Source organism: Arachis ipaensis, chromosome B7 (assembly GCF_059453495.1).
Source record: "Arachis ipaensis isolate K30076 ecotype BB chromosome B7, ASM5945349v1, whole genome shotgun sequence".
NCBI classification, from domain to species: domain Eukaryota; kingdom Viridiplantae; phylum Streptophyta; class Magnoliopsida; order Fabales; family Fabaceae; genus Arachis; species Arachis ipaensis.
This window is the reverse complement of record NC_142442.1, coordinates 123070853-123142941: the sequence shown is the minus strand read 5'-3', so window position 1 is coordinate 123142941 and position 72089 is coordinate 123070853. Positions and strand designations below refer to the sequence as shown.

Below are 72089 nucleotides of genomic sequence, written 5' to 3'. Positions count from 1 at the left end.
AGACCAAGGAAGTTCAGCGGACATCCTCTTTAAGCCCGCTTTCGACAAACTGGGATTAGATGAGAAAGAGTTAAGAGCCTACCCCGACACCTTGTACGGATTAGGCGACACGCCAATAAAGCCACTAGGATTTTTGCCCCTCCACACCACCTTTGGAAAGGGGGAAAAATCAAAGACTCTGAGTATAGACTTTATAGTCATCAACGTGGGGTCAGCCTATAATGCTTTAATTGGCAGAGCTACCCTTAATCGACTCAGAGCGGTGGTATCGACGCCCCACCTCTGCATGAAATTCCCGACCTCAGCGGGGATAGCAACGGTAAGGGGAGATCAGAAGTTGGCAAGGAAATGCTACAATGAAAGCCTAAATCTGAGAGGAAAGAACAAAGAAATCCACACAATAGAGCTCGGTGGAGCAAGGATTAAAGAAGAGCTGCGACTACAGCCTGGGAGAAAAACCGAGGAGATTCAGATCGGCGAAGAGGAAGGAAAAACCACCCACATAGGAGCCAACCTAGGGGAAACCCTAAGACAAGGGTTGACTAAGCTCCTAAGAGATAATTCCGATCTCTTCGCCTGGAAGGCCTCCGACATGCCTGGGATAGATCCCGAGCTCATGTCCCACAAACTCTCGGTCTACTCGGGGTCCCGACCTGTGCAATAAAGAAGACGCAAACTCGGCCCAGAGCGAGCCCTAGTAGTGGAAGAGCAAGTACAGGCGCTCCTGGAAGCTGGCTTCATCAGAGAAGTCAAATACCCAACATGGCTAGCCAATGTAGTGCTAGTCAAAAAACAAAATGGCAAATGGAGGATGTGTGTCGACTATACCGACTTAAATAAGGCATGTCCCAAGGACCCTTATCCACTACCAAGCATTGATGCCTTAGTAGACTCTAGCTCGGGGTATCAATACTTGTCGTTCATGGACGCCTACTCGGGGTATAACCAAATCCCGATGTACGAGCCAGACCAAGAGAAGACATCATTCATCACACCCAGAGCCAACTTTTGCTACGTGGTCATGCCATTCGGATTAAAAAATGCAGGAGCCACCTACCAGAGGTTGATAAATAAGGTGTTTGCCTCTCACCTAGGAAGCTTAATGGAAGTATACGTCGACGATATGCTGGTAAAGACCAAGAAAGAAGTCGACCTCCTGCCTAACCTTTCACAAGTCTTTGACACCATAAGATCGCACGGGATGAGACTAAATCCTGCAAAGTGCGCCTTCGCGGTGGAGGCAGGAAAATTTCTGGGATTCATGCTAACGCAAAGAGGGATCGAAGCTAATCCCGATAAGTGCAGAGCTATCCTGGAAATGAGAAGTCCGACTTGTTTAAGAGAAGTCCAACAACTTAACGGCCGACTGGCAGCTCTCTCCAGGTTTTTGGCAGGATCAGCACTAAGATCTCTTCCACTGTTCTCCCATTGAGAACGGGACACCAGTTTGAATGGACTCCCGAATGCGAGGAGGCGTTCCAGGAGTTCAAAAAGTTTTTGAGCCAACCTCCTATTTTGACCCGACCTGTAGCCGGAAAAGACCTCGTCCTATACCTATCCGTGGCAGACAAGGCTGTCTCAGCAGCCTTGATAAGAGAAGACGAGGACGGTCAACACCTAATATATTTCATCAGTAAAGTTCTACAGGGCCCTGAGCTAAGGTATCACAAATTAGAGAAATTTGTCTACTCCTTAGTGGTAGCCTCACGAAGACTACGGCCTTACTTTCAAGCTCACACAATAAGAGTCCGCGCGAACCAACCCATGAAGCAAATCCTCTAAAAGACGGATGTTGCAGGAAGAATGGTTCAATGGGCAATAGAACTCTCCGAGTTCGACTTGAAGTATGAAACTCGGACGGCGATTAAAGCCCAGTGCCTCACCGACTTCATTGCAGAATACGCAGGAGATCAAGAGGATAAACCAACTACATGGGAACTCTATGTAGATGGATCCTCCAACAAAACAGGAAGTGGTGCAGGCATAATATTGGTAGATGAAAGGGGAACCCAGATAGAGGTTTCTCTCAAGTTCGAATTCCCAGCTTCAAATAATCAGGCAGAGTATGAAGCCTTGATCGCAGGACTGAAGCTGGCAGAAGAAGTCGGTGCTACAAAGGTGATGATATACAGCGACTCCCAAGTGGTGACCTCCCAAATAAGTGGAGAATATCAGGCAAAGGACCCAAATATGAAGAGGTACTTGGAAAAAACTTTGGAGCACCTTGGGCGCTTTGCAGAAACCGAGGTGAAACACATAACTCAGGATCTAAATAGCAGAGCAGACGCCCTATCCAAGTTAGCAAGTACCAAGCCAGGAGGAAATAACAGAAGCCTGATTCAAGAGACTCTCTAGGAACCTTCAGTGGTAAAAATAGAAGACAAACAAGAAGTCTTCGAAGTGGTCGGATTAAACCTCGGATGGATGAACCCCTTAGTCGAATACCTGAAATTCGACATCCTCCCCAAAGAGGAAAGGGAGGCCAAGAAAATCCGAAGGGAAGCACAACACTACACCCTGGCAAGAAATATCCTCTACAGAAGAGGGATATCAACGCCATTATTAAAGTGTGTGCCGACCTCCAGAACCACCGAGGTATTAGAGGAAGTACATAGTGGAATCTGCGGAAACCATCTCGGAGCAAGGTCATTAGCCAGGAAAGTAATCCGAGCTGGATTCTATTGGCCAACCTTGCAGAAAGACGCCACAGAGTTTGTGAAAAAATGCCAACCATGTCAAATGCACGCAAATTTCCACGTGGCTCCTCCAGAGGAGCTCATTAGCATTACTTCTCCGTGGCCCTTTGCAAAATGGGGAATGGATTTGTTAGGTCCTTTTCCTCAGGCGCCAGGACAAGTCAGGTACCTAATAATGGGAATAGATTATTTCACAAAGTGGATAGAAGCAGAACCACTGGCCACTATCACTGCACAAAGAAGTCGGAGGTTCCTCTACAAAAATATCATCACAAGGTATGGGATACCTTATTCCATTACCACAGATAATGGAACCCAGTTCACCGACTCCACCTTTAGAAGCCTAGTAGCCGACATGAACATCAAACACCAGTTCACCTCGGTGGAACACCCACAAGCCAATGGGCAAGCCGAAGCAGCCAACAAAGTCATACTGGCAGGGCTGAAGAAAAGATTACAAGATGCAAAAGGAGCTTGGGCTGAAGAGCTCCCACAAGTACTATGGGCTTACAGAACAACCCCCCAATCCGCCACTGGAAAAACACCCTTCCGACTAGTTTATGGCGTAGAAGCCATGATCCCAATAGAGGTCAATGAGCAAAGCCCAAGAGTGATTTTCCACGACGAGATCGGGAATATACAGGGGCACAAAGAGGAGCTCGACTTGCTCCCCGAAGTCCGAGAAGAAGCCCAGATAAGAGAAGCAGCGTTGAAGCAAAGGATGACCGCGAGATACAACAAAAAAGTTATTCGAAGGAGTTTCACCCCAGATGACTTGGTCCTAATCAGAAACGATATTGGAGTCAACAAATCGGGGGAAGGAAAGCTCGCTGCTAATTGGAAAGGACCATACAAGATCAACGAGGTCTTAGGAAAAGGCTATTATAGGGTAACCGACCTCGACGGCAACGAGTTACCAAGATCATGGCATGCTTGTAATATGAAAAGGTACTACAGCTAAAAGCGAACCCTACTCCCTGATGTACTCTTTTCCCAATTTCATGATTTTTTCCCAAAATCAAAGGGTTTTTTTCTGAAAAGGGTTTTTAACGAGGCATCACAGTAGGGGCTAAGGGAAAATAGATTTTTCAAAAGCCCTTAGTAGAAATAAGGTACCTCCTCAATTAATAAAGATCTCTTTCATATATCTCTTTTAAATTCCCTTTTTTATTCTCTTTCAACGAAACGCGCCGATTTAAGCTCGACAAAACGTGAAAATCCCATGAACCGACCTAGATGGTCGTCAGGATAAAACGACGAGGTACAAGTCGGCGTAAAGAGGCTATGGAAGTCGATCATGATAAACTCGGGAACAGTCCGACTCATAAGTCGGAATGCGAAACCGGGTAAAACTAAAATGAATTGCAAAAGTAGCCTAAGTCACGAAAAGCTCAATGAAACGAAATTGAGTACTAGGAATAACAAAAAGAGATAGGAAAAAACTAAGAAAAGATTATAAGGCTGCCCTGAAGATCATAAAGATTCAGAAAGCCCAAAGAAAAGGTTTTTTCCAGAAAAGATCAAAAATCAAAAGAGCTATGAATAGAAGAGCATGCGCGCACAAGGTAACTCAAAACCCTTATCCAAAAAAGGGGGTATTTATTTAATCGTTAAAATTAAACCCTTATCAAAAAAGGGTATGATAAAACTATTTTGTTTACGGCTTTAAAAGGCCAAAAATTGTTCAAACATCAACAAATAAACATAAAGAGTTTAAAAAGGGGGGGTCCACAGGCCGGACCCCCAATAGCCAACAAATTACTTCTTTGCAAGAGGAGTAGAAGGATCACCACCACCAGGACCAGGAGTTGGAGAGAAAGTCGGAGGAGCGGCAGAAGAGCTCGGAGCATCCTTAGAGCGAGGAGGGGACTCTATGATCCTCTGCCCCCGAGTCTTCAAATCAGACTCAGACTCCACCACGAGGACAGGAGGATCCACGATGGCACCATCAATAACAATCTTATCAGGGTCCAAAGGAGAAAGGTCCAAGTCAGGAGCAATGACTCCGACCTGCTCCTTAAAAACCCTCCAAGCCTCATCAGCACCATCCGCAATAGAGTCCTCCAACTCGGTATAGGCCTTCCGGGCATTCAGCAAGTCATTCTTTACAAACACAAGATCAGCAAATAAACTGTTGTAGCTGGCTTACGCTGCCTTCCTCAAATCCACCTCCATGTTGCATTGGGCTTGCAACTTCTTCTCCTTCTCCCGGAGGCTGTCCCTCTCCTCCTTCAGCTTGGCGACTTTCCCCTCCAACTCCCTCTCGTGCTCCTGATATATGTGAAGCCTGCCTTCCAGCTCCTCGACCCTCGAGGTCGTCCCTAAAGAGCTGAGAGGAGTCTTCTCAAATATATCTAAGAGTTTGCCACAAACTCCCGCCGTCTTGAGACTCTCCTCAACCACAGCAGTGAGGTAGTGCCGAACAGAAACATCATCCATGCTCATACGAGCATGGGGATAAATGTTCTTTTGGATGAACGCAAGAGCGTCTGCCTCACCAGAAGCGCCAGATTCTAAGGTCTTACGCTTCCTCTTCTCTGGTTCAGGAGTAGGTCGGACGGAGGGGGTGGCAGAGAGGAAGCAGAAGAGGAAATCACAATAGGTTGGGAGGGAGTCCCGACGTTCCGAGGAGGAGGAGGAGGAGAGACAACCGCCCTAGCACCACCAGACCTGGCACGAGACCTCGCCTTGGCCTCTTGAACTCTTTGGTAAGACTCTTGGGCATTTGTTTTTGCCATCTCTGAAAAAAGCAACAATTGATAGATTAGACAAGTCGGAAGAATTAATCAGACAAGTCGGAGAACCAAATGAAAGCTACCTATTTGTGCCTAGATAAAACTTGGAGACCCCTGGAGAAACTTTTTCGTGTCCAAGTATGGAGACCTCCCCCAAACTTCTCGGAGGAACCCCACAATGGCCGCCTCCACCTCATCCAGGTCGTCAAGACCATATTTTTCACAAGGGGAGGCCTCCAACCAGTATAAAGGAAAGCGGGGGGAAGAATTGTCATCCAGGAAAAAGGGGTGGTGGCCCTCTACAGCTTGCACTTTGAAAAAATAGTTTTTGAAGTCGTGGAAGGATTCGTCAAAAAGGGTGAAAATCCTCCTACCTTGTATGGCTCGGAACAATACCCACTGTTGTTTATTGTTTAGCCCACTAAAGGGTTTTGTCATATGAAAAAGATGGAAAAAAATCTTTAAAGAAATCGGGAACTCTAAAGCCTGGCTGATAAATTGATAAATTTTCAAAAAACCCCAAGAGTTGGGGTGAAGCTGGGTAGGAGCGACTCGGCAATGACGTAAAACAGACATCTCAAAGTCTGAAAAAGGAAGAAAAACACCCAAACGGGTGATCATACACTCATACATAAAGAAAAAATGGGAGGCCGCCTCATTAGCCCTCCCAAAGCAAACCCGGTCTTCTGGACCCGGGGCCACTAACTCATACTTCGGCTCGTCCTCCTCAGAAGAACAAATTATGTGGCGAGTACGAAGGTGGGTGATAAACTCAGAATCAACTGAGGGTTCCTCCCCTAAAACTGTGACATCGACCCAGTGAGAGAGAGCATCTACAGAAGCCATTTCTTTTCTAAAAAAGGGGTGACAAAACCTACAAGGGGAAAAGAAAAATCACCAACACGGTCTCTAAAGGAAGGGGGATGCGAAACCAAAGTCTGCAAATCAAATTTATCTACAAAAACATATTAAAGAACTAACCTTTATCTGGAAATAAGGGTTGGAAGCAAAAGCCTTCGAAAGCACAAGAATGTAGCACGAACGAATGCAAGGGAAAGTATTTATAAGAACGTTAGGGGCATAATGGTAAAATAGGGGCAGTCATTAATGAAGATGCACCGTTACCAAGGCTATTGAATCCCTATGCACACCCCTAACGGACACGACGCTTGATTAGACGCAACTGTCAGAACCAAAAGGTCACGAAAAGTCACGTCGGTTTCAAATCATCACGTCGGTCCCCTTACAAATCGGCTACGATCCCGAGCAGAATACTCGAACCCAAATCTTAAAAAGAAATTGGGCTCGAGTAGGGGCACTGTTCATACCCTGACCCAATAAATAGGGCCAGGATCCAAGCAAAGAAGCCCAAACCCAAAGGATTGGCTCTCCCCCAGTACTAGCCTTCATCCCAAGAAGTCGGTACTGAACACGACCTGCTCCAAAGAAGTCGGATACGAGGGTTAGCTGGCAGATAACACTCATTCGAATGAGTAACTGCCCCTAGAAACTCTCTAACCACTTCATAGAGCCATATCTTAACCTCCCTAAGATATGGAAACGGTTATCCACCTAAAAAGGTGGCACTACTTCAGCGGTGGTTATTGGTTCACCACTATAAATACACTGACACCATTCAGGTATCTCTAAGTCCCAATACACTCTAACCTGCTCGCACTCTTGCTAACTTAGGCATCGGAGTGTCTTTGCAGGTACCACCCCCCATTCTTTCACACATACAAGTCGGACGGAGGAACACCGAGTCACAGATCCCCTCGAAAGCCACCTCCTTCCTACGTTTGGGCCAACCAACGCTATCTAGCCCATTAATCTCCGGTTACCCACCGTAACACTAACATTATTAAAAAAGATTGTTTTATATATTATTTAAAGAGAAGGACCAAATCTATTCTATTATATAAAAATCGGATTTCTGTATTTAATGATGGAGCTAACGTGGCATGCTTCTGAGAGTGTTTTTTGATTTATTTCTTTTAACTCATTAAATACAAGTTATTACGATAAACTAACTATATCAACTAATTGATTTGATTAGATATTTAAATATCATATAATTTATATCAATTTGATTTGGTAGTATTTTTAATTTTATTTATTTTAATATTCTGTTAGTATTTTTTAATTTATTTTTTTAATTTATTAAACCAAATTTATTGTGTGTACTAATTAATTAATTTAATTAATTTATTAGTTATTAAAATAATAAATATATGAATAAAATAGGTAATTGAGATATTTTCAACTAATAATTAAATCAAATCAAATCAAATCATATATATTGAACCAAATTCAAATAATGTGAATTAAAGACTAAATTAAAATAAGATAATTTCTTACTTATTCAAGTTGAGTGCAATAAATACAAATTATTTTTGTTAGATAATCATAGTTATCTGGTCTACTATATATAGATGGCCACACAAAATTAAAAGAATCGTGATTTTTATCGCTCTTACTATTTCAACTTTTCTTTTCTTCTTCTTTTTTTTTCTTTATGTATAATTTCTTTTAGGTATAAATGTATCCAAAATGAGAAAGTACATATGAGTGTTTTATTAATTGTTTGTTTGGTGAATATATCTCAATTTTTCAAGTGGTCGATGTATTTTTTATAGTATTAGATAGAATAATATTTTTTAAAATGAATAATATACCCATTGTAAATATTTTTTTTCAATTGTTATATTTTTATGTCAGTCATGTAAATTCTTTGAATGCACAAGATAATAAAATAGGTTGACTTTAATATCATTAGAAGCTAAATTTAATGGTTCAAATAAGCACTACTAATTATGTTAAAAAAGTAATTTTGTAATAATAATGTGATTTACATATTAATTTTTTCGAGTAAATTCATTTTAAAATGTAAAAATTAAACTCAATTATGCTAAAATTTTAAAGGTAATATAGAATTTGGCAACGAAATTAACATTCATTAAGAAAATAAATTTATTTATGACTATTTCCTAATTATAAATAATAACAAGACTTATGAAAAAATATTAATATCATCATTCTTATTAATTAAATCATAATATTAGGTAGTTGATAGTTTTATAGGCGGAAATTATTAAGTAATTACGTAAAAATTAGTAACGAACAAACAATAAGAATTCAGAAAAAATGTATTATATAATACCAATTTCATAATTAAAATATGTCACATATCATATTTTCATATATTCTATTTATTATTTATTCTATTATATAAAAATCAGGTTTCTACACTTAATGATGGAGTATTGGAGTTGACGTGACATGCTTATGAGAGTGTTTAGCGATTTATTTCTTTTAACTCTTTAAATACAATTTATTAAGATAAATTAATTATATGAACTAATTGATTTCATTAGATATTTAAATATCACATAATTTATTATAATTTATATCAATTTGATTTAGTAGTGTTTTTTAATTTATTTTTTTAATGTTCTATTAGTATTTTTTAATTTGTTAAATCAAATTAATTATACTAATTATCTGAATTAATTAATTAATTAGATTAATTAATTAATCATTAAAATAATAAATCTATTAAAATAATAAATTTATATTAAATAGGTTCTCGAGATATTTTTACTAATAATTAAATAAAATTAAATCATATTTATTGAGTAAAATTTAAATTATGTGAATTAAGGACTAAATTAAAATAAGATGATTTTTTACTTATTCAAATTAAATGTAATAAATAAAATTAATTTTGTTAGATAATCATGGTCTTCTAGTCTTCTATATATAAATAGTCACACAAAATTATAAAAATCATCATTTTTATCGCTTTTGCTATTTCAACTCTTTTTTTTTATATGTATAAATGTACTCGAAATGAGAAGGTATGGATGAGTGTTTCATTAATTATTTGTTTGACAAATATTATAGTCTAAAAATGTCTCAATTTAGACATTCTACTGCTGTCGATGAAAGTTGAACCTGTAGTAATTCAGGGTGACTATGATATTTTTTGTAATATTACATAGAAAAATATTTTTTAAAATGAATATACCCATTGTAATTAATTTTCTTTGTCAATCTGTTATCTTTTACCTAACAAACAATATCCATGTTGAATATATTATTTTCATCAGAAGTCATAAATAATTGATTGATAATTCTATATATAAAAATACACATATAGTAACTAAATATTATATTGTTATCTTGTTAAAGTTAATTCTCCTATGATTATGCGAATGTACAACACTATGAGGTAAAAATTGATTGGATTACATTTATTTTCAAGAAGGTAGGTGATCTTTTAGGCCTAATCACGGTCAAAGTTGAGTAAAGTTTGAAAAATGCTAATAATACAAATATATTTTATTTTTAATACCCAATAATAAATATATAAAGTAAACTAATATTGTTTCGTACAAAATCATAAAATGTATATCATACTCAAAACATATCCCATCTGTATTAACTGTCATTGTTTATTAGTTACGTTATGATAAATCTGGTTATTAAAAAATATTAAAATTAACTTAAATATACACAGTATTATTTCATGCTTTTTATTTTTATTTTATTATCATAAAAAGTCATACATATTACAAGAGAACCTCATCTTTTTACCAACGGTTCTTCCATTCAATGGTTTTCATAAAGAAAAAATGCATAATAATATTGTGTTTGGCAAGAATATATTGGATTTTGAAAGGTTGAAGCATATGTTTAGTCCTTAACATATTCGTAGATAAAGTATAGAGTAGATAAAAAGATAGCTAGCTAATAAAAGAATAAACAGTTAAAGCTTTCTCAATACTAACCGTCGTAGTGTATGATAGGTGTTCTATAACTTTTTTTGATTTGATTGTTTCTTTATTATTATATGTTGTTCTGTTTAATTTATACTAAAAAGACTTATGATAATCATCTTATCGTGGTAGTGTAAAAATTGTAGGTATTATATTTATTTTTTATACTTTTAAATCTCACGTCCTTGATGGATATTTGTAATTGAGTAATTATTAAAAGAAATTGGTTTAATATCTATTTTATATTCTATTTAAACTATAATAGTGAGTAAATATTTTTTTTCATAATAAATAATACAATTTTTTTATAAAAACAATGTTTAAATAAATGTGAAATTAGGCTATACCACAGATGATGATAAATATCTTGGTATTAGATCAAATATCTTGGTATTAGATCTGCTATAAAACAAATTTTTAGGAATATTATATTGTATTATATAATTTAGTTTTATTTTTCTTATCTTCAATCTATATTATTTAGATTGACATATTTCTAAAAAGGTTATTCAATTTTTTTAAAATTACTAAATCAAATCAGTTACAAACTAATTAATTAGGTTGATTAAATATCTAGATATCTTATAATTTAATTTATATAAATACATGACTTTTACAGTTTTATTATTTATTGTGATAAATTTTAGAGATAATTTTTGCAAGTTATAATTTATTTTTTTATCTGCATATTCAAATTTTAAGAATAATTTTTTTAATTTTGTATTTATAAATAAATTATTTTCTAATTTAATATATGAATTTTTTTATGAATTTTTTTATTGCGCAATTCATTTTAACAAAAATAAATTAATTTATGAAAATTTAAACTTGAGTGCTTGCTATGGTTAAACTCAAATTTTAATTTATTTTATCATATTATTATATAAATATTAACTTATTTAATTAAACACTTATTTAATTACGAAATGATATTATATGTTACTTTCATATTGGTAATTAAATTTCAGTTACTACACAAATATTATACTTTAGGTAATTGTATATTTTTTTGTTATTTTAAAAATTATTATATAATTTTATGATCATTTAATTTTGTTATTTTTTTAAAAGCATTATCATTATTGAAGAGTAACTAATGTTTGTGATAGTCTAAAATTGAGAAATAAAAATACAAAATATTAATATACTAAGTTTTCGAAGTATAAATCTTGAAATAAATATATGTGATTATAATCAATGATCATAATTAATTATCTATAATATTCGAATTACTTGGATGCTATCTATGCTACTAAATCGAACGAAGGGGATTCGATTTACAATGAGCTGGATTGCTACTAAGTGAGTATAAATCGAATCTTATTACTTCGATATTTAACATGGACCATATAAATCAAACTTTATAAATTCGATTTAGCAGGAGATGACATAATTCGAATTCTTTCAATTCAATTTACTTTCGAATCACAATCTCAAGTAATTCGAATCCTATATATTCGATTTACTATTTATTACCCTAATTCGAATTCATTAAATTCAATTTATATAGAAATATAAATGGAGACAACTAGGTAACGTTTTTTAATTTGGGTGATTCAGATAATTTTGGGGTGACTTTGATTTATCAACGTAAATTAACCTAATATGTGATATTAGTTATTGTTATATATATAAAAAATGTGACTTATTTATGCATTGTTTAGATTAGAATAATTTATAGGAAAATAAAATGTTGGAGAAGAAAATGGATGAAAAAAATTAATTTTTTATTGTTTGGATCAACAAAAAAATTGAATGAAAAACATAAAAGTGTATGTGCAACTCATGTAAATTTTTTCTCTACAAAGTTTCGAAGAAAACTGATGTAGAAGTGCAAACATGGGTAAAAATACAGAGTTACCATTTGAATTATAATTTATATATAATATATAAAAACACTAATATAATTTTACTCTATTATAATTTTTTCTCTTCTTACTTTTCCTTCCATCTAAGTAAAAGAAGTTTTTTTTCTATTTTCTTTCCATTCATTTTTTCTTTATCTAAACAACACACAAAAAAATATAATTTTCTTTTTATTTTCTTTCCTCTTATTTTCTTTCGTTCCATTTTCTTTCCTCTTATTTTCCATCTTATGTCCAAATAATAGTTTAGTGTTTATCCATTTATCTTCTATTAATATTGTTATAATAAGGATACACGTGACTTTATAAAAATGATATAACCTAAACTTTGATTATCTGAGAATTTATTAAGTGGCTAGAATAGCTACACGTCACGAACCAATGAACGCTAGCAATAGGGATGATCACAAAAATAACCAAAACGGGTATTTGCAGGGATTACTCACATTTTGAAGTTAGATGGGGACTCATGAAATCCTCACGACCTGCCATGCGAAAATGGATGGGGACTAGGGGTGGCAAACAGGATGACCCACATAACCCGCCAAAAAATGCTGGTTCGGCTAGAATTTTGAGACCGCCAAACTTAAAAAGCCCGCCTACCACCGCACCGCCTAATCCATGGGCTTTGGCGGGGCGGGGCGGGGCAGACTTCCCCGCTGGGCCAAGCTTTTATTTTGTCAGGGCCATTTTTAAAAAAATTTCTATGATGTTATTGATCTACAAGAGGATGAAGATGATAATTGAAGATGTTCTAAGTTATATTTTGGATTACGTTTTATGTTTGATTGATTATAAACTTGAAGATGTTTAATTATATATTTTAGATAATATTTGTTTTACTTTAGACAATGTTGATTTTATTATTTTGTTTCATAAAATTTGATTTATAATTATGTTTATTACATATTTATAATTATAAAAATTTTAATGTGTGTGAATTTAAAAATTATATTTTTTTTATATTTTAAAAATTATAAATTTATTGAAATTGTTGTGAAATTATATATATCGTTTAATATTTAATGGTTTATAAAAAAAGGAGAGCCCGCCAGCTTACCATTAGGCGGGGCGGGAGAGAAATTCAGGACCGCCTTATTAGGCAGAACGGGCCGAGTCAGGCCACCAGATAGCGGACTTTTGGCGAGACAGGGTGGGCTTTCCCATTTGCCACTCCTAATGGGACACGGACATAAATACCCGCCTCATGGAACCTATTAAATATACGCAAATATAAAATTATTAATTTATCCTAATTTATATATACGTAAATCCATTTCTTGAATTTAGTAACCCTACTTTCTGCCTCCAATTCGAATTTCTTTTTCTTCCAGACTCATTCTCAGCCTCGATCCTTTCTCTCTAACTCACTTTTTCTGCCTCTCAAATTTGCCACTACGTTGCTCAATATCGTTCCAAAAAATTATGTTATGTTTTTATGTTGGAATATGTTTTTATATTTTCTCCTTTTAAAATGTTATTTTTTATAACGAATATGTTATAAATTATGTTGAATTATATTGAATTGATTATTTTATGATTATTATATTATATTTTTTGTGTTAATTTTTTTTCAAAAATTTTCAAAGAATATTCGTAGATATCTGAGAAGATCTACGTTTTCTAAGGGGTAATTAAACAGGAACTTGCAGTGACGGAGAAGGAACAGGACATTTTTTTTAAATAGGAGTGAGGGATGAAAAGGGGGTTTCTCATGCTCCTCTGAGTATTCATTACCATATCTAACTAGCAACGGAGATCCAATCTAGTCGATTTAAGAGGGGACACGTGGACTTCATCTGCATTGGGCCTTTAAGGTAATGAACCTAAGTCGGATTTGAGACCTTAACAATAAATTTTAGTTGATCTTGCTTGCATTGAGGTCTTAGTAGGTCCAAATATATTTTAGATTAATATTTTGAGTTATTGTTATAGCAAATACTATATTATTTTTAATATTATAACACTTAGTATATCTAAAAGTTGGATATATTTACAAGACATTTTTTAATTCAAATTAAAAAATTAATTATCTCTTTTTTTAGTTTTAAATATTATTTTTTAATATAACAAAAAAGTGAAAATAACAATAATCATTTACATAATTAAAATAGATAATCTTAATATATACATGACACTACATATATCAAGGATTATTATATATGATATATAATTTTTTTTCTTTTATGTAATCACTATTTGTATAATTTATTGAATAATTTTTTCATCTTAATATTTAATAAATTTAACATACAAAATAAGTAACTTAAGTCATCATCTAAAATAATAAGTATAATAGTGTAAATATTTATTTATTTATTAGTAGTAAAAAAATATGTAAATAGTATAAATTGATATTTTTTTAGTATAAAAACAATAATAAAGGTTATTAATTAAGTTAATTATATAATTAAAAAATTATGAAGAATTTTTTAAATAATAATAAAAAATAAGATCACTATTATCATATATTACAAAGTTTATGAAAAAAAATTTGGATAATAAATTAATTTTGATTATACATTGATTCTCTCAAAAATAAATAAATAATCAATACATTGGATATTATTATTTACGTACTAATATAATATATATATTATCGATTATTGATTTTATAATTAATTTTTAACCCAATTTTTGGTAATTAAAATTTAAATGATTGAAATTATTAAATGTTGAATATTTTGCATCTAACCAATTTTTTTATTGAAATTAAAAAAGGATGAGTTGTTAATCAATTCTAAATTTAAATTTAAATTTGAGTAAGAATTTAAAAAAATTATTTTAAAATTTATCTCACTAACCAGAATTCATTTCAAGATAAGAAATTACTTTGTACATTATATTCATATATATTGTAGGATAGTATGGTCATTTGCTATTTTTTAATGATAAATATTGTCAAATAAAATAGTGTAAGAAATTAGAATAAAATATATTTACAAGTTTAGGAAATATTAATTTATTGAGCCTCAGAGTGATCCTTGAACTTGCACTCGACCCTCAAAGTGGTCCTTAAACTTGCAATGGCCTCAATATTATCCCCGAATTTAACACATGTGGTTCACGGTCGTCCCTAAAGCATTTTCCGGGGAATATTCCCTAACGGCGCGCTGACGTGTATGAAGAGGCGCCACGTTAGATTTCTAACATGGCTGTTATCATTTTTTAACTCAATTTAGTCCCTGAATTATTTTATAACCCTAATCCCCAATTTATTATCAGAAACCACTCTGTTTCTTCTTTTCTGCTCTCCTTCGTCTTCTCTGCCATTGTTGAACGTGATTTGAGTGGGTCCTGATGGGTGGAGGCAGCAAATTGAGGTTATGATGAAGGCCCGAATTTTGGAGGTTATGATGCTCATGATGAGTTAGATAGGACAAATTCTTGGCATTCCGAAGAAATGAAGACACCCCTAACTCAGAGGATGACGACTTATTTCCTGTTTTCAGAGAAGAAACAAGGTTCGGAAAACTCCAATTAGAGGTAGGGATGAAATTCAACACGAAGATGGATTTTAAGGAGGCTGTGAGGGAGTATTGCATCCAGGAAGGTAGAAGAGTTAGATTCAAGAAAAATGATAATGTACGATGCAGGATTTTATGTAGGGGTGAGAAATGTCCATGGGTTATCTATATCTCTAAGGATAGTGAGATTGTTTGCTGGCAAGTTAAAACCTTCAATAATGATCATACCTGTTCAAGGGAGACAAAAAATAAATTAGCTAACGGAGGGTGGTTAGCAAACAAGTTGGTGAAGAAGCTTAGAAAATTTCCAAATATGAAGCACTCTAAAGTTTAACATACTTCAAACCCCGCAAAAGAGTCTACTTTTGACAAGATGTATATTTGTCTGGATAGGTGCAAGAATGGGTTTAGGACGGGATGCAGACCTCTAATAAGGCTTGATAGAGCATTCCAGAAAACCAAATTTGGTGGACAAATCTTGGCAGCCATTTACATCATTGCATATGCCATTGTACCAGTGGAGAACACGAATAATTGGAGGTGGTTTCTTCAGCTGCTGCAAGAGGATCTAGGGAGCTACACCCAAAATGAGTGGTGTTTCATTTTGGACATGTAAAAGGTAACGATGTCTTTGCTATTTACTGGTTATTGTATTTTAGTAAGGGTTGAACTCCTTAGGTTGATGTATTTTTTGTAGCCATGTTTTGCTTTCATGATTCTGTTTCTATATTTACTAGTTTGTTTCACACATTGTTATTGCCTGTATTGATAGAATGGGGTAGGAGTAGAACTTAATAAATCGTGGGGATGAATTTGCTGTCACTTATACATGTGTAGGGATTAATTTGATGTCACTTATGTATGTGTAGGGACTATTTTGATGTTACTTATGTAAGGTGAGGGACCATTTTGGGTCCCGATATTGTAAGTTATTAATTTCAGTGGTTTCGTACAGGGGCTAATGACAGCTGTGCAGGAGGTCTTCCCTGATGTCTACCACAGATTTTGTGTATAGCACTAGCGGAGAAACTTCAATAAGCAATGGAAAGACAATGAACTTAGAGGATTACTGTGGGAGTGTGTAAGATCTACTACTCAAGAGGGATTCATTGAGGGGATGATGAAAATTCAGAGAGCTAAAAAGGAAGCATGAGAGTACCTTTCCAAATGACGAAGAGATGCATGGAGTCGAGCCTTCTTCCCCTCCCAACCAAAATGTGACAACATATGTAACAATGCTTGCAAAGTATTCAATGCCAGAATCAAGGAAGTAAGGGCCAAGCCAATTATCACACCACCAGGTACTTCAACTATTACTCCACCCATCATGACCCACTCAAATCACGTTCAACAATGGCAGAGAAGACGAAGGAGAGCAGAGAAGAAGAAATAGAGTGGTTTCTGATAATAAATTGGGGATTAGGGTTATAAAATAATTCAGGGACTAAATTGAGTTAAAAAATGATAACAGCCACGTCAGATATCCAACGTGGCGCTTCTCCATACACGTCAGCGCACCGTTAAGGAATATTCCCCGAAAAATGCTTCAGGGACGACCGTGAACCACATGTGTTAAATTCGGGGATAATATTGAGGCCATTGCAAGTTTAAGGACCACTTTGAGGGTCGAGTGCAAGTTCAGGGACCACTCTGAGGTTTAACTCTAATTTATTTTTCAATAGAATAAATTATATATTGAATAACAAAAGTTGTTATTAGTACTCAACGATGGTGTTTCGGTACATTATATTATCAAGAAATATTAATTAATCTAATAACTTTTGTAATGACATAAGTTTATGAATTTGAAAATTTAAAAATCATTTCATAAAATGTAAAGTTTTAACAAGTAACAATGTTAATCATATTGTTTTGACTTCAAGAATGAATATGATACCAACAAATAAAATTGTCCCAAATAAATTTCAACAAAGACAAAGTCCATAAGTATTGCTATTAATGAAAAATTATTTTATTTTAAAGACAAATACAATTTTTTTCTACAGATTTCCTAACTCGACAAGTCGAAGACTAATCCACCACATATTAATGCTCTATTTATTAAGGGTCTGTCGTTAACTAATGGATTGTTATACATACAAGACGAGATTCGAACTTCAAATACTTACTTAAGCGGACAAATGAGATGACTATTCAACCAATCCAAATTGATTAAAACAAATATTAATTATTTTTAATATTTTTAAGTTGTAAAATATTTATAATAATAACTACAATAGATATTTTTTATTTAAATTTTAATATATAATTTTATGTATTACCGTGCTAAACACGGAAATATACACTAGTAAAAATTAAAAAGACAATATTATTCTTTTAATTCTCTTCTCTTTCTCTTCATTTTCTTCGTCCATTTTCTTTTTCTAAAGAGTAAAAATCCATTATTCTCGGTCTCACTCGACCACCATATCCTAAAATTGAATCCACAGTATTTTTTTCTTTTGCCACAATCTAATTTGATTTCTTAGTTGTTACAATGGATAAATACTCTCGTCGCAGCTGAAGCTCACGCTTTGATTTCTAATGACTCTGCAACCACCATACCTAACAAATTAAATCTATATGTTTCTCCTACACCTATTCAACCCCCAAAAAATGTTATTTTTTATTGATTCATTAGGTATCAATATCTTTCTATGCTCAAAGGAAATTTTGTCATTATAGAGCTCAGGAACGGGATAATAATTTTGTCATGCTCAAGAATAAAATAATTACATTATCTCGACGTTCGAGATTTAAGAAATAAAAAATTCGTCTCAAATGCAATTATATCGACTTAGAGAGCAAGAATTATGAATTTTTTTAAGCTACTTAGATGGAGTGTAAGCAATCAGGAGTTTTCTAAGTCACCTTTAAGTTGGTTGGATTTAGTTTAAATTCGAAAATTACTTAGGTAGCGTTGGTTTTCAGATATTAAATTTATTCTGCGAGATTGAGATTCAATACTAAAATTTTAGTCCATTTAGTACTTTTAGAAAGTAAAAATAAGAAACTGAAATTTTTTAGGATGGAGACTAAAATTAATAACATTTATTCTCAAAAATACCCTTATTTAACTTTTCAAATTTTAAATCTACCTCTTAATCTCTATATTTATCTTAAATTAAACATAATACTAAAATATAATTCAACCCAATATATTTTATATCAAATATAATACAGATACTTAATTTAGTCTCAGTCTCTCCATCTCTGTCTCTCATTCTTAATTTCTTAGTCTCCATCTCTCTTCTAAATACAACCTTAAGGTGCAATCAGTCAAGTTGAAAGAATTACATTGTGGAGCATATCAAAATTAAATTCAAATTAAATTCAAATTTAATTCTCATTGAACACTACAAGAAAAAAGGATCTATGACCACGCTTTCTTTTACTACGCTTTAAAAGCGTGGCTAAAAGTAGTCAATGGCCACACTTTTATGAGGTGGCGATTGAATAGAAATTTGACTACATTTTTTTTTTGCTATCCTTCAAAAGTGTAGCGAAAGGGGTCAATAGCCACGCTTTTATGGTTCGAAATTCGGACTTTTTATCTTTAGTAGTTCAAATTTCAATTAAAATAGTTTAATTTTAAAATTAATTTGTTGCTAGGATTTTTCAAAATATATATATATATATATATTTTTTTTTTTAAAGCAAATATGACATCATCTATTAAAAATAAATCTGAATTAAATTAATTATTATATCTTTAAGTGTTTAAAATTTAAATCAAATATGATCTAATTTATAAAAATTAAATCTAATTTAAATTAGTTAACAAATCTTAAAAATTTAATATTTAAATCAAATCTGATTTAATCTATTAATGCTGAATTAAATTAGTTAGAATTAATTTAAAAGTCATATCTTTTATTTAATTTCAGATTGGATAAGATATATTTTTCTTCCAAACTAATTTGTTGATCAATTTTCGATTAACTCGATAAAACTAGCAGATTTATTCAATTCTCAGAACCATGGATAAAAGATTAGGAATTTTTTGTCCCTTTTTTTATAATAATAATAATAATAATAATAATAATAATAATAATAATAATAATCAGAATAAAGTATTTTTTATTCTTAAAAATTATTAAAAATTTTAAAAATATTTTTAAATTTTATTTTATTTTAATTTTATATATTTTAAAAAATTTTAATTTATATCAAATATATTTCTGTATAATTAAATTTTTATAAATTTTAACTTCAATTCAGTAATAATTTCATAAAAATAATTTTTAATACAAATAAATTAGATATAGTTGTCATATATTATTATTAAATTAATTTTAAATTTTTTAAAAATTTAATTATCAAAAATATATTTAATATAAATTAAAAACTTTAAAAATAAAATTAAAATAAAATAAAATTTATAAATATTTTTAAATTTTTTGACAAATTTAAGATTAGTTAATAATAATCTTATCACATATAAACCTATTTAAAAGAAGACCAGAAACAAATATGTCTAGATACATTGAACATGGACAAAGCATTTTGAATAAAAATGACGTTCTAGAATGTAGTATTGACTATTGACAAGCAAACCACCCCCATTTGTTTGTGGTCGTGGAAGTCCATAGAACGTTCGAGAAAGTTTCTAATATCAATAAATACCCTAATGAAGTAATGATTTAAGAAAAAAAAATTAGCCAGCACTGTACTTTGACTACTTTCTAAGGATTTGAAACATTTTTTTTGGGTGACTAAGGATTCCAAACATTTAAATATTTAAAATATATTCTTTCGCTATTTTAATTAATAATTGATTTTAAGACATTAGTTAATAAAATCTTAAAATAATTAAATTTTTAAAAAATATTTAAAAAGGTTTAATTAATATATATTCCGAAATAATATCAAATTTACTATTATTAGAAGACGTTTAAATTTTTTATTTTATTAAATTTAAAATAAATCATTTTAATAAAATTTTTATACTAATAACCTCGAAATATACTTTAACTAAATCCTAAAAATAAAAAAATAAAAAATGTGGTTGAAAGAGAAATAGATGACAATTAATTTTTAGAGTAAACAATAAATAAGTTCTTGATTTTTTATTTCCTAGACAAATAAATTATTGACTAATTAAAAAAAATAAAAATGTCTCTTATTTTTTAAAATATAAGATATTTAAGTCATTTTAAAAGATTAATTTGTCTTTATATATTTTGAACGAAAAAAATTAAATGTTTCACATTTTAAAAAATTAGGGACATTTTTATATTTTTTATTATTTATATTATTTTAAATTAAAAAATTAAAAATTTATTTGTCTTTTATTTTTTCTAATTATTAATTGCCCTATTATGCTTATTTAAAAATAACATATGCAGAGACGCTTGACATGTGAAACGACACGTTATTGTTTTTTTTTATTTTACTGATAATAGAAAGACTCAAATTAGCAATTTTATAAGTGAATATGAAAACATCATGTCATTTGAGTTATAATTTATTGGCATGTTATTACGTGTTTAAAAGCATATCAGATTATCAGACAAATAGTCACAAAAAAAAAAAGATTATCAGACAAATCATTAAGAGCTGAAAACCGAATATTGAGATATGGTAATCCAATAATGAAAATTGAAACATATATAACAACTGATTTATCAAGAAATCAATAAATAGATAAGATTTTTAAACAAAAAAAATTAAAGACACTCAATACACGCGTTACTATATTGTTTAAATTAGAGTAGGTATTTTGTTTTGTTGTTCCCACCAACCCCTTTGCTTTGAGAAACAGATTCCCATCCATGGGTGGCAAACTTTTCCTATTTAAATGATTGAAGCATCCTAGAGCAACATATTGCATTCCATTTCGAAAAGTAATTGATCAAGTGAGTGAGAATACACATGGCTGGTGAGAAGAGCAAGATTCTGATCATCGGAGGCACCGGTTACATCGGTAAGCATGTAGTGGAAGCAAGCGCAAAAGGTGGCCACCCCACTTTTGCTTTGGTTAGGGAATCCACAATCTCCGACCCCTCCAAAGCACAACTCATCGACCATTTCAAGTCTTTGGGAGTTCATATAGTTCCTGTATGAATTTATTCACTTTATTCCCGTAATATGTTTATAGATATGAATTTAAAGTAATGAAACTAATTAAAATGGGGCGCAGGGTGATCTATATGATCATGAGAAGCTGGTGAAAGCTATAAAGGAGGTTGACGTGGTGATATCCACGGTGGGTCACGGGCAGCTTGCCGATCAGGTCAAGATCATCGCTGCTATTAAGGAAGCTGGTAACATCAAGGTTCGTGGCATAAACTTTGACTTGTTGAATTTGAATGGAATGAGTGATGTCCATGAATAACCAACTTAATTGGTTTGATATTTATTTGTTGGCAGAGATTTTTCCCTTCGGAATTTGGCAACGATGTGGACCGTGTGCATGCTGTGGAGCCAGCAAAATCTGCATTTGAAGTAAAAGCACAAATTCGGAGGAAGATTGAAGCCGAAGGCATACCTTTCACCTATGTCGTCTCCAACTGCTTTGCTGGCTATTTCTTGCCCACACTCGTGCAGCCTGGTGCCTTCGCACCTCCTCCTCCCAGAGACAAAGTCATTATCTTGGGCGATGGAAATCCCAAAGGTATATATTATTAATGGACGTATTAATGAACCGATTATTTTTTAATTTTTTAACTCATCAAAATAAAATCAATTTTTTATAACAATGCCGAATTGACCAATTTACATGACTCGGACTAAACCATAATTTTTTTTAGTTTTTTCACTTCCACAAACGCTATTGTTTTTGCAATCCTAAACTCTCAAACTCCTCCCACAACCTCACTATGCTGAACCTCTAGCTCTCATCCGTGTAACTGCTGTCATACCCAAATTCCCACCCTCTCTCAGCTCTAGTGTCTCTCAACCGATTTAATAAAGATTTCCAATCATAATATAACAGGTGTACACGTCTTAAAAGAAAAAGACATTTTTTTTGTCTTTATTAAAGTGATCCCCATTATTCTATATTCGTGTTTCTTTTCTATTCACAATACTAACAATCTTTGTGTGTTTGTGTTCATGTAGCAATTTTTAACAGCGAGGCAGACATTGGAACTTACACCATTAGAGCGGTGGATGACCCAAGAACACTGAACAAGGTTCTCTACATCAGACCCCCTAAGAACACTTACTCCTTTAATGAACTTGTTGCCTTGTGGGAGAAAAAGATTGGCAAGACCCTCGAAAAGACTTATGTCCCGGAAGAAAAACTTCTAAAGGATATTCAAGGTCTGTCCACACCCTAAATTAATTTCAATTAGTATAAAGTATAAACTAGTGCTAGTATCACAATCAAATAAATTAATATGCTGTTTTGTTTTGTTACAGAGGCACCTATTCCAGTCAATGTGATATTATCAATCAACCATTCGGTGTTTGTGAGGGGTGACCACACCAACTTTGAGATTGAGCCTTCTTTTGGGGTTGAGGCCTCCGAGTTGTACCCAGATGTCAAGTACACCACCGTGGAAGAGTACCTACACCAGTTCGTTTGACAGCTAAAAAACAAAAAAGAATGATGCTCATTATACAAAATAATTCAGATTTTTCTTTGGAGTTTGATGCAATCTGCTACCCTTGTTACTACTTGTTTGCTATGTGAGACTCTTGTGTTATGGTGCCCCAAATCAAAAGAGAAAAAGAAAATAAGGAAAAAAAAAGAAAGAGCTGGTGTGAAAATGGCGTTCAGTGTGTCATGTCTTTGATTATTTCATGGTGCAGAATATGTTTAAATGATGAGTTACATTAATATTCACTTATTGATGTCCTTTTTCTCTTTAAACAAGAGTATTCATCCAAATATTTATCAAATTTTCCAATTAGAAATGGCAAAATGGTTACGTAACCTGTATCTACGAGAGAATGATAATAATTAATTGAAAATTGAGAGCAATTAATAGTTTAAACTTCGGAATAGCATTGGCCGCTCCTGGAGCTACAGTGCATGAAGAAAATAATTGGAAGTGGAGGTCCACAAAAACAGAGAAAACAAAGATCCAAAATAAATGACACATACCAATAAATTGAAAATTCTACTAATAAAAGAAAAAAGAACAATACTAGCTTAGCAGGAGAATCTCCACCCTCCAGAGCCAGCCTTAACAACCAGATGCGGTTGGTAGAGAGCATCAATAATCAATAACCTTAATTCTACCTTTCGATGAATAATAAGTCATAACAGAGTGGTTAAGTAGTTAAAAGTACCATATACCCTGTACTTTTTGTTACAAATAATAACATTTTGGCTATGAGGTCACCCACTCTCTGGTTTTCAAATATTTTAGTTACTCATTTGCCTTTTTTGCTAATTAAAGGAACAGCAGAGGAACACGTTGGAGAAATTGGACAAATTAAATTTCCAATCATACATATGCCTCTTAGAATAAATTAATCTACAAGCATCAATGGAATTGAGAACATGACCCAACTCTATTATCAAAACTACTACAAGGCACACTTAATCTGCTTTACACCTTATGAATTTGTGTTGATTATGGCAAAAATTCTGCTATGAAAGAAAGGAAATTTGTTGGTAGAAGGAGGGTGGTGACGGAAAAGAAAGGTGAGGTGATGGTGGATGGGGGAGTGATAGATGGTGGTGAGGGTGAAGAGGGTAGAAAGTTTGGGTAAATCAGTAAATTTATATTTTATAAATATTTTTTTATTATTTACAGTTAATGAGAATTTAATTACAAAATTTGATATGGTATAAGGATTCGATTAAAAAGAAAAAAAAGTATAAAGACCTAATTGAAAATTCGAAAAAATTATAGGGATTGGCGGAGTAATTAAAAACTTTAATATATAATATCATTAAATTAAAATTTGCTACACATATAAATATGAATATAGTATTATATTATTAATAAATATAGTATCATAATAAGATTAATATTAATAATATATAATTAATATAGTACAGAGAAAGGCAAACGAGTAACTAAAATATTTGAAAACCAGAGAGTGGGTGACCTCATAGCCAAAATGTTATTATTTGTAACAAAAAGTACAAGGTATATGGTACTTTTAACTACTTAACCACTCTGTTATGACTTATTGTTAAAGAGTTAGAACTTAGAAACAAGTAGCGTACTATATTCAGGCGATGAGAGTTTTAAAACCGTGAAAATTCATTCCACCTAGTATAGTTACTTGGTAACTGATGCATTACGAAAAATCGATTTCTATCACGTATCTTAAATAGGAAGAGTAAAACATAAATCATCTCTAATAACTGCATTAACAGGCAGATGGAGGTCCGAGACACATACATTTCATCTACCAATAGGTGAATGCACAATTCCACTGGAAGATGTGATACACATCTATGGTCTCCCAACCGATGGTCGTGCTGTAAGTAGAAGGACGAACAATCGTTTTTCTCACATGATGGATGAATGCGTAGCCAATTTTGGGATACCGTCAGATGAAAATGATCATGTATCTAGTGCGATTAAGTTGTCATGGATCAAATAAATCCGTGATGCAAAAGCGTTGGACACTCTAGAGTTTGTGTAATGCTATGTCTGATGTCTCATATGCCACTTGATTGGGACCACTTTATTTCCTAACAAGTTGACGTCAATGGTGAGCTGCAAGTACTTGTCCCTGTTGAGAAATTTTTTAAAAATCAAAACTTATAGCTGGGAATCGACATGTTTGACATATCTATATAAGTTTTTATGTTAGGTCTCGCATTATTTTACGAAGGATATGGATGGTCCACTGATGTTGTTGCATATCTGGGCGTGGGAGCGAATACCTTGGCTTTCCATTCTTTCAGGTGGAGTCTTTCTGTTGGCATGAAGATAAAATTGTATTTTCATGTGAAAAATAGAATTACCATCTGGTAAATTGTATATTATTATATTAAGTCATTTTTGTTATGTTTCTAATTAGGGAGCTTAATATTTTCAGGTAGAATAATTTGAGGCAACACCAAAATCATAGAGCAATGAAGGTAGAGTTAAACCCCAAAATGATCTCTGAGATTGACATCGTGCACTAAAATCGTCCCTGAGATTCCAATTGCACTAATTATGTCCCTGAGATTGAAAAAATGCACCATATTAGTCCCTGACCTATTTTCCATTAACGACGTGGCATGATGACGTGGACTGTAAGTGACACGTGTCACTTCATGATTTGGCTACGTGTAATGGTATGATGATGTGATGACCAGTGACACGTGGCATGCTGACGTGGATGGTTGTGCCACGTGTCACAATGTTATTTGGCCACGTGTCCGTTTGTGCCACGTGTCGCAACAGTATTCGTCCACGTGTCATCCATTATGTCATCGTTGTATATGCATCAAATTAGTCCCTCACTTTGCATTAAGTGGCTCATTTTAGTCCCTGAAATTGAATGTCGTGCACCAAACTAGTCCTTTCACCAATTTTTTCTCATTTTTTTTCTATAAATTCAAAAATTTAATATCTTAGATACACTAATTTCAATTCTATTTTTTTATATATCGTTCAAATACAAGTGCTTTTATAAAAAATTTTAAGATTTTAGTTTTAATTATATAAATTTTTTTAATAATTTAACATTGGTAAATTTTGTAATATATAAGTATGTTATTATAAAAAAATAATTATATGATTGATTATACACATTTTTTTCATAAAAAAATATGTGTTTTTAACAATAAATTAATAATTAAAATAAATATTTTTTTTCTTATGAAATACACGTTTTCGTTATGTGTAAATGAGTTAGATTGAAAACACTTCAAACAGCCTCACTACCATCTTTGACCTCTACAGTCTAGACGAAAGAGGTTAGAGATGGTAATGAGGGAAGCTTGAAATACTTTCACGTCAACTCCAAGACGGCAGTTATTAGGGATATCCGCAAGAAAAAAATATTTTATAAAAGTACTGAAAGAAATCGGAGATGGTAGTGAAGGTGCTTGAAAGGCCTTCACGTCAACTCTAAATCGGCAGTTAGGATATTCGTAAGAGAAAAAATATTTTATAAAAACATTTTTATTTGAAGAACATGTGAAAAATAGAATTGAAATTAATGCATTCAAAAATATTGAGAATTTTGAATTTATAGAAAAAAATGAGAAAAAACTGGTGAAGGGACTAGTTTGGTGCACGACATTCAATTTCAGGGACTAAAATGAGTCACTTAATGCAAAGTGAGGGACTAATTCGGTGCATATACAACGATGACATAATGGATGACATGTGGACGAATACTGTTGCAACACGTGGCACAAATAGACCCGTGGCCAAATAACATTGTGACACGTGGCACAACCATCCACATCAGCATGCCACGTGTCACCGGTCACCACATCATCATACCATTACACGTGGCCAAATCATGAAGTGACACGTGTCACTTACAGTCCATGTCATCATGCCATGTCATCACGTCGTTAATGGAAAATAGGTCAGGGACTAATATGGTGCATTTTTTTCAATCTCAGGGACGTAATTGGTGCAATTGGAATCTCAGGGACGATTTTAGTGCACAACGCCAATCTTAGGGACTATTTTGGGGTTTAACATGTTAGGTAGATACTTGATGATATGCAAGCTGAAGTGGTAATAACTCAAAACATTGAATTATAATAACAATTAGTATCCTTGTCGTTATTAACATCTGCTTTGTTGATGTAACATTCTAATACATTTTATGTGGATTCCGTAAGTCCACATCCACCATGACGTGCAACAAGATGTATACGCTTATCATGAGGTACGAACTGTTGTTGGCCCTTTGATCAACTTTGAGATCATAGAATGACACCCAACTGATCGAGTTTGTCAGCAATTTGGCTATCCACAACCTCTATTTGGTCCAGAAAAGGATCTGGAGTAGCATCACAATGTTAGGTTGCATGGTGAATAGAACACTGACTATAGAGAATTCCATAGCGACTGGATCACTAGGTGGGATCTAAATTGACACCATTACATCATTGATGGTTTTCACGTGGATCCTTATTCACCTACTATTGAGTACACTGTTTTACGTTACATGAGTAGGGAAAAAAAAAAAGAACCAGTAACTTAATGTCAACATGTTACAACAATAATACTTTAATCACAACAACAACAATGCATCAAACACAAAGACAACATCTGAATTAATCAATAAACCCTACGAACATATTGATTTTCAAAAAACTACATCATAACTAACTATGCAATTGGACATGTGCAACTTGAACTCGACTCGGCACGATGAGGGCATCGACTATGCCTATGTTCATTGTCCCTACAAAGGTTGCATAATCGCAGATGACACATTTGGCGAGCATTCATTTCGTTCAAATATTGGGTTGATTTGAGTCGACCTTTACTACATCGCCTAGCTGCAGGATTAGGGATCAACCGTGGTCCGGTGTCAGCTGGCCATGTGCTTGGATCTCCAACTGGTACAAACTCAGTGTAAACTCTATGAATTTCGTCTATCTTGTAGACATCATGAACATAAACTCGCAAATCAAGACGCTAGTTGGCACAACATGTAAAAACTTGGTGACATGAATGTCAAATCACCTAGAAGTTACTATTGCTATAGATTATGTGCTTGAGGTCAACCGTGTATTTAACTCCACTAGGCATCTCACGAATCTCGAAAACTTCTTGTAAATTTGCCTGTAAATTTGCGCTCTTGAGCCTCTGCGCTCTTTCAGGTAAATAACTCATTCAAGCGGTAAAAGATTGCCCTTACTAATGTCGTCACAGGGAGATTGCGTGTATCTTTTAACACAGAGTTTATGCACTCAACCAGATTGGGTGTAATGTAAACCTAGCAATGCCCTTCATCGAAAGTCATAACCCACTACCGATGATCAATCCTGACATACCATTGAGTATATGCCTTTCTCCGCTCCCGCAATCGCTGGTACTGCTCGTTGTATTGTTGTTTTGTTTTTGAATACCCTACAAAAAAAATTGTTTCAAGATGATACTACTCATTACTAATTCAAAAAGTATATAACAAATTACAAATGTACAAAGATCAACTTTCTATAAAGAAAATGTTTAACTATATTTATGATGAATTTCTGCAAGTACGGTGCCTGGAATCTTCATAAGAAGTTCGATGCAATATGCTTGACACATAAAAGATGAAATGCCCCAGGAGGACTCCACACACTATTACTTATAGCCATTGCTGCGCTAATAGAGTTGCGCCAATCAGAAATAATATCGACACCATCTCTTCTGATGACAATCCTCTGTAGATTATTTAGGAAAAAGTGTCATGCGTCAGTAGTCTCTCCTTTAACGATGGTAAAAGCAAGTGGCACAATATTCTAGTTCTTATCTTAAGACACATCAACCGAAAGAGGTCCTTTGTATTTTTTATACAGATGTGTGTCGTCAATATGCACGAGTGGTTTGCAGTGTCGGAACACTCTAATGCATGGATGGAAGTTCCAAAATATTCAGGCACATTATTTTGACACCTTCCTCCACCTTAGATCTATGATATGCTAATATAGTATCTACTTGAACCATAGATCCTGGGTTCTGAGCACACATTGTCATACACCATGCAGGCAAATACTTAGAGAAAACTTCCCAACCACCAAAGACTTTGCAATTGACTTTTGCTTAAAAGATGGGTCAACTTCAACTAGAGGCCTTATAGCATTTGCAATTGTGTTTGAATCCAGTTTCGAATGGCCTTGAGAAATTGTCCCCATAGTACACATATGACTTTCATTGTATCGCCTAATTTTCCAATAACACTTTCGTTGAATCAAACTAGCCCCAAATTAGCCAACCACAACCTTTACCATACTGCAGGCATTTCATATAAAATATCAAAGGCTCAAACTCGTAGACCCTATAATCGACCCTTTTAAAAATTGTGTAATTCCTAATTACCATGAAAGGGAACACCTACAGACAACGAAAAACAATTTCAAAGTTCTATAAAAGTATATATCATTATATTTAACGTCTTAACTCAAAATAAAATTAAAATATCACTGATTTGTATTCGTTTTAATTTAAGCACTTACAATATCAAGCAAAATAATGTAACTTATTTGTTTCTTTTTATTTGGTGCAAACGAAGCATATTAACAATTACTGAAAAAACATGCAAAATTTGAAATATAGAAATAACCAATATTCTTTAAAAAATGATAGTCACATACCTGAGTTTACAAACTCAGGAAATTCTGGGGCGCATATAGCGTCGAGTCGAGGTCCAGAGCACGCATGAAAGATGGCAAATCAAAGGAATATTGGCTTGCTACTGTGTTCATTAAAGCATGCACTTTTTGGGACACTAGTTTTGTTCCCTTCATCATTTCTTCCCAACGTGTCATTATTGGCTAAGAACTGTTCTTCACTGTCACTACTGTTTACTTTCTAGTCTGTGTTGTCCTCTTCATTTAGCAAGAATTTGTTTGCTTCGTCACTAATAGTTAACTTCTCGAACTCAACATATAACTCTAGTGTCGACACTTGAGCCTAACTCCGTTGATAAATCATTAACATCTCTAGCATAGTGGCTTTATCAGTCACATTCATTAATTGAAATTGTATTACACTACCAAAGCCTTAACACTGGTTACATATATAAAATACTTTTGACTTTTTTTGAAATATCACCGTGTATGTGTTAACATAGTCCACTTTGTAATTCTACAAATGACATCGTGTAAGACATAATAAAAAAAATTAGATTCCTACAAATAAATTCCACACCTTCTCTGCATATGGTATAACATCACCATCAAAATATATTAATAAACTCACATTTCCTTCTATTACTCCTAAAAAAAAGAAGTTGTTGTATCTAAATTAAAAATCTTTGAGATATTGAAGTTAAAGAAAGAAAGAAACACCAAAAAAAGAAACAACACAATTCTGATAGAGGAGAAAGTATAAGTTTCTTTCTCATTTGGCTGCTAGCAATCCTTTATATAGATAAAAAAAATTAATATTTTTAACTACTCTTCACTACAAAATAGTGAATTTGGGTATAAATAATATTAAACTATTGCTATTTCACTTATAACAAGAGACTGACTCTGTTAAATCAACCTGATAAAGTGATTTTTTTGCTATTTGTGAATACTTGAAAACATCATTTTATGCACTGTGCATAAACATTTTTTTACAAAAAAAAATATTATTTTTTAACCTTCTCGCAACAAACAGATGACTTTTAATTTAAAAGAAAAACAAAAAGCATCTCACTATTTTTTTTAAACTAAGGTAAATAGCTTTATTGATATAAAAATTGGTCCAAAAACGGACAACAAACAAAGGTAAATTTGGAATTGTTCCACGAAAAATAAAAAATGTGAAAGACATCTATCATTTATTAGCAATTGAAAAAGAAATTAGATCATCTCATTTCTCTCATCTACTATTTTTTGAGCTAATCCTAAGCTGAGAGATGGTGCTCTGCAAAATCTTTTAAATATCAGTTTATTTTTTGCCTTTTAAAAACTGTCAGAATAAATTGGCCACCAGTTCGAGATTCGCATTCGGTTCTGCATTGCTCATGAACTCCTCTATGATGCTAACCCACCAACTTTAGCTCTCATTCGAAGCTATTAGCGAGAATATTAGTAAGAGTAGTAAAAAATTTAAACTCCTCCTCTGACTCTGTGCAAGATTCTTTCATTTTATTTTATTTTTAAATTATATTTATTCTTTTGTTGTTGGCGAAAAAGTCTGACTCTACTATATCCGAATATATTACTTTCTATACTATATCCGAATATATTACTTTCTAATTCTATGTGAAAGCATAATTCTAAAAAAAATTTTATATCAAAATTTGTTGGCCTTCTTCTTTTTTTTTTTTTAGGAATTGGTTTATCATTTTAATCAAACTTTTATAATTAATTTATTTCTGTCACAACACGTGAATACTCAATTATTATGTGTGTGAGTTAACAATTAATAATAGTAATTGCCAAAAAATTGTGGCCAAAAATGATATTGCCTGAATGCCTAAAAATAACATTGAAAATATATTTGTTTATTAAATTTTTTAAATTAAAAATTAAAATATTTATTTTTAAAATTTTAGAACTGGTTAAGTAATTACTCTAAATAATATATATGACCGTAAGTTCTATGTTATTATTTTTATAAGGAATTAATAAAATAGAATAATTAATAATAATATAGCTTTTAGTCCCATTAAAATTTCAAATTGTTGTTTTCATATTATTTTTAAGAAAATCTTTATTGAAATTCATAGTTATTAAATTCAGTTCGACCTGATCAGTTCAATTGAAAATTCGGTCATCCAATCATTTAACTAGGTCGAATTACTCGTTGAATTGCTTAAGCATTGGATTTTGATAAAAACCGATTTGATTTGGATGGGCTTCAGTAAAGCCAGTGATCCAGCCGGTTTATATAACTCAAACCGGGTCATGTTTATTTAAAAAAAAAAAAAACTCTTTCTTGTTCTCATCACTCTCTCCCTCAAACTCTCTCACCTCTCTCACGATTGGTGTCGCTGCGACCTCTCTCATCTCCGGTATCTCAAACTCTGTCGTGCTCTGTCACCGTCTCAAGCTCAGTTGCGTCTTCCTGCGTTCGCTTCGCCGAAAGCAAAAATAGACGGAACCAGCATCTGTTCCCTCGGGTAGTGGTCGTTGTCGTCTTCTTATTTCAACCGTGTGTTCAGTTGGTCAGCTTCCTACACCGTCTTGTGCTGTCAGTTGGTCCCTAGCCAAGTGAGCTTCAGCTTCCTTTAGCCCTGTTATTTTTTTTTTTCAATTTCATTGCTGTAAATCATCAGCACACCTTGAATTTGTTGTTGAAATTTGAATTTGTTATTGAAATAATAATTTAACTAATTTTTTCTTTTGCTGTAAATCATATTTGGAGAATTGGAGGTAAAGTTTTTGTTGTTGAAAATTATCATAATTGAATTTGTTGTTAAACATTATCAATGAACTGAATTTATTGTTGAAAGTTGAATTTATTGCTAAATATCTCACTAAGCAATTTTTGTTGTTGTTGAAAAATATCACCAAATTAAATTTGTTGCTTATTATCGTCACTAAACCTTGAATTTGTCAGACACCAAAAAAAAAAAACCTTGAATTTGTTGCGGTAAATAATCACTTGCCTAGAATGAAACTATTTTGCATTGTATGATAGATAGTGTCTAGCATTTTTTGAATTTTGAATGGCAACACCTCATTAACTAATCTTTCATTGCAAATTGGTTTTAGGCTGGCATCAAAGATCGTAGCCAAATTCTCTTTCTTGTTAACATTTGGAATATATGGTTGAATTGGAATAACCATATTTTCAATGTTTATACTTTATGATGGTTAAATCGCAATAACCATATTTTTAATTGGTTTAGATGTTTACAATGGAGTTTTTTTTTGCTACAGAGTTCTTGAATAAATTATGTTGTTTGTTTATTGGTGAGGTTTGAAAGTAAATTTTGTAAAAGTTAATTATGATGAAAGTATCTTTAAACATGATGAAAAAGCCAATTTTAATTTTAATTTTATATTTTTATATATTTTTTAATTATAGCCAAGTTAACCAGAAGAATCAGTGATTTATTGGTTAAATTAGTGACCTACGACCATTGTTCTGAAAACTGAACCGGATTTGCCAGTTCAACTGGATTAACCGGAAACCGATCATTTAGCCAATTCGATTGAAGTACAAAACCGTTCTACAAAAAACTGGTCAAACCGGTGATTAACCGGTGAACCGGATGATTTTTTCCGGTTTTCAATTAAAAATTACATAAACCTAATGTTTTGAAAATCGGATCGAACCGACTGGTCGAACCGATTCAACCGGAAACCGACAAAGAAAACGGTCCAATCCAGTGTATAAATTATAAAACCTTCCATCTAAAACCGTTAGTAAACCGCTGAACCGGCCGGTAACCGGGCGGTTGGATTGGACCGAGAACCGACCGGTTCTTTTAAACGCTATCGTTTTGAGCTCTTTTTTTTTTTAAAAAAAAAGGAAACCAAAGCATAAACGCTCACCCTCAGGCCTCACCCACCCCCTTCCCCCAACACCCCCTAAGTGAAATTCAGAATTGAAAAGCAAAGCTTGCAAGTTAAAAAATTAGGGTTCTAGGTCCTGCCGCGCCGTCCGTTGTTCTCGGCGCCTCCGCACCGTCCGTTGTTCTCGGCGCCTCCGCGGCCTCCTCCTTCCCCCTGTCTCGAACCCAGCCACTCTCTTGTAGCTCGGTACGTCGTCTGGTTGAGGGTTGGAGCTACTTGCCGTCTGTTTGTTGCCGTCGTCTCCCCGGTCGCCATCGTCTGTTCGTCGCTCTGCTCTTCGTCGGAGGTTAGTGGCACTGCTTACAGGGTTTTTTCACTTCTTCGGGTCTTGCTTTTATTCTCTGTTTAGTGGATTTCTGAATGTGGATTGAAATTAAATTGTTGATTTTGTTTTGTTAAAACTCTTCTGCTGCTCTTTTTAATTTCTGAGGAAGTGGTGAAGTGGAGAAGAAGGAATAACAGTGGTCGTCGTCTGGTGGCCGTCTTGCTCGCCGTTGTCTACTCGCTGTCGCGCTCAACTGCTTAAATCGAAGGTCGGTGCACATTGCTAGTGCTTGTTCTTCTTTTTTTGTGCTTTGTTCAGAAGTGAGAATGAAGGGTTTAGGATTTTACTACTGTTAATGCTATTGTTGAATGATTAACTTTGCTGCTACTGCTGGGCTGTACTCTGTTTGGTTGTTTTTTTATGCTCTATTGAAAAAAAAATTATGCTTAAACTTTGATAATTCTTTGTTAATTTATGTTAAAATTTTGATCAATCTGCTGTCTGCTGAAAATGTTACTAATCTTTGTTAAAATTATGGTGAGGTGTGAGCTTTTATTTGTTCAATGTAATCACTTTGTTAAAATGATACTAAGCATGAGCTTTTATCTGAATGATTGAGTCTTCTCTATTGTATTGAACTGAATTTATTTATTAAATTTTTTAGTTAAATTTCGCTAAGTTGTATCTTGTTTTGAACTGATTAAAATGAATGATGGAATTTTTATTGTTAAATTTTTGTTGTTAAATCTTGTTTCCATTGAAAAAAAGAAACTAAAAGGAGAAGAAAGCTTCCACAAACTATAGAATATTAAGTTAATTCCCACAAAAAAACATAAGCAAATGTCATGAGTTATGCAAAATATATAGACTGTTAATAACCAGTAGCATAAACAACTTACATGAATTCCATGTATTGAAGTTTATTAATGATCATGTTTCACAGCAATAGCATAAGCAAATGTCAATGCTTCTACAAATTATAAACTGTTAATATCTATTTTTGTACAATTGTTCTCTCTGTTTTAGATGTTGAGTATTGCTAATTTCCAAAATGTCAGTGCTCGATCCCCTGCATATTTGGTCTATGTTCACTTATCTTTTCAATCATTTGGTTGCCAAAGAATCAAGGAGTTTTAATTTTTATTTGTGTTTTTAATGAGCTTCAAGTCAATAAAATTATTGAATGTTACCTCTATGATGTATTGCACATAAGATGCTTTTCCATTAAAATTTAGCTTATATAAAGGACATATATATTTGGTAACAATTGTAATTGGGAACTTTCAACTGGTACTTTCTCATGTTTTTAGAGTTTTGCATATTTTTAATAAGCTTACTTGTATAAAGCACCTTATAATTTATTTATTATTTTATTTTAAAACGGTTTTTCTAGTTGAACCACGGTTGGACCGGTTGAACCAATAAACCAGTAAACCAGTGACTAGAACGGTTTGATGACCGATCCGATTCTCAGAACCTTGCACAAACCCTCCACTTTCTCTCTCTCTCTCTCTCTCTCTCTCACACACACACACACACTCACTACCACGGAACCCTAGCCCTCCTCTCTCTCTCTCAGCTCCACGGAACCCTAGCACCCCCAGCCAACAGCAGCAGCAGCCAGCGCCCAGTTCCTAGCGCCGCCGTCGCCGACGAACTCTTCTCCTCAGCCAGCGTCCAGCCCCGGTGTCGCCGATCCTCTTTTCCTAGATCCCTTCTCCTCGCGTCGCTAGGTCTTCTTGGAGAAAGGCGGCAACGCCAACAGCAGCTCCAAGAAGACCTAGCGACGCGAGTAGAAGGGATCTAGGAAAAGAGGATCGGCGACACCGGGGCTGGACGCTGGCTGAGGAGAAGAGTTCGTCGGCGACGGCTGCGCTAGGAACTGGGCGCTGGCTGCTGCTGCTGTTGGCTGGGGGTGCTAGGGTTCCGTGGAGCTGAGAGAGAGAGAGGAGGGCTAGGGTTCCGTGGTAGTGAGTGTGTGAGAGAGAGAGAGAAAGTGGAGGGTTTATCCTATAGCAAGAAAGTAGGCTAGGCTTTACCCGCGGGCAAGCTAGCTAGCAGAAAGTGAGTGAAGCTGCTTTGGTCTACTCTGGGTGCACAATTATTATTGTAATATCCTTTTTGCTGATTTTCTGAAATAATTTTGTGTTTTGAGTTGGGATTGTTGACTGTTGCTGATGTGATTCTGAATTTAGTTTGGATGTTGAGTTTGGACTCTTTGCTTAATTTTCTGTTTTTGGATTCTTTGGCTTTGGATGCTGAGAAGTTTTTGGATTCTAAGTTTTTGTTGAATACTTGATTAGTATTGAGAATATAAATGTAATCGAACAACATTTGGTTTAAGAAAGAGTGAAAGAAGAGCATGTAAACTCGTGATTTAGTTAGTTATTCTGTTTCAGGTCAATAGCTTTCATATATATAGTGCAGATTTTATATTTGGGAAGTGTTGAAAATAATATGATCAATGTGTATTGATTCTCAATAATTATGTTCTCAATTTTAAGTTTTTGAATACATTTCTTTGTTTCTTATATCACAAGAATTCTTCTCTTGGAGTGTTTATCTTGATTGTCAAATAATTGAGCTTGATTAGAGTTTAGAAGTTAATTAAAATTTTTTTATTATGAATTCTAAAAGATAAAATATGAACAAATTACTATGTGAAATGTAAATTTTTAAATTTTATTGGTTTAGAAAATATTAAATTTGAATATTTAAAATTGTATATTGAATTTTTAATAATTTCATTGTATATTTAATTAAACCGATTTAATCATGATTTAACTTCGGTTAGACTATTGAACCGTTGAACCAATCATTTTATCAGTTCAATGACCGATTCGGTTCTTGCAACCTTGTCTACCACCAAATTGATTGTCGGTTCGGTTTTGATAACTACGTCGGAATTTACATTTTTATTCTACAACTTTGCAAAAATGCAAAATAGCCCTAACTCATTGGTAGTAATAGTACGCAACACTGAAGAACCCTCTTCTTCTTCTTCGTCTTAGCGGTGAAAAATCACTGGATCCATTGTTGTGCACTCTTAACTGAATTTTTTTTTCTTAGAATAATGAGATATCGGTACGCCATGGTGTGTTCATCGAACCAGAATAGGAGCATGGAAGCGCACTTCCTCCTAAAGAGGCAGGGCTTCGATGTCTCTTCTTACGGCACAGGTGCGCACGTTAAGCTTCCTGGTCCCTCCCTCAGAGAACCCAACGTCTACGATTTCGGTACCCCTTACAAGCAAATGTTCGATGACCTTCGCAGAAAAGACCCTGAACTGTATCCTTCTTCTACTTCTTCACGGAATCAATTTTCGTTTTCTCTGCATTTTCTTCTACCCTCTTGATTTCTTTGGCTGAACATGAAAATTCAAAGTTCTGGGGTTTCTTTGACTGGAAAAAAAGTTCGAATTTTTAAGCTGAATGAATGCAATTTTTTTTTTTTGCTGGAGTCTTTGAATGGTGTTTTGCATCGGACGGGTTTTATCCTTCACTTTTTTCTCTTCAATTTTGTTTGTGTATTATGATTTGTTTATGTAAATGTATCCCTTTTGCTATGCTGGCCAAAAATGAAAATCAGAGATCATGAGTTGCTTCAAATGGGTAAAGAATAAAAGAAAAAAAAAATCGAAATTTTAGCTAAGAAGAATGCAGTTTTGCTCCAATGTTTGGTGGGGTCATATCAGGCAATTGTATTCTTTTCCATGGAAATCTTGTTTCAAATCTATGATTTGTTTATTTGTGTATTTTGGCATATAGATGTAGAACCGAGAATTTTAATTGGAGTGCATGGTGATTCCTTAGCAAATGGCTTCATTGAATTGAATAAGATGTAGAGTTGATTAAATTAGTTACCCACTGAATACTATTCATATATGATATATGTTTCTGTTGGTGGATTTGAATGTTTGCATTTGTGTTTAGTGTTTACCTTTGAAGTTGAGTCCTTGTTCATTGTTTCATATGGTATGGGTGTATGGCAAACCTTAAGAAGAGCACAGCTACAGACGAAATGGAATATTGCCGATGCTTAAAAGAAACTCAACAGTCAAAATAGCACCTCAACGATGGCAAGACAATGCTGCTGATGGCTCCTTTGATGTGGTATTTACATTTGAGGAAAAAGTTTTTGATATGGTTATTGAAGGTTGTCATTCTTGCTGATTTGTTTCAATCTTTTTGCTGTTTCTGATTGTTGAGTTTGAACCTGGTGTCTTGGATAAATGAATTCGAAAAACAAGCTTTTTTCTTCTGTTTCTTAGTATATTGTAGATAGAACATACTGAATAGCATGCTTGTGTTTTAAGCTGAGATGTCTGCCATTGGCATTATAATGCAGTTTCGAAGAGATGATTATCAGCCATGGTTTTAGCAATATAAAAGAATTAGGTAATATATTTGCGAATAAAATGTCTCCTAACTGTGTTATTAGCAGTAGAGTTGCAATGCCAGTGGAGTTCACTGATTTTCTGTGTTTTCTTTGCTTTTTCTTTATCATTTCTATGTTGCTGGGGTAAGAATGACGTCAAAATTTTCATGGATGAAAAATAATATTTTCCTTACGAACTTTATTGGCACTTTAAGGGAATTGGAGTGGTCCACTTTTGTTTTGTTTAGCTCTTAGATATATTTGCAATTGGTTGCAGACTTGCAGAGACTATGATTTTATTTAAATCCATTCATAGAATCATAGGCCTTCTTGGATATTTTTGTTCCAATCTATGATCTATCTTCTAGTCATGTATAATTCAGAAAGCTGTTATAGCCATATGTGGAATGAAGAACATGTTGGGTCTAATGACTCTTCAATCTTAAATCAATGTTTGACAATGGTTTAACTTGAAAAAAAGTGCAGATCTTCACAATAGAAATCACATTCACATGAAAAGTGTGCTGGTAATCAACTTGGAGGTGAAAGATAACCACGAGGAAGCAGCCATAGGAGCAAGGCTTACTTTAGATCTATGTCAAGAGGTTTGTTTCGAACTCAAACACAATGCATTTTTATCTTTGCATTCATGTTATTTAACATGGTATGTCAAGTGTGGATTTCCACCATTGACAAACAAAGTGACCCCTCATAGTTCTCGCAAGAGTATCTAGTCGATGCTAAAACTGGTCAAACGAATTTTCCAACTTAGATGCTTATCTTAATCGTATGTCTCCATTTTGTAACTGGCTCAAGATAGAAACAGAATTTTTTGTATTTTGTACGTGTTTTTCCGACACTTGCCAAACATTAGCCCCAAGAGACCAACAAAATGGCATGACTAAAATCAGTGTGCCATTTTAGAATTTTGAATAAACGTCCAAATTGGTCCTCAGGAAATTTCAGATAGGACACTTTGGTTCCTAACTAATTATTATCCAAAAGTTCTCAAGAATTATTCCCATCGGACAATTTGGTCCCCCCATTGTTTTAAAGGTGACTAATTTGTCTTGTGATATTTTTTAGGACCTAATGATATTGTAATAAAATATGTTAAAACTTATTTCTTCAACATACATCTTTAAAAATTTGATTGAGAGCGACGGAGGGACCAATCTGTCAGACATAAGTAATTATTGAGGACTTCTAAAGAACAAAAGTTTGTCAGGGACCAGTGTCAGATGTAAAATTCTTTGGGAACTAATTTGGATAGCTACTCTAGAATTTTATGTTATGATTATGAATGATTTGTGTTTCGTAGTTAATGATGTGTATATGCATTGTGTGCATATAGATTGAAGCTACTGATTCCTGGGAGGAGACCATTGATGACATTGTTGGTGGTTTTGAAAAACAACACCGGCGGAAGTTGTTGTATGGCATCTCCTTCTACTAATAGAGTATCCAAAATGTTGAGCAGTATTTTCATTTTTGTATGGATTAGTCTTCCATAACTTAGAGCCACTTAATGTAAAATTTGATGTAGATTTCATTTTTAATGAAATTTAATGTATCCTATATGGTTTAGATGTGTCATGATGGTATTCATTAGGAGTCAAGTTTCAAGGGGTGGCTAGTCACTTGACTTTGGTCTAAAGATAACAATTTCCTGTGAGAAAAGTATTTGGAAATGCACTTATAATTAGTTCCTAATTCTTTTTAGCATACATGATTACAATTAAATTGCATGGCTTTATTTGTATCTTCTTTTGTTTTTGGGGTGATATGTATCTATTTTTTTTAGCATACACACACTACATGAGTTCACTTTTTGGATTTATTTTTCCTTCTATGGGATTTGAACCCGGGTGTGGTTGTTAAGGAGGCATATGATATCCCACTCAACCAAGCCTCCAACCACGCATACATGAATTTGTTAAACTTGTAATTTTCAAAGGTAAAATTTTAGTTTTTGTCCGTCTAACTCTTGCCCAATGCAAAGAAGAGTTTACAAGATATTTTAAATATTGAAAATACAACATATCTAAGATTTTTAACAACATTGATTCTGCATAATACATATTAATTTTTTAAAATTATTTTGACACTAGCAGAATCAAATAAAAAATATTATCGCTTATGAATATTTCAATATACTTTGGATTAAATAATGTATCTTAAAAAATGTATTAGTTGTATTCTTTATTAAAAAAAAAAACATATTCATCAAATCAGTGAATAAATTATTTTTTTAACTTTCAAAAGATTTAATTTTTTAACAAGATAATTCTCTAAAAAAATTTATTTATATTAAATAGATAAGTTACTTAGAAAATTTATATGAAACAAGTTTAGCAAATTATCTAATAAGAAAATAAGGGGAAGTTACTTAAATAAATTGATTGGACTCCAAATTTATTAGATTATAATTTAATTCGGTATAGAATAGCACAAATTAGGTGAAAAAACGAGCAGCACCTGTAGCGGATTATATATATGGATAATTTTTTTTTTTTTTTTATCAAAAGATAGATACTTTTATTATTAATATATTATTTTGTTTTGTTACAGAGGCACCTATTCCAGTCAATGTGATATTATCAATCAACCATTCGGTGTTTGTGAAGGGTGACCACACCAACTTTGAGATTGAGCCTTCTTTTGGGGTTGAGGCCTCCGAGTTGTACCCAGATGTCAAGTACACCACCGTGGAAGAGTACCTACACCAGTTCGTTTGACAGCTAAAAAACAAAAAAGAATGATGCTCATTATACAAAATAATTCAGATTTTTCTTTGGAGTTTGATGCAATCTGCTACCCTTGTTACTACTTGTTTGCTATGTGAGACTCTTGTGTTATGGTGCCCCAAATCAAAAGAGAAAAAGAAAATAAGGAAAAAAAAAGAAAGAGCTGGTGTGAAAATGGCGTTCAGTGTGTCATGTCTTTGATTATTTCATGGTGCAGAATATGTTTAAATGATGAGTTACATTAATATTCACTTATTGATGTCCTTTTTCTCTTTAACTGGCTCTCTCTTCTTGTGTTCAGAGCCAATGTTTTAAATTTTTTTTTTATCTTAAATTCTAAATTTTAAGTCACACCCTTAAATCTTAAAGAAAAAGTACGGAGTGACAATGAGTTTAGTATATACAATGTGTATAACAAGGATTAAATTAAAATTATAATCAGTTAATAATTAATTTAATTAATTTCTAATCATTTCAAATTTTAAATTTTAAATAAATAAAGATTTAGTTATGGAAAAGTTACGTATTGCTCCATTTTATGCGTACGCTTATTTGGAATTGGACCTTCACAAAGAACTCCAGAAATTGAATATCTTCGCCGGAGCCCCTGACCTTGTCGCACTCAATGTCGTCCCCTCCATCGTCGACCTCTTCAACCATTGCCATCGACGTCATTTAGCTCCTCCAGGACCTCACTAACGAGGATGTCCTCGACGACAATGTTGAACCGGCTAAGGTTTTAGTTGATGCTTTGATAGAGAACAATGTTCTCGAGCTCCTGGTGCAGATTTTTTACCGGCTCAACGATTTTATCCCGACAATTCTGCCGCAGTTTACGCGATGCTTGCAACGATAGAGAATCTTATCGAAGTGAAGCCGACAGTGGTAGAGTTAGTTTGCGAGAAGACGAAGCTAATGAAGCGGCTGCTCGAGAAGAATAACGTATAATTATTACAGTGAAATTAAATTAACGAGTTCCGCAATTGGATGTTTAGTCCACTAAGGATGTAGATGATTATTTTAATTCTTAATTGGATGATTATTTTGTTTAATTCAGTTTAAGTATATACAATTAACAAATGCTAGATGGTCATTTCACTAGATAATCGGATGATTGTTTTAATAGCTACGTGGATGGTTGTTTGATGGCCGGTGAGAGAGCTTCTAACGCTGGAGAGGTGGAATGATTGATGAGGATGGGATAGCAGACTGTTTGGAGAGGGTGTTTGGGTAAATTCCTTTGATAAGTTAGGATTAAGATGTTAATTTTTTGAAATAACTGTTTATTTTTTTTTTTGTATTGAGCCAAATTCAAAACCCATCGTACATATTGTCAAGATCTTTCTTGTCTCTCTAATGGAGTTCAATCTTAAATTATTGACCTAAATTTAAAGTTGACTAATATTGGCTAATTTTAGTAGTTTTTTATTTTTTATTTTTTTTAAAGCTCAAGGTCCTTAGGACTCAACTAGTTCAATGCAGACCTTTCTGTTTGCAGCACTTAATGACATGAGCTAAACAAGAATATTGCATCCATGAATATTCATCCAAATATTTATCAAAATTTCCAATTAGAAATGGCAAAATGGTTACTTAACCTATATCTACGAGATAATGATAATAATTAATTGAAAATTGAGAGCAATTAATAGTTTAAACTTTGGAATAGCATTGGCCGCTCCTGGAGCTAGAGTGCATGAACAAAATAATTAGAAGTAGGTCACAAAACAGAGAAAACAAAGATCCAAAATAAATGACACATACCAATACATTGAAAATTCTACTAATAAAAGAAAAAAGAACAATACTAGCTTAGCAGGGGAATCTCCACCCTCCGGAGCCAGCCTTAACAACCAGATGCGGTTGGTAGAGAGCATCAATAATCAATAACCTTAATTGTACCTTTCGATGAATCTATGTCCATCTCAGTACGCTACTTGTTTCTAAGTTCTAAGTTCTAACACTCTAACCATAAGTCATAACAGAGTGGTTAAGTAGTTAAAAGTACCATATACCCTGTACTTTTTGTTACAAGTAATAACATTTTGGCTGAGGTCACCCACTCTCTGGTTTTAACATATTTTAGTTGGTGAATGCTATTGTGGCTAAAAGGTAGTGTCTATTTATTAAAAAAGGTTAAAAATTAATATTTAATTTAAAAAATATAAAAATAAAAAATCAAAATTTACTACAAAAGATAAAGTTAGGCAAAATTTAGGTATCAATTCATAGGTATTATAGAATTAGCCATTTTAGTTACTGGTTTGCCTTTCTTGATAATCAGAGTGAACAGCAGAGGAACACGTCGGAGAAGTTGGACAAATTAAGTTTCCAATCATACATATGCCTCTCAGAATAAATTAATCTACAAGCATCAATGGAATTGAGAACATGACCCAACTCTATTATCAAAACTACTACAAGGCACACTTAATCTGCTTTACACCTTTTGAAGGAAAGTAAATGGTATAATGACTCTTGTCATAATATATCGTGTCCAATATTTCATGAATCATAACCGGATGCTTCATTAGTAAGTCAAAGCCTTACCAATGGGAAGGGAAGCTTAACTATTAGTCTATTACACCTACACCATAGTTTAACAAACAGATTAATAATTATTACTATCTAGACATTGGCAATTGCCAATAGCATGATAATTTGTGATTCCTTTTCGGAAGGTGGAGTAAGAATCAATTCTGCAGACCAATCATGCCATGATGTGCAATGATGGCATATGAAGTACAAGTGCATAACACATTAAAGCCAAAGAAACTTGTTAATCTATTTTATTTTAGCATAATTAGATAGCAATAATAGTTGGCGGCAGAATTTAATTAAACTCTTTTCAAATCAAAGGAAAAGGAAAGAATTTCAACAGCATTTCTTGTTTGATTCTTTCAATTATTCCAACAATAGAAGAACTACATTTGGTAAACAACTCACTCCAGCCACCAAATTTATATCAAATCATATATATGTACAAATAAATGAAGTAATCTTGTTTTCTCAAAGTAATATAAATATATAATGGCAAGTACTTGATGTTTATATGCTATCTTTTGTATTGACTTGGATGTGTGTATTGTTGGAGGAGAGAGTAAGACCATCATTGGTGTTGTTACTTGTATGATTATGATGTGAATAATCCATAACCGGTGCCGGCGCTGGTGCCGGTGATGAGGCCAGTTTCCCTTCAGCTACCTCCGACTTGGTTGGCAATGGTGCTGTTGTTATCATGTAATTGTGTGTGTAACCAATCATTCTTCTCGCCTTCATTCCCTCTGTAACTGTCACACTCCCTGCAAAGTTGCCTACATAAATTTAAACAACATTCATTAATTATAGGAATGAGGAGTAAGCAAACACAATATAGTTAAAAAGAAATCATGTTTATGTGTTGATATGCATACCATTTACATCGAGGTCAGCCTTTGAATTTTCTGACAAGAGTATAAGAGTGGGTGTGATGATTGTAAGCAACGCCCAGAAGAAGAATATTGGAACGAGAGTTTTTTCACTCATTTGTGACGCCTACACCAATTTCATGCACCTCTAATATGTAATATATATCTTCTTATTAACTAACTATTATTATGTGTCAGGGAAGAGAAGAGAAGAGGAAAAGAAAGAAAGGAAGAAAGGAAAGAAGACAATGTTTTTGGGTTCAAAACATAGCTGGCCATGTTTAAAACATAACTGCTATAGAAAAATTTAATAACTAATTTGATATTGGATATATTATTTTCAATATGCATTATAAATAAACCAGTATTAGAGTCAAGGATTAACAACTAAACTTGTGATTTGTTTTCTTGGTTGTTGGATGGTTGTTATAGCAATTGATATGGTTGGCTGTTTATTCCAAGTCAGAATCTCTCGTGGCTTCCTACCATTGGCCCTCATTCTAGTATTATTTTCTTTTTTTAATAAACCCGTGCCCCTCTCTTATTGATGTTTACCCCCAACTAGTACATTATAATGCAACCTTTTTATAATAATAGCAATAACAAAAACACTATTGGCACGTACACTATAGGTTGACATAATAACAGTCTGCTAAGTTGTTTTTTCTAATCATACAGATATTTTCTTTCCATTTTTTAGTCAAACACCATCCACTAGCTTAAGATAACACCTCCATACTTCACTTTTCTATATAGAATTTTATATATTTGCATTTCTACTCCCTTGGAGGAATTTCTGACGTGTTCCCATAGTAGTAATTAAGGCAAGTGAGCACCCTATGGAATAATTCACATGATTCGAAACTACGTTGAAGTTGCCGGCATTCTAATTTCTAAGAAATAAAATAACATTAGGGGTTAAAACAGTTACACTAAAAACCAAAAGCAGATATCTTAAGATGCTTGCTTGCTGACAGTTTTTACGATTAAAAGAAACATAATTTCTTTCCAAATGTCTCTGTCTTATTTGCTTAATATTTTGGCATCCACTTGCAAATGTAGAAATGTACAATCCATACTTATATCCATCTAGAGTCACGAACGTTCGAACTCCCTTTTCAATCAAGAGTGAAGAACGCTATAGAAGGTTCCTTCGAAGTCTCAAACAATGAAAGAGATCAGACAAAGCCAGAAATAAAAGGCTAAAGTAACAGCCTAATAATAATTGTAAGAATTACAAAGTCAATCAAGGAAGATACCAGCTGTATCAGCTAGTTTTTCCCCTCAACTACAAACAAATAACTAGAAGCTATACTAACAATTTAAATCATCGTCGGAAGCCAAGTGAAATTATGGCTTGCAGGAAATTCCACTCTTTTTTCTGGTGTTGTTGTACCTCTATGAAAAAATAGAGAGATATCAGTATATCACTCTCGACATTGTAATGAAACAAATGAGTGACAATGGTAGGGGAAGGGTCACCTTCTTATGAAGGTTGAATGGAACATATTTGTATTTGATCATGTGCATGATTTGGCGCTTCATTGTGAGAATGAAGAGAACAATCCAATAGCAGAGGAGTATGGGCCAGAAAACAGGGACATCAAGCACAGATATGAATGTCATCAGGAAGGCATAACACACTGCCTTTGTGATTGAAAACCTGTGTGCATGCATGTATATCAAAGCATATACTAGACATGAATTAATGAAAGAACTAGTGGAGGGAAATAATACCAGAACTTAAACTCGGGTAGGCGACGAACGAAAGGCTTGAACTCATCATCATCATGAGGATGATGATCATGAATTCATGATGATGGTGATGATGAGGATCGTCGTTGGGTTCCAAAACATCGATCTGGGGATCAAGTTGGGGAGAAAGGAAACCGATGAGGAGGTTGAGAATGTAGGTGCTGAGGCCGTATGAGATGATGTAGAAGCCTCGAACATAGTAGACCCTGAGGACGTAGATCCCAGCAGCAAACAGTGTCGCTATCCATCTTTGCCCCGCGTGTGGGGCCCACTGATCCAAGTAATACTGTAACTTCTTCCGTAACTCCTTCCGAAACTTGCTTATACGTCTCCGCGCCACCCTCCGCGACGGCGACGGCAACGACGACGACGCATCCTCCTCCCCGTCTTCTTCCATTCGATATTTAGTTGCATTCGGATCCCATCTTCCTCTTCCTTGAATTTCATCTTCCTAGCTTAACAGACCAGCCCAGTTCATTTGGGCCGGCCCATTTCAAATTTAGCATTGATCGAGGTTTAGGAATTAGGGCGCGGAAAAAAGGCGGCAAGGTCGTAGGAAGCGAGCCAGCAATGGGAGCCGAACAACCGTTCCCGGAAGCAGAAGCAGAGGCTTCCATGGTGGTGGGTCTCCAACCCTCAGCCATGGTCGACACCATCGCCCTCGTTGACTCCTCCTTCCTCGATGGAATTCCCGGCGAACCCGGTGGCTCCATTCCCGTCTGTCTCTCTCTTCCAATCTACTTACTACTCTAGTTTATAATAATCAAGAATTCTGCTGCTATTGCTCTTGTTCCGTACAGGTTGGCATTGAAGAGCTTGATTATATACGGAGAGAGCTGAAAGAGGATCACGGTGAGAAGACCATCGCTGGAGGCAGTGTTGCCAACACCATCCGCGGCCTGCGCACTTCCTTCGGAATTCCCACTGCAATTATTGCTGCCTACGGGGATGACCACCAGGGGAACCTCTTTCTCAACAACATGAGCTTCAATGGAGTCAACCTCTCCTGCCTCCGCAAGAAGAAAGGCCACACTGCTCAGTGCGTCTGCTTGGTTGATCACTCAGGCAACCGTACTATGCGTCCCTCTCTCTCCAATGCTGTCAAAGTTCAGGCACACGAACTCGTTCGAGAGGACTTCAAGGGTTCCAAGGTTTGCTTCATCAAATTCATTCTTCATGAAAGTGAATGTGCATTTGCTTGCATAATAAATCCTTGCTTCTGTCTAACTAGGTCTACCACTACTAGTTACATTAGATATTATCATCTAAGGGTTCCCCGTGAACTTAGTTGCTGCTATATTACATTTCAGTGGCTGGTTTTGAGGTATGCAATTCTCAATTTGGAAGTTATTCAAGCAGCAATCTCTTTGGCCAAACAGGAAGGTCTTCTTGTTTCTTTGGATTTGGCCAGTTTTGAGGTACTAACCACCACAATTTGTTTTTCTTCTTTTATTCTCTTCCATGAAAAAATTAATGAAGCTAACTGTTTTCTAATACATCTTTTCTTTGGCAAGATGGTGAGGAAATTTAAGCCACCACTTATGAAGTTATTGGAGTCTGGCAATATAGACCTCTGTTTTGCCAATGAGGATGAAGCAACGGAACTTCTAAGGTGAGGTGACTGTCATTTGGATTTGGATTGTACCCTGCGGCATATAGGAGGTTCCTGAACCCTAATTGAATAAATAAACCATTTTCCATGCTATTAATTGTCATAATTTTCATATGTATTCTCCAGTCCTTTTCCACTCTTTTGATACATTACATCCATTTAGGGATGAGCATAATGCCGATCCAGTTGCTGCTGTAGAATTTCTAGCTAAGTATTGCAAATGGGCTGTGGTAACTTTGGGCCATAATGGATGCATTGCTAAACATGGCAAGGAGGTGCGTAAATCACCTCAATTGTAATTTTTCCTGCTGGCTTCTTTCCCAATCTCGTTCTCTTTTGCTTTGGTTGGAAAATGTGTAGTTGACTCTGCTGTGAACTGTTTGCTGTTGTGCGTTGATCACTTGGAGAACATGACTAACTATACAATCATGGTAGTTTGGTTCACACTGCAGGAATTTGTTCTCAAGCCATTGCCTCCCAATATAGTGCATATCAGGATCTGATTTATGAAGCTTTCCTGCTGGGATTTTATTTTATTTAGTTTCTTGCATTAGATTTTATAGGCTTAAAATTTGTGTTTTGCCTACCAAAACAATTGAGATATATCAAAATCTTTAGAGGTAATAAGGGTGGGAGGTAGAAGGGTGTGCCCAAAGGCATTCTTCATTCTCTTATATCGTCCTTATCAGCAAAATTCACCATGTATAGGAGCATGGGACTAGTTATTTGCAAAAAATATTTTAATTGTGTTATGATGAATGCATATTAGGCACATCATTATGATCTAAACTGGAAAACCATTAAGATAAAGTTCAGGTTTTCTTGGTAGTTTTACATTTGTGGCACTCGATCATAATGTCAACTAGTTTAAAGCTCATGTGATTAATGATCTAATATCTATCTGCTATCATGAACTATGCTTCTCTTTCCATGTTAGATGGTACGGGTCCCGGCCATAGGAGAAGCAAAAGCAATAGATGCTACTGGAGCAGGGGACCTTTTTGCTAGTGGATTTTTGTATGGAATGGTGAAGGGTTTGTCCCTTGAAGAATGTTGCAAAATAGGTGCATGTAGTGGCGGATCTGTTACCCGCTCTCTTGGTGGTGAGGTGACATTAGAGAATCGGCAATGGCTGTACAAGCAGATGAAGATAAGAGATCTTCACATGCCTGATGGCATATGCGAATGAACAGCGGCAGTGAAGTGAAATAAACTTCAGGCGCCCGTTTCTTCTTGCATAATTTTTGTTCACTTTTCTCCCTCAAAATTTTGTTCTTATTCGGTTGGCAAATGCATGGCCATATACGACAACTTTACTATATATAGTTCGAATGCTTGATAATCTAGCTGGGTTAGCACTTAGCAGGTAATGTTAACGGAAACAAAATTTGATGACACTATGAACTGTCATTCTAGCTTTATATGATTCTCTCTACTTTTTTTTTTTTGGTAAGAGAGACTTTTTTTTTTCTCACTTATCATTTACTTTTAATACCAAAAATGAAAAAAATATTTAAAAAAACATAACATTATTATTATTATTATTATTATTATTATTAGAATTTTGCTAACGTGTTTTAAGAATACATATTTTAAAAATATTATAAAAAATATTTTACTGAAAATTATCGAAGAATTTTTTTTATATTTTTAATATATTGTTGATATAAAAAATTTAGAATATTTTATTATTAAAAAAATATACTTTTAAAGGCATAAGTTAGTCAAATTATTCTTTTTATTATTTAACAATGTATTAGTACTAGAGGTAACAAACAGATCGAAATTCATCGGGTTGGTTCACGTAATCCGCTAAAAAGGTGTGCTGGGCTAGAAATTTGAGACCGCCAAATTTAAAAAGCATGCCTAACCTGCTTAATCCGTGAGCTTTGGCGGGCTTTGGTGGGACGGGGCACATCCCACCGGGCCAGACATTTTTTTTGTCAGGGTTATTTTTTTACAAATTTCTATAATGTTATTGATCTACAAGATGATGAAGATGGTAATTGAAAATGTTCTAAGTTATATTTTAAATTATATTTTATGTTTGAATATAAACTTAAAAATGTTTAATTATATATTTTGGACAATGTTTTGTTTTAGACAATATTAGTTTTATTATTCTATTTTAAAAACTTGGTTTTATATATTTATAATTATCAATATTTTAATGTTTGTGAATTTATAAATTATAATTTTTTATATCTTTAGAAATTATAAATTTATTAAAATGGTTGTAAAATTATATATTGTTTAATATTTAATAATTTATAAAAAAAAATTTTGCGAACTTTTCTGCTTGCTTGCTTTTTTGAAATTTCTGTACATTTATTGCAGCCACTGATCTGACGCTTTGATTTGTTGGCATACATTGTGACTGTGAGCCGAACCACACTGCTTAGTCAATTCGCAGAGCAAAAGAGTGTGCTCGTTGGTCTCTTCCTCCTGCAAACAGATTGGGCAGACACTATTAATCAATTTTTTTTTCTCTTACCGGTATGATACTGTGCGCGACCTTTCCGAGAAACATTTTGATTTTTTGTGGTGCCTTCATATTCCAAATCTCTTCCCATAGATCCTCTAATACGGAGTTTGATGAGGGGTTGTTGTTGTGGATTCTTTCATCTTCTTTTTTTTCGCTACATAGTACCTTGTTTTGGTTGTGAATTCTCTATCCTTCCTGAAGGGACACAATAACATGTCCTCCTCTGAGATCCTATTTACTAAAGTCTAAATTATTTTTTCTACCACAACCGGGGGGAAACTCCTTTGGATTTTCGCTCTATCCCAATCTCTAGAGGATGTGAGTAATTCTTCTACTTTTTGATTGTCAGTGCTTCCTCTATTAAGTGGCTTGTTGATTCCATAGATCTTCCCAAACTTTCACTCCACTTTCTTTGCCTATGCTCCATTTTCCTTTACATTTTAAAAGCTCCCTCCCTTGTAATAAGCTGTTCTATAACCATGTGTCCTTTTGGTTTTTTGGCACTTCCCAAAAATCACAATCTGAAAAATATAGGGCTTTGAACACTTGTACCTATATAAGCCCCCACCATCCATGAAAACACAAGCAGTATCACAGCGGCAACCTCAAAAACCAGGATTAGATGCTGCAGAGGTTTCTATTTTCAAGCTGACACGTGACCAACTGAACAAGTTGAAAGCAAAGTCTAAGGAAGATGGAAACACTGTGAGTTACAGCTCTTGTGAGATGTTAGCTGGTCCTGCGTGTGTGCAAAGCAAGGGGACTTCCAATGGATCAAGAAACAAAGTTGTATATTGCGACGGATGGAAGGTGTGCAAAATCTTATGCCTTCATTATTGCCCTTTTCAAGTTTTATACTCTGTAAACATAAATTGAACTCTTAGAGACAAGTGTATTAATTATTAGTTCAATCTTGTTTCTTGCACAAATTTGTTTCATAATTGACAGCAAAATCTAATGCCCACTTGATTTGGCTAATATTGTGACATAATCCATGGGAGGCCAATTCAGAGAGGTGAAACAATTAAACAAATGAGTTTTGGTAAGTACAATGAAGTATATAACACATTGATTCAACCCACATCACTCAAATTGAAGTACAAAAAGGTGCTCCTCTTAAGGCAACCAAAGCATTAAACATAATCTGGAGTTTTGAATAGTTACACTCAGAGCAGCTTAACATGGAAGGACATCAATATCAAGGTCATGCTTACGCAAAATCTAGAGCTCCAAGGTAACAATGATGCTGTGGTGCTTGCAGAGCTGCGATGGTGGCGATCAACATCTGATGAACCCCCACTAGCTCCTCTACCACTATGTGCTCTCTTTACTGAGGCATGAGATAGTTCTTGCTTTTCTTCATCTTTACTGTGAAACATCATTGTCTCTTTTATGCTCCCATAGTTTTCTGCAGTTTTGAACAGAATAAGCAATTCAGTATTAACAAAAACGAATGTGGGGTATCCACAATTTCAGGAATCCTTCACTTCATGATGCACTTATTTGATATAATATTCAAAAATCAAAACAGAACAGAACAAATTACCAAAAGGTTGCTGTGTTTGCACTATGGTGGTTGAAGAGTTTAGACCTTTCTTTTCTGCAGTGAAACTTGTATGCAAACCTGAGTTTGATATGGCTTGGCTGTATGAGACAAAAAGGAACAGTGTAATAAGAAATTTTATCCTCATCTTTGGGGCTATATAGGGAATAAAGTTCTTTGTATAGATTTGGAACTTGTTAGTTGTTTCTAACTTCCTATATATGGAGAATGGTATGGAATATAGTGGATTTGGGTGATTGTTTATAGATTCTTTGATCTAAGAGAATTGAAATGTGTTTGAGGGTAGAGAGTTTATATAATATATGATCTACACTCTTTGTTTTCCTTTTGACGAAAAAAAGAAGGTATATTTAACACTAGTGAGTCTATCAACTCAAAGCATATTCTTAGGCTCAATAAGTGTTTAGAACTAATTCCCTTATGTGATTAGTATCAAGCTCAATCATCATTGCCATAAAATATATAGGCTCTAGTTTCATGAAAAGGGCACAGAGTAAAATCATGATAAGCACTATAAAAGAAAAAAGATGATGTGTGTGGATAGTGCAGATTTTGGATTTTGCTTGGAGGAGAAGCTGAATGAGGCATCAATGCAACATGGAGCCTCTGACCCTGTCCCTGTCTGCATCAGATTCTTGTTCTACCTTGCTTGTACATAAATCTAAGGTGGGGTAAACACATGAGAATGCATTTTATTTTACTTGGTGCTCTCTGAGTGAGAAATTTTCCTCAAATCAACCAACAAATGGAATATGCAAAAAACCACCAGGAGTTGCAAGCTATGTTCATTTTTTCACTCACTTTAAGCTATGTTATAAATATTTCAATCACAAATATGGTTCATAATAAAGTGTTATAGCGTAGTTTGAGCTATATAGTCGACCAAACCTAGTGATACTACTTATGACTCGAACATAATCAATTGAAAACACGGAAAATCCTTTCGAGTTGTAAAAGCAAATTAAATAAATTTACCCTCCTTAGGCTCTATTAGAGTATTAGGTGGAAGCTTCCTTTTTAGTTTCCAAATTTGAAGGTAACTAACATGTGATATGTTATTCTTTCACAACAATTGGAAGACAGCATAAAAGTAATAGAAATACTCTTAGTGGATGGAAGAATATAGAATAAAGTTATGCTCATATTCAGTCTTGTTGATTAAGTTAGCTTTAACTTTCTCTAATTTTTTCTGGCTTGATTCAGGAAGCAAGATTCTGATCATAACTTAATAACAGGATCAACTTCATAAAAGCTAACATCTGCTGCAAAAACCAATAGAAAGGATGCACATAGAACTAGATTATGATGACATAATCTTCAGAACTAGTCTTTTTCTTTACTCATATTAATTTATAATAAAGAAAAAGAAAATTATCTTAAATGCTGGCTTAATTTATAATACTGACAAAGAAAATGTAACTGCGTGTAAGCATGCTTTTCAATTTTCCATTACTGATCAGTTTATGCAATTTCCTTTTAATAGTTTACACCAGAGACCAGACATCTTTCTACCTTAAGAAAGTTTTGCAATTATCAATTCAATTTTAATAATGATTAATATTCTTCATTCTTTCTAATATAATTATTATTGATTTATATTCTACACTCGGCTCTTAAATAAAACTAACTGAATTATGTAAATGTATCAAACTTGTTGAGAGTTGTATTGTAATAATTAGAGAATAAATAAAGTCAATGGGAAAATAAAAGTGTATATATATTGAGTTTAATTTTCATGCACATTTTATACAGTCATGCAATTACAATTACAACTATTCTCTTTGATGACTATTCACACGGTTAATGTAAAAAGTAGTTATTTTTTACACTGACAGTACATCAAAATTAAATTCATATATATATAAAGGATTTTTTTTGGTGAAGAGTGAAATTTGGTGAATAGTGAAGATTGCAATTAAATTTTTAAGAGGAATAACAGAAGAAGAAGTAGAACAAATAATTGAAAAATCACAATTCAAATAAGAATAATTTATATATTGATCGAATGATCAGAATATAATATATAGACCATGAAGAAGCTCAATTTTTTGATTTTTTTAAAGTTGACCATTCGCAACTAGTAAAACTGGTCGATATTCAGTTTTCGGGTCATTTATCTCATCGAAACAACACAGAACTCTAGTGTCTGTCAATTGATATTATGAAAGAGAAAAATTTGAAGCACTTCCAGTCCAAAACCACCATTCACAAATTGAAAATTATTAATAGAGCAAGTTAATGATAGAATCCCTTTAATATGTTCAAGACAACCGACCTTTTCTGACTAACAAACATAAATTCCGTAAAGTCTGAAAACAGTGCTCATCAACTGTGAGTTATGTCTATCATTGTGCTAATACACATTGCACTATTTCATGAGTATTAAAATTATATAACAGCATCAGAGTTTTCCTTCGTGAAGAAACCATAAACACACAACTAGAACATGAACCTAAACTCAGATTCCACAACTTAGGCCTGAGATGTACCAGCTTCCTGGATAATACATTGAAAGAGAATCTCAACATGTTACATTAACTCCAATACAAATAATCAATGAGAAAATACTAACCACATGAAATATAAGGAGAAAATATTTAAATACAATATTTAATCAAAATTATGAAATACTTGATGCCAATTATAAAAAAATATATACAAGGAACATGAAACTAAAATCAAATGAGATATCTTGACGAAAAAAAAAAAATAGAAATAATTATGAATCACAATCTAAGAACCTTATGATAAAGTAATCACAAAGCAAAACCACATTATCAAAGTAAAAATGCATCCACACACACAACAACAAAGTCATTACTAAAATAAACAAATTAAAATGTCAAGACACACCCTAAATATGGACAAATGATGATGGTACCTGCTTAGTAGCCATCTCACAGAACTTGACATCGATGGTACGATCTATTTTTTCCCATACTTTGCCATAAAAGGTTTTAGATGCATTATCACGAGAGCGTGCAGTAAAAATAATGTAATACATATAGCCAGCAACAGCTTGGCTATTAACCGTGTCAATCTTATCAAACTCAAAAGTCGCCCTCTACATAGTAATAACAACAATAAAAATAATCATTAGTGAATGAGATTATAGACATAAATAAAACTCAATAAAGCAAAAACCATCATAGACACAACATTTTGGTCATTCTAGAATTTCAAGCATCGCTTAGCCAAATCGGTCACAAGTTGCTTACGCTCCTCATTATACATCCTATAGGGTCCAATTCCGCCAGGTATTAAACCTCCATACTCCGGAACTTTGAATCCCTATAAACAACATTAAAAAAAAAAAAAAACTAAAGAGTTAAATTATGAGATTATATTAAAAAGCATAAAACAGAACACAAAGAAAAAAAAAAAATAAAGCGTGTGGTGAATTTAAAAGCACCTGACTGCTTAAGGACTGTCTATAATAATCATAAAGTTGTGCTTCAGAAATTTCCATCATAGATTCAGCGATTACAACCGTTTTAGAAGCACCATCGCTACCTCTTTTATCTCCGACAGAAGCCATATCTCTCTCTTAACTGTCAACCTGATTTCAGAATCAATCAATAAATAACAAAGAAACAGGAGAGAAGCACACGGAGTTTCAATTCGGTGATGCACAAAATCACACATGTGAATCGGAGAAGAGAAGGCGGAGGACTTACGAGAATCACCAGAACGTATGATATGTGCAAAGAGGTCGACGATTCTGATTCTGGTGAATTGGGCACCCTCAACATTCTGAATCTGCTTGTTGGGTTTATGTTCATGATTTTTACTACTACGTAGATGTTCTTGTAGGCTTATACTAAAATTTATTTAATAAAAAAAAAATATTATTTGATATATTTAAGCTCATATATTTTTTTTATTTATGCAAATAATACATAAAATTACATAACAAAAAAATTCAAAAAATAATTAGATTAATTAAAAAAAATACAATATACAATAAATTAATATCTTAATTTTTATGAGAAAATATACGTGCATATTTATTTGTAAAATTCTAAAACTTTAGTTTATATTTCTAACATTCATCATTTCATATATATAAACTATATCTTTGATTTTGTATCAAATAAAATTTAAATATTATTTATATTAAATTTTTATTCAACTATAAACAAAAAAAACTAAATTAAAACGACGTATATGTTCTTAATTATTAATTTAAAAAAAATAACGTATATTATTTATTGTGAAAACTTAAAATCTCTTTTTAATATTGATTTATATTCTACACTTTTTTTTTTTTTTACCGAAGATATGAAGACTCGAACCTACAACTTCTTAATTGAGTATGGAGAAACTATGCCATTTGAGTTATTGTTTGTTAGCATTTATATTCTACACTTGACTCTTAAATGAAGTTAACCTATGAAGCACGGACACTTCTTTGAGTTATCGTGTCCGTGTGTCAGACACATTTCGGACACGATACTCGTCCGACACGCGTGTCTGCTGTGTCCAACCGTGTCTTAATAAAAAAATAAAAAAATCACGTCTGGACACACCTAAATACCATCACGTGTCCACGTGTCCAGTCTTATTCTTAACATATATTCTTAAAATAAATTTAGATATAGTATATATTATTATTTATCAAAACAAAAAATATTTAAAATACTTGATATAATAAAAATAAGACATTAAAAATAATTAAAAATTTTAATTTATATTTTAATATCAATAAAATATCAAAATATCATTATAATTTATCTAAAAAATACTTTATATTTTATATATATGCGTGTCACCGTGTCATGTAAAATTTTAAAATTCGCGTATCGATGTATCCCGTGTCGTGTCATGTCTCGTGTCCGTGTCAGTGTCCGTGCATCATAGAAGTTAACTAAATATCAAATGATGTATATAAAAATGTATCACATTTGTTGAGAGTTGTAATGTAATAAATAGAAAATAAATAGAGTCAAGGGATATATATATATATATATATATATATATATATATATATATTAAGGGATTTTTTTGGTGAAAAGTAAATTTTGATAAACATTGAAAATTGCAATTAAATTTTAATTTAAAAAGAAATGTGTATTCTATAAGATTTTTTTATTTTTATTAATATTTTTTATTGTGAAACAAGCAATCTTTATTCTATACTCAATTTTACTTTTCACGAAAGCATTAAATTAAAATTTTTAAATATTGACAAAATATAAATAATACTTATGGCTTTGATGTATAACCAACTAGCAACTAGTCACTGGATTATTCTAACTATTGAAGTAACACTAATTATCTCTACATCACAATTTAATATTTTTCAAGTAATAATGTAGTATCCAAAATTAGGTGTAGAAATTAACAAACAATAGCAATAAATATATTTTTATTTTTCCTCCATAAAAGACTTGATAATTGAAACTTAATTGGTAGGCTTAATATTCTATTAATCCTAATAGTTTTACCAAATAAAACGACATATATATTCTTAATTATTAATTTTATAAAATTAACGTATATTATTTATTGTGAAAACTTAAAAAAACTCTTTTTAATATTGATTTATATTCTACACTTGACTCTTAAATAAAATAAAGAGCATATCGAATTATATATATAAAAAAGGTATAATATTTGTTGAGAGTTGTAATGTAATAATTAGAGAATAAATAGAGTTAAGTTATATATATAAAAAAAAATTAGCAAAAAATAAAATATGGTAAATAGTGAAGATTGCAATTAAAATTTGAAAGGGAGTGTATATTATATTTGATGTTTTTATTTTTGTAATATTTTTATTTTAAAACAAACAATCTTTATTCTTTACTCAACTCCACTTCTCAACGTAGCATTAAATTAAATTCTTCAAACATTGGGAAAATATAAATAATACATTATGGATTTTGTTTATATTCTGACTCCAAATATAAAGTCAAGTCCAATAAAGATAAAAAATCCAATCTAAAGAGGTAGCCTACATCCTCTATTCGACCTCTCTAAAAAGGTTGGATACCGACAAAGAAACACAATTCTACTTGCTTAACACAAGTAATTACCTCTGAATATCTCTCCGTTACATCTAGTAGAGAGATCTTAATAGATTCCCAAAATAAAGGAAGCAATTATCCGTCAATAAAGATAGAACTACTCCAACAAAAGTGATTACTGACTCTACTATAAATATACTACACTCCTCAGGTATAATCTACATTCTAATCTACTAAGAACCTGCCTAAGCCCTTACTAACTTAAACATTAGAGTCTCTTACAGGTACCACCCCCACATTCTCATGAGACGGCATGTCAACACCAAACAAGTCAGGCGCTGCCCCTCAAAAGGACTTGGACCTAATGTCCAGACCCAAATCAACGTTTTAGGTAACCTTTAGAATAGATTTAATGTATAACCAACTAATAACTGGAATTCTAACTATTGAAGTAACACAACTTACCTCTAGATCTCAATTTAACATTTTCTAAGTAATAATGTAATATCTAAAATTAGGTGTAAAAATTAACAACAATAGTAATAAATATACTTTTATTTTTCCTCCATAGAATTGAGACTTAATTAGTAAGTATAATATTCTCTTAATTTTAATAATTTTACCAAATAATCATAAATTTTTATAGTTTAAAAAATAATTATCCAAATTTTTTTTTAATATCAGACATTTTAAATTCTAAATTTTAAAATACACAAAATAACTTTTAATATTTACTACAATTAAACTATATAGACCCCACCAATTTAATACATTTAATAAACAATATAGTCCCGTCGTGCTCGTCCTCCGCCGCCACTTCTCCCTCCCCCTCCCCCTCCCCCTCCCCCTCCTTTCTTTGAAGCACTGTGTAGCTTACTCACATTTTTCTCATTCACTTCTTCATTCAAACTTCTTTTGCCTTCATCATCTATGCTTCTATTTAGTTTCCCTATCATATCAATAACATAAGTAATAACTATTCATTATTGAAAAGTGTTCTGTAATTACAATGTTCAAAATAAACTTATACATGTTTGTATCTATACTCTAACAAATTATCAAGTTACAATGAACAATGCATATGAAATTATCAATTATCAACATGCCGATTTCAAGTTTATTTTGAACAATATTTTAGTGGATAATAATAATAATAATAATAATAATAATAATAATAATAATGATAATAATAATAAAAAGATGCTAAAGAAATTTGTATACCAAGTTTTTGTGCTTGTTGCCCATTGGTATAGGTTAGGAGTGTGTCCCTCGAAGCAGATGAGATTGAAATAATGATGAATAGGAATGTTGATATTGATAATAGAAAACTAATGTGACATTCATATCTTTTAGGAACTATTTAGATAAAGACACTTAAAACGTATTTTTTTTTAAAATATTTTTAAATAATTAAAATTTAATACATATAATTAATTAAATTATATTATTTTTATCAAAATTAGATCAAATATTTAGCCAAAAATTGATAAACTATATTTTAAACTGGTCTAAATTAATATTTTTTTATAAAAAATAATTATAATATTTCTATTATAAAAAATAAATAAAATATTTTTTTATATATATATTTTAAAAATTCTAAATTCTAACCTTTTTTTTCTGTGTCATTATAGGGTTATAATTTAAGACTTTTAAAATTAAAAAAAATATATAATAAAAATATTTTAGTCATTTTCTATAATAAGGTTATTGTAGTCATTTTTTATAAAAATATATTAATTTAAATCAGTTCAAGATTTGGTTTATCGATTTTTTGACCAAATTAATTTGTCTGATCTAATTTTGACAAAAATAATATAATTTAATCAATTATATGTATTAAATTTTAGTTAATAACAAATATCTTTAAAAAAAGATATTTTAATCATCTTTATCGGAGTATCCCTATCTTTTATGGTTTGATATATGAGAAATTAAAGAAACAGTTATTGCTTTCTATCTCTTTCTCCTCTCCTCTATTATTTGCTTTGACAATAATGTCTAAAGCCTTGCAATTGCAAAGTCTTAGAGTTGAATAGGCTTTTGGTATTGTTCCTTTTTTTTTTTTTCATTTGAATAGAAAAATTATATATATATATTTGTAAATGTGATTTTTTTAGAAACAATAACAGAGAATTAAGGGAAAAAAAAGATACATCTGAATTATGCAAAAATGATACAAATATGTCCAAGATCTTTATAGATAATAAACAAATAAAATAATAAATAATTATTATCCTATAATTTATAATAGTATCGTGATAATAAATATACAGACACGTAGTTGTGTCTCTATTCTGTCCTAAGAAAGTTACCGAATCAGCCACCTTTGAGTTTTGTAAACTTGAAGTAATACTCTTTGTAATCTTAGATGTGTTGTATAAGTGATGCATTTTCAAAATCTTGAAGGTGTTTGTGGAGAGATGTAAGTACTTGGAGGAAAGCAAGTGTGTTGGTATTTGCATCAACACTTGTAAGTTTCCAACTCAGGTTAGTGATAGATACTTGAACGTTCTCACCCACATTTTGTTTTTCACATTAATCTTACAAGATAGAGTTATTATGCCGCACTCTTTCAAGGATCATATGGGAGTTCCATTACTTATGGAACCCAATTTTGGTGATTACAGCTGTCAGGTAAGTATTGTATAATCTCTGCTGGATCTCCATTTTATGAGATAAATTTCTTACCATGTCCAAATAAATTTGCAGTTCAAATTCGGAGTTCTTGCTTCACCCCATGAGGACGATAGTGTCTTGAAGGAGCCTTGCTTGGAAATATGTCCGAATGCAGCAAAACGAAGAATAGTTGCCTGAAATATAGATGTAACTACGTGCCCGAAGACATAACTTCTGGTCAGGGGCTTTCAGAGCATTGATGTACATGGCTTGAAAATAATAGTAATACCATGCACATTATATTGCCCCAACTTGTCTTTGAACAAGGAACTGAGGTTATGGATATTCTTGCTTCATAGTTGTAAATTACTTTTTAAGTACATATACAAAATTTAACAAACATTTTTATTTGTGTATTCTTAACAAGTAATCTTGGCGAAACGCTTTTTACATTTAAGAAAAACAGGTTAAAACACAGAGACCGAGTACAAATTTTATCTCATATAAGTCGAACTGTCATAGTTTGTATGTCTCAATTGCTCAACAACGAAAGTATGAAACCTTGATAGCATAAATCGCCTATACCTAAATTATTTACGTCCGCACATGTATCACAATTTATCAATATGTGACGTTCAATCATTTTGAAGTCTAAAACAAATGCTTCCAATAATGGTGACAAAGTCTCAGACTTATGATGCAGCAACCTCAACCTCATTTCCAATTTTCTAAACCCAATCATGATTCAATGAGTTCAAGTGACATTAACTCTGAACAAGTTAAAAACATGCAATATAATGAAAAAAAGGAATGTATCTGAAGGATTACTATGTGTTCATAACACGCAGCGGAAGAAAATAAAGTAATCCTTAAAGATCTATTTTGTGCTTAAACTTTATTCCAATAATATACAATGTATAGATCAGATCTAAATACCTGTGTACACTAGTAAAAATCACCTTCTCCTTCGATGGTACGAAGGCGCTATGCGTATCCACACCGAGACTAACCTTTGCTGTCAACTCCTTGATCAATGAATATCTGATCTAAATTGAGAAACTTCTTGCAACTCTTTGCACGCCATAAAATTCTTCTCCAAGAATCAGGCTCACATACATTTATGTGTATAGAGGTAACGGAATAAAACTCTTGCTATTCTCATCTCTTTCACATTCCTCTACTCTTGGCATACATATATATAGTATGAGATTTGTTACTGATTTTAAATTTGATTCTCAATTCAAATTTAAATCATATCTTGTTATTTTAAACTTGAATCTTTTAAATTTATGAATCATATCATAACTCAATTTGAAACAGAATCAGTTAGGATCTCATCCAAATTTAGAATTCAAGTTTAGAAATAGAATAACTAATTATTCTCAAATCTCATATAATATTCTCAATTATCATACTATTATTATATTCTTGGTGCTAGCAAAAAATATAATAATATTCCATTTGAATTAATATAATTATTTATTTGATCAAATCAAATTAATAATTAAATAATTCTACAGCAAAGATTAGAACATTCGTTAGTGTGTGACCCCATAGGTTCAATACTAAGCGGGTAGTAAATTAGTCATACTAAATTTACTAATCAAGATTGGCGTCTAGCAACACTCCTCAACAACCCGATAGTATGAAGTAATATATTTTTACTAAGAACCTTAGAAGAACAAAGTATAATTCCTTCCATCTTTCCAACTCTTGGTTAACCCTTAGAGTATGGTTTAATTGTCAAACTCTAACTTATTACCATTATTATAATGAACTGTGAATGACCTAAAAAACTCATTTCTTCATTCATTCAATCCCCTTAACCAAGGTTTTATTCATTTCAGTCATTATAATCATAGAGCTCAAACTCTTTACTGAGAGTTGACAGATTCCTTATTGACTAATCATTAATTCTACAAGTATTTAAATCATACCCAATATCCATTCAACTAGCACCCTAAGGTATTAGGTGTCCGGAATCAAAGTATAATAAATACATTGTTAATTACTATGACAGTCGCAGGTCAAAGGAAACTCTATTACTATGTTCATCTTGAGAATATCCTATTGACAAATACGCGGTAATTATAACCATTAGGAATTCTCAGAGTGAGTCAGTTCAATGGTCATATCTCTATATGCACCATCTATATATATAATTTAATAAATGAGATCTATTAATCTTCATCCAATGAAGACCATTATATATATATTGATCTTTCCGAATTATTAATGTCCTTTTTAATAATCCTATGACCAAGAACAATTTAGATTAAATTATAAAAGGTTTATCTCTCAATATTATGATCACTATCATAATGATAAATCTCTAAATTTAATCAAGGACGTTATTATATTAACATTTTAATATAATAACAATAACAAATTATTTGACACATGATTGATTGGATTGTGGTCATACTCCTTATTCCCAACAATCTCCCACTTGCACGAGAGCCAATCATGATAGATTGGATCTTGGGCATACTATTATCACAATAATCTCCCACTTGCACTAGAGCCAATCAATCATGTGTATAATTTTTTAACGCACATTTGTATTTATCAAAACTCTTTTGACCTTAAATACCTTAACTCTTGAGCACATGTGCTTGACCTTTTGTAAAATATGTCTATTGCATAATTATCACGTTTTCTTAAAATATGAAATCTCCCACTACAATAGTGCATAATTTTATTTTAAGGACAATCCTTATTGAACATGAAAAAAAAAATCTAAGTAACCATTAGATCTTTCTTTATAGAATTGTATCATTATACAAATAGGCTACTTTTTAAAACAGTTAGTTTGACGATCAAACCTTTTATACTTTCAGGAGAAAGTATATCCTCTATTGAGTGGTATACAATTCTAATAAAAGTAATTGTACTCCTACTCTTTCTTTAAGATGGAATCTCTTTTCTAAAAAGGAGTTTAACCTCTTATCACAGATATTTTGTCATAAGAAGAGTGATAAAAATAATCTCATTATTTCTTTAGGGTAACCAATAAATCTCATTTATTGGACCTAATATCAATTGGATGTTAGAGATTTTACTTTAAGCTCTTATAATAAAAATACTCAATATCTTTATTATTGGTCAAACCAACCCTTAAAAGCAATTTTGATTCGCATCCTCAATACTCATCTTGGATTTTTCAAAAAAGACCACAAACCTTAATTATATTAGGGCCAATTATAAATTGTTTGTAACAAAATAAATCTCCAAAAAATGCTTGCAAGAACAATTCTCGCAAAAGCCATTTGCCTAATGGCATTTCAACTTCTAAAGTTGTTTAATTCAAAATATATTACCCAATACTCCCACTAGTTCAAATAAAATCTTTGATAGTCATACTAACTTGCTTTGGGCATCATACATCTTCTCAAGATGTTTAATAATAAATAGTAAATTGTCTTTGAAATTGGAACTCATGGTTGTCAAAACAACCTATATTGCAGTAAAGCAATATTCCAAATTCTTCACAACTTCTAACTATTCTATAACCAATTTTATTAGACAATATTATTTCAATATGATTATCATGTCCATGATAACCTTTTCATACATAAGAACAATTCTCAATGTATATAGCCAATTTATTACTTTCAAAGTATGCCATACGAAAGATGGACATATTTAAAAAATTTAAAATATAAAAGTAAATCAAGAAATCTATATTTCTGACAAAATTATTTAGAATCACGAATGAGTATCTTGGTTGTCAAGTTGTTACTCACATCTATTCCAAATAAACATGATTAAATTGCATCCAATACAATTATAATCCCAAATAATTATCTGGTTGTCAAACAATTATTTAACTGAATTATATTTTATATTCTTAGGTTGTCTAGGTTCAAGTATAAAATTAATTCTCCTTATACATTATCATATGCATAAATAAATTCTATCTTTGAGTACAAGTCTCCTGGTTGTCAGGTTGCTCCTTGTAAACAAGAGATAAATTTATTTTTTGTAATTTCCTAATTTTTAGGATTTATCTCTATTGTTAGAGAATTTGTACCAGTATTCATGGATTAAATTTTATACTCCCAGGTTGTCTAGGTAAAAATATAAAATTAAATCCTTAATACATCAAATGTATATACTGATTAGTATCTTGAAAATAAAACTCCTAGTTGTCAGGCCGCTCTTTATAATCAATAAAATTAGAAAAAATTAATTTCCAAAATTATAGTGTTCAAAACACATCAATCAAATCAAAATTTAATTTTTCATGTACTAACGTTTAGCCTTAAAAAAATTATCAAATCAAATTTGACTTTTATATATACACTTATATATATAAGGAACAAACAAAAGATATTTTGCATCTTATTCCTTTTATTGTGATCAAAATCACACTAAAATTTAATAAATAAATAAAATCAAACAAAATATTTGATTATAAATATAACTTTTATATTAAAAGAATGATAATTTAATCACAATTAAGTAATTAAAATAAATTAACTATTAATTTATTAGAAAACCATCTCAATGGAAATAATTGCATCGCATGCTTAAAAAATAATTTGAATTAATCCTATTAATTCACAATCTTTAAGAAGATAGGAATAAAATTTAAATACAAAAAGCCAAAGCTCTGATACCACTGAAGGATTACTATGTGTTCATAACATGCAGCGGAAGAAAATAAAGTAATCCTTAAAGATCTATTTTGTGCTTAAACTTTATTCCAATAATATACAATGTATAGATCAGATCTAAATACCTGTGTACGCTAGTAAAAATCACTTTCTCCTTCGATGGTACGAAGGCGCTATGCGTATCCACACTGAGACTAACCTTTGCTGTCAACTCCTTGACCAATGGATATCTGATCTAAATTGAGAAACCTCTTGCAACTCTTTGCACGCCATAAAATTCTTCTCCAAGAATCAGGCTCACATACATTTATGTGTATAGAGGTAACGGAATAAAACTCTTGTTATTCTCATCTCTTTCACATTCCTCTACTCTTGGCATACATATATATAATATGAGATTTGTTACTGATTTTAAATTTGATTCTCAATTCAAATTTAAATCATATCTTGTTATTTTAAACTTGAATCTTTCAAATTTATGAATCATATCATAACTCAATTTGAAACAGAATCAGTTAGGATCTCATCCAAATTTAGAATTCAAGTTTCGAAATAGAATAACTAATTATTCTCAAATCTCATATAATATTCTCAATTATCATACTATTATTATATTCTTGGTGCTAGCAAAAAATATAATAATATTCCATTTGAATTAATATAATTATTTATTTGATCAAATCAAATTAATAATTAAATAATTCTACAGCAAAGATTAGAACACTCGTTAGTGTGTGACCCCATAGGTTCAATACTAAGCGGGTAGTAAATTAGTCATACTAAATTTACTAATCAAGATTGGCGTCTAGCAACACTCCTCAACGACCCGATAGTATGAAGTAATATATTTTTACTAAGAACCTTAGAAGAACAAAGTATAATTCCTTCCATCTTTCCAACTCTTGGTTAACCCTTAGAGTATGGTTTAATTGTCAAACTCTAACTTATTACCATTATTATAATGAACTGTGAATGACCTAAAAAACTCATTTCTTCATTCATTCAATCCCCTTGGCCAAGGTTTTATTCATTTCAGTCATTATAATCATAGAGCTCAAACTCTTTACTGAGAGTTGACAGATTCCTTATTGACTAATCATTAATTCTACAAGTATTTAAATCATACCCAATATCCATTCAACTAGCACCCTAAGGTATTAGGTGTCCGGAATCAAAGTATAATAAATACATTGTTAATTACTATGACAGTCGCAGGTCAAAGGAAACTCTATTACTATGTTCATCTTGAGAATATCCTATTGACAAATATGCGGTAATTATAACCATTAGGAATTCTCAGAGTGAGTCAATTCAATGGTCATATCTCTATATGCACCATCTATATATATAATTTAATAAATGAGATCTATTAATCTTCATCCAATGAAGACCATTATATATATATTGATCTTTCCGAATTATTAATGTCCTTTTTAATAATCCTATAACCAAGAACAATTTAGATTAAATTATAAAAGGTTTATCTCTCAATATTATGATCACTATCATAATGATAAATCTCTAAATTTAATCAAAGACGTTATTATATTAATATTTTAATATAATAACAATAACAAATTATTTGACACATGATTGATTGGATTGTGGTCATACTCCTTATTCTCAACAGTATCCTACAAATTCAATTTATAATCTCCAAGGGAATTGAAGGAAGATTCTAACCTATTGCCACCCGAAGGAACATCGGTCTCAAGAAAGAATATATATGTAACAAATCGCATGCCTTAGAATGTATTCCTCTTTCCCTTGACTCCTCACTTTGCCCATGACCAAAACAAAAGGACTGAGGGGCGTCAGCAGAAAATGTTGTTTGTATAGAAGCTCAAGCAGTAAAGGTTGTTACTTTAAGATTTCTTAGGTCTCTTTGAAGTGCCTTCTCTCTTATCAGCCTCCGCAGATTTCTTCTTGTCCTTCCTTTCTCTCTTCTTCAATGCAGTCATGTGGGCCTTTAATATAGTTGCATAAGAAGCTTGAAAGCGCTGATGATCCTTTGTTCCAACCTTTACAATTAATTACCAGAAATTTGGAATATCAGAAGTGGAAACAACATATATGCAAATTAAAAAGTTGATATAAAAAGGATGAAGAAAAGATAACTACTAAGTGACATCAACTTCAAAGATGTTTTATCAAAAAGTTAGACTTCTAACTGCAACTCATCATCACTTAGATTTATACTCCTGTTTTGGTTCTAATGCTATTCCCACAGATCATGTTATGGTCATCAACTCGTCATCCATGCTTCGAGCTAAATATTTGAACTACTATTAGATAGTATTCCCAGAGTGTATGAAACTCAGTCACTGAATTTTTACAGAGCACCGTGTTTCTCATTAATAAATCTGAATACTTGAATCAAAGAACTCCATCAATCACCCACCAAATTCATTCCTCTGGACATCTACATCATGGAAACTCTTCTGAGGGCTGAGGTCGTGAGGTAATTCATTTAAGTGAAGTGCCAATAATGGCAATAAGATAGCATGAGAGAACAACATTCGAAATAATAAAAAAAAAAGACTAACAATAGAAGAAAAATGTTTTGCAATCTAAAACTCAACAGAAAAACATTCCACACAAGCAAGAAATAATGCAATAAATAAAACAAGTTTCACAGCTAAGATGTTCCACCATAATCACATCTCCGGTTCATTTTCCCAGTCCAATAGAAAAACAAAGACGAGGTCATCTTTAAAAGAAGAAAAATTATAGGTAGACAATGAAAATATTAAATAATGTGAACAATAGATATATATGGGATGTCACTAGGTGTATAGATAATTATTTTAATATTAAAATTTAGATGGTTAATTTAGAGGTATAGTGTGTTTTTATTTGATTGATAGTTGTTCATGTTATTCAAAATTGTCATTGTTTACCTAGCACTTCCTTTAAAAGAAATACAATGAAGACTGAAAGGAGATAGAATCTATGCAACACTTATTTCTTTTGTGTGAGGTTACATGGCAGGTGTGGTGCACTTGGTTGAGGTATTTTCGTACAGATTGGGCTGTTCCTGGTACCATTAAAGAACTGTTTAAAAGTTGGACGGGAATGCACAGTAGAAAACAAGAGCAGAGGGAGTGGCTGACTGGGTTTTTTGCAGTAATCTGGAACATCTGGTGGGAACGGAACGATAGAATATTCAGGAATAAAGAAGCAGGTGTGGAGGAAATACAAAGCAGGACGATTTTGAGCTACCAAGAATGGATGCCAAGATAAGTGATAACTCTTGTGTAGGCATACTTCTTTTATTTTCTAGTTTGTATGCTCCATGTTATTGTGTTGAGCTCCCTTTGTTTCAAAAAAAAAAATGAAGATTGAAAGGAGGTCTTTGACATATTGAGAACAAAATTTCTCCCTCAACTCTAAATGAAAAACGCTGACATATCAGATTTAGAAATGAACAGGAGTCTAGTTGTCTCTAAATTTAAATTGGTTACGGATTTATTTGTCCTTATTCTTTAAACAATATATTTTTTAAATTTTTTTTATTATTATATTAATTTTTTAATATTTTATTGAATATATAGTATAATAAATACAAACTAATTAATAAATTATTCAAATTTAAAAATATGATTTATTATGACACTAAATAAATAATTTTCAAATATAATTTTTAAATATATAAATAATAAATATTAAAATACGGTTAATACATTAATAATAATAATAATCCTATGATATAATATTAATATTATGATCTAGATAATTTTTATAATAAAATAAAAACTAATAAACATATTATTTGATATATAGTAAAAAATTTTTGAGTAATAACAAATTTAATTTTTTCTCTCTTTAAACTAAATTAATAATTCTATTTTATATCTTACACTAAAATACACTATGAATAAACTACTAATACTAAATGAAATATATATATATATATATATATATATATATATATATATATATATTATGAAGATCATTTATAACTCAACAAACTCAAAATATCAATAATATTATTAATTTATTAATTTAGTTTAAAGATATAAAAAATTAAATTTATTATTACTCAAAAAAATTTTACTATATATCAAATAATGTGTTCATCAAATAATATGTTCATGAGTTTTTATTTTATTATGAAAATTATCTAGATCATAATACTAATAAATCATAGGGTTATTGTTATTAATGGGAAATAGATCGTCTCCATTTTTTTTAACATTTGAGAGAATAAAGTGTAATCTCTCACTTTTAATTCTATAAGTGGGACCAAAATTAAATAGGAGAGAGAGAGCAATGAAGGGTGAGATCCTACACTGGACACCATCCAGTTTTTTTTTCCACTGGAGAGGATCCACTCCCGTTATTAATGTATTAACTGAATTTTAGTATTTATTATTTATATATATTTAAAAATTATATTTGAGAATTATTCATAATAAATAATATTTTTAAATTTAAATAGTTTATTAATTAGTTTATACTTATTATACTATATATTCAAGAATTTATTGAAAAAAGAATATTAATATAATGAATAAAAAATTTTTAAAAATATATTGTTTAAAGAATAAAGACAAATAAATTTCTAACCAATTTGAATTTAGAAACAATTAAGCTTTTGTCTATTTCTGAACCTGACAAATCAACATTTTTTATTTAGAGTTAAGGAAAAAACACTCACAAAGACGCATTGTGTTATAGAAACAAAGAATAGGAATTAAAATAGATTGTTTTTATTATGAATGATCGTATTATCATTTTGAGAAATAGACAGATCAAATTGATAGTTCACTCTTGACTTTATATTAAATCTATGTTTATTTTAGGTGGTGTAAGGTGTGGATGATGGTTTCGTGAGTGAGATAGGAGGAATTCAAACACTAATAAACTAAGATTCTAATGAAACAGAACCTAGGGTTCTATGATTTTTTTTTTTTGTCAGATGTTTATTGTTTCGTACTTTTTGGTCATATTTTATGGGCCTTTTTTTTGTCCTTGATTATTTGTCAATTTTATATGTTTTTCGTCATGATCATTTTTATTTTTTTATGGGTTGAGATGAGCGTGTGAAAAACTAAATAACTTTACTGGGCCATTAAAATGCAAAACAAAGACACGTATTTCAAAACTGCGTTTTTGGGTAAGCTTCTTGGGCCGTATGTGGAGTCAGCGAGTTCCAGATTTTACCTGCGTATCACTCTATATGCTTTATACAGGGATGCATGGGTCGGGTGAAATTGGGTTTGATGTGATCCAGACTCGACTCGAAGTATATACCGAGTCTATTTATTAGACCCAAATCCGGCCTTAAATCCGATAAAACGTATACACTTTTGGGTCACGATTACACCGGGTTAAAACCGGGTAAAAACCATCCCGTTAACATTACTTTCTAAATATGTGAAAATATCCAAATTTCCAAGACTCCAACTAATGGTAAAATTTACTTAGAAAAATATAACAAGAACCAACCATTTCCTAAAATTAAAGTATAACCACAATCAATACTAATATTCTCTAATAACACCAAATATTTAAATCAATACAAATAACACAATATTATGCATTAGTCTAAAGTTTTATGCATTTTAAACATAAAACATTAACTTATAGTCTTATAATGACTAATAACACAAAATATTAAGGTTTACAATACTTAAATTCCACATAAGAATAGTCATCATCCATTACTAATAACACGAAATAATGATCGGGTCTATTTTTGAGACCCTTATTCGACCCTAAATCCAGTGAAATCACACCAAATTAGTCCCTAAAAGGTTCGGAGCCGGGCCGGGTCTTAGGACTCGGCCGGGCCATGAACACTCCTAGTTTTATAGAAGATAAGATTCTAACAAAAAAAAAGAAGACAAGTAAATATTTACTTCATTATTTTTGGTCGTTTGGATCAACCTTCTCACCGTGCTTACCATGATCCTCATTACTACTACCTTATTCTTGACCAAAATAAATAAATAAATAAGGAAGAAACTTCAAACATATTAGGACAAGTACGTTAAGTGAAACCTCACATGCAAGTGATTTGGATGCAGATCCTAAAGCATAAGAGCTGAACAAACCCTGTTAGCAGAACAGTAATCATACAATTTTATTTCGCTGAAGTTCTAATATTAATAAATGAAATCGACAAAAAAGGACACCGTGCATATTCATCAGAAAGTTTGCATACTTAACTGAATACACGGGATCGGGAAATCCTTTGTGGGGTAGACTCTCACTCTTTTGGCTTAGATATTATTTAAATCAAAATTTATTCGGAAAAAAGTTAGGAGCCTACGACCACAGTAAACAAAAATAAAAACAATTACAGAAACATGAACTTTTTGTGGAAGAAAGATGGAATATATTTGTGAACTGATTTTTCCAAAACATTTTGTTATTTTGTGAAAAATCGACTAATATAAGTTAAGCCAGCCTGATATATCAATATTTATTTGTTGACTGATGGAGAATTAGCATATTTATGGGGTTAATTAGTCAGCTCCACAGTAATAAACTTGAATGTTGGAAGGGCGTCGGTGCCAATGTGCCATGGCTCTCCTTAAAAAGCAAAGGGAAAATACGAACAACTAAAGTTTTTGTTTCGGTACAGTGGAGGGACCACGACATGGCACTAGTGCTCATTAGATTGGAGGCATGAAATTAGCATGCATTGCCCCATAAATCTCAACGATTCAGTTCACTCCTCACGTTATTTTATATTTTATCTTTTTAATTTGACATGACATCTATATAGTTAATAGTGCAGCGATATCGCCATAGCAAACAAACAAATATATAGATATGATGTGATCTTTCCAATAGATATGGACGTGTGCCGGTATGAAGACATTTAAAAATGCATGTTCTGGAGTGACCGTGATATCTCTCAATAACCCATGAGGTACGGCTAAATATATATTAGGATAAAGTATATTTTTTGTTTTTGAAATTTGAAAAAAATTTTAAAAATATTTTTAAATTTTATTTTATTTTAATTTTGTCCAAAAAATTTTTATTTTCATCAAATATATCTCATAACAACTAATTTTTTATAAAAATTAAGATCGATTCAATAACAATTTCATAAGAACAACTCCTTAATACAAG

At 32.4% G+C, this 72089-nt stretch overlaps 4 protein-coding genes, 2 long non-coding RNA genes and 1 pseudogene across 10 annotated transcripts; 4 read left to right on the top strand and 3 right to left on the bottom strand.

The window, feature by feature from the left end:
• Positions 1-21116: 21116 nt before the first annotated feature.
• On the top strand, positions 21117-23360 carry LOC148553969 (phenylcoumaran benzylic ether reductase Betv6-like). Its single transcript, XM_088492549.1, has 5 exons — positions 21117-21601; positions 21684-21818; positions 21914-22157; positions 22604-22807; positions 22907-23360. Exons 1-5 carry the CDS (start codon positions 21416-21418, stop codon positions 23071-23073), a joined length of 936 nt encoding a protein of 311 aa, XP_088348675.1. The 5' UTR covers positions 21117-21415; the 3' UTR covers positions 23074-23360.
• A 10198-nt stretch (positions 23361-33558) lies between these two features.
• On the top strand, positions 33559-41221 carry LOC107610117 (uncharacterized). Of its 4 annotated transcripts, none has more exons than XM_088492552.1 (6): positions 33559-33867; positions 34016-34114; positions 36916-37134; positions 37856-38001; positions 38710-38828; positions 40795-41221. In XM_088492552.1, the coding sequence occupies exons 3-6, from the start codon at positions 36920-36922 to the stop codon at positions 40816-40818; spliced, it is 504 nt and encodes a 167-aa protein (XP_088348678.1). In that variant the 5' UTR covers positions 33559-33867; positions 34016-34114; positions 36916-36919; the 3' UTR covers positions 40819-41221. The 4 variants fall into 4 exon arrangements, with proteins under 4 accessions (XP_088348678.1, XP_016167680.1, XP_088348676.1 ...); XM_016312194.3 differs by lacking the exon at positions 40795-41221 and adding an exon at positions 39578-39966; XM_088492550.1 differs by lacking the exon at positions 40795-41221 and adding an exon at positions 39578-39966 and having other exon boundaries at positions 33568-33867; positions 34012-34114.
• A 4351-nt stretch (positions 41222-45572) lies between these two features.
• On the bottom strand, positions 45573-46529 carry LOC148553968 (protein RER1A-like; annotated as a pseudogene). The gene is made up of 3 exons (XR_015891993.1): positions 46115-46529; positions 45860-46040; positions 45573-45775 (listed from the first exon to the last, which is right to left on the bottom strand). The product of XR_015891993.1 is annotated as a protein RER1A-like (transcript).
• LOC107610116 (uncharacterized) lies at positions 45710-49165 on the top strand. Its single transcript, XM_088492548.1, has 6 exons — positions 45710-46849; positions 46933-47283; positions 47443-47550; positions 47647-47744; positions 47908-48019; positions 48682-49165. The coding sequence occupies exons 1-6, from the start codon at positions 46703-46705 to the stop codon at positions 48931-48933; spliced, it is 1068 nt and encodes a 355-aa protein (XP_088348674.1). The 5' UTR covers positions 45710-46702; the 3' UTR covers positions 48934-49165.
• Positions 49166-50104: 939 nt separating this feature from the next.
• LOC110264321 (uncharacterized) lies at positions 50105-51968 on the top strand. The gene is made up of 2 exons (XR_002350273.2): positions 50105-51039; positions 51178-51968. It is a non-coding gene; the product is annotated as an uncharacterized LOC110264321 (long non-coding RNA).
• Positions 50915-51920, bottom strand: LOC107607583 (uncharacterized). The gene is made up of 3 exons (XM_088494349.1): positions 51776-51920; positions 51444-51637; positions 50915-51088 (listed from the first exon to the last, which is right to left on the bottom strand). The coding sequence occupies exons 1-3, from the start codon at positions 51918-51920 to the stop codon at positions 50915-50917; spliced, it is 513 nt and encodes a 170-aa protein (XP_088350475.1).
• Positions 51969-53834: 1866 nt separating the features above from the next.
• LOC107608347 (uncharacterized) lies at positions 53835-55570 on the bottom strand. The gene is made up of 4 exons (XR_002350271.2): positions 55471-55570; positions 55206-55352; positions 54675-55084; positions 53835-54289 (listed from the first exon to the last, which is right to left on the bottom strand). It is a non-coding gene; the product is annotated as an uncharacterized LOC107608347 (long non-coding RNA).
• Between the last annotated feature and the right edge of the window lie 16519 nt (positions 55571-72089).

What these genes read in the sequence shown, in the direction of transcription:
- LOC148553969 (XM_088492549.1), top strand. Translation starts at nt 21,416, where the DNA reads ATGGCTGGTGAGAAGAGCAAGATTCTGATCATCGGAGGCACCGGTTAC. An exon ending in GGGCGATGGAAATCCCAAAG is followed by an intron (nt 22,158 to 22,603) that starts GTATATATTATT and finishes GTGTTCATGTAG; the next exon opens with CAATTTTTAACAGCGAGGCA. An exon ending in ACTTCTAAAGGATATTCAAG is followed by an intron (nt 22,808 to 22,906) that starts GTCTGTCCACAC and finishes GTTTTGTTACAG; the next exon opens with AGGCACCTATTCCAGTCAAT.
- LOC107610117 (XM_016312194.3), top strand. Translation starts at nt 36,920, where the DNA reads ATGAGATATCGGTACGCCATGGTGTGTTCATCGAACCAGAATAGGAGC. An exon ending in TTTTGATATGGTTATTGAAG is followed by an intron (nt 38,002 to 38,709) that starts GTTGTCATTCTT and finishes AAAAAAGTGCAG; the next exon opens with ATCTTCACAATAGAAATCAC. An exon ending in CTTTAGATCTATGTCAAGAG is followed by an intron (nt 38,829 to 39,577) that starts GTTTGTTTCGAA and finishes GTGTGCATATAG; the next exon opens with ATTGAAGCTACTGATTCCTG.
- LOC107610116 (XM_088492548.1), top strand. Translation starts at nt 46,703, where the DNA reads ATGGGAGCCGAACAACCGTTCCCGGAAGCAGAAGCAGAGGCTTCCATG. An exon ending in GAAGCAACGGAACTTCTAAG is followed by an intron (nt 47,745 to 47,907) that starts GTGAGGTGACTG and finishes ACATCCATTTAG; the next exon opens with GGATGAGCATAATGCCGATC. An exon ending in TTGCTAAACATGGCAAGGAG is followed by an intron (nt 48,020 to 48,681) that starts GTGCGTAAATCA and finishes TTTCCATGTTAG; the next exon opens with ATGGTACGGGTCCCGGCCAT.
- LOC107607583 (XM_088494349.1), bottom strand. Translation starts at nt 51,920, where the DNA reads ATGAGGATAAAATTTCTTATTACACTGTTCCTTTTTGTCTCATACAGC. An exon ending in GCAAACACAGCAACCTTTTG is followed by an intron (nt 51,638 to 51,775) that starts GTAATTTGTTCT and finishes TCAAAACTGCAG; the next exon opens with AAAACTATGGGAGCATAAAA. An exon ending in CTTGGAGCTCTAGATTTTGC is followed by an intron (nt 51,089 to 51,443) that starts GTAAGCATGACC and finishes TTATGTTTACAG; the next exon opens with AGTATAAAACTTGAAAAGGG.